This window comes from Benincasa hispida, chromosome 12 (assembly GCF_009727055.1).
Source record: "Benincasa hispida cultivar B227 chromosome 12, ASM972705v1, whole genome shotgun sequence".
Lineage (NCBI taxonomy): Eukaryota > Viridiplantae > Streptophyta > Magnoliopsida > Cucurbitales > Cucurbitaceae > Benincasa > Benincasa hispida.
Window position 1 is genome coordinate 9197639 of NC_052360.1, and position 72089 is coordinate 9269727.

A 72089-nucleotide genomic window follows, 5' to 3' on the forward strand; every position below is an offset into this window, starting at 1 on the left:
TGTAATGGGAAAGCCTTTTTTATAACCATGAAAAGGGAACCTGTTTCAGCTCAATCTTTAATTCTTGTCGGACCCTCTCCATCAATGACCTTTCAGATTCGGTTGGAAGCAGTGGCCCGAACCCCATCATGTCGTGCGCATCAGCGCCGGATTGATCAAGCGAGAAGTCCATCGGAACGTCGTCATCATCATCTGACATTGTTGCACCGGTGCCTTCACCAAGGCTCACTCCTGAGGAACATGATAAATAGCATACAAAGTTGGTAAAGGACACTTTCAATCTTTAATGTCTCTATGTTTGGTAATGAGAAATGCTTCAAATTTTCAAGAGCCTAAACTTTGATAAGAGCTAACATCATCAACAACAAAAGCAAGCTCTAACCTACTTTGGCGTTGTCAATAATTGGGACAATCATATTTTTTCCGTTAGAAAATAACATTGAAGGTTCCATCATACAACTAACTGTACTTAAAATCTCATTATATTTTAACAACCTCTTCTCCTACACAACTTGATATGACATTAAACCCACATGATGTTATTTTATTTGTCATTTCAACATATCTTTGACTTTCTTTCCTACCAAAACAATAAATAAAATTAAGGATGTGACAATTCAAAACCACCCAAGTTTTTAGGATAAGATGACAAGTTTAGATTCATATGCATATGCTATTACAACAAGCAACATTGTTTAATCAAAAACCATATGTTTTTTAGCAATAGCTCTCGTAAAAAGTTTATAGCAGACAAAAAAAAAAAAAAAAGAAAGAAAAAAACCATCTGAATTTAATTTAAACAAAAGCACTTTGAGCTTTCTCGCATTGTAGATTATTAAGATAAGGGAGAGAGAATTTGAATCTCCAGCTCAAAAGGAAGAATGCTTTTTTTTCTTTTTTTCAAGAATAACTTAATAAACTATTAAGATCCCAAGATTTGGTAAACAAGTCAAACTTCTTAGTTATTATTGTCATTCAAAGTGTTTAGACATTAATGAAGACATTAATGAAAACATTAATGTCTAAACACTTTGAATGACTATAATAACTAAGTAGTTTGACTTGTTTACCAAATCTTGGGATCTTAATAGTTATAATCTATCCAAATTTAGCAGACCAAAAAAGCTGCATAAAGTGCAGCCATTTAGTTAATACTGTCAGGATGAGCCTCCAATGACCTTTAGGCGGCCTAGGGTCTTTAATATAAAAGCTTGTATTGGTATTTAAGACCCTACACCACAGCCCTTGGGTCCTCAGCAGCACCCATTGGCAGACACAGTAATGAATAGTTTATATGCATTCTACAAAGGTTAGGGTTCAAATAAAGACTCAAAAAGCAGAATAACCGATCAAGAACTCCATGGAGGGTATAGAAATTGAGAATCGGGACCATTGTTGTAGTTGTAGGTGGGCAGGTCTAAAACTGGCAAACCCAATCAATAAGCAACAGATTACTTTATGATCATAATATATCTAGTTTCTTCAACCCCTCCACCAATCAACTGCTTGAATGCCAACCCTTTCATTCAACAGATTGTTTGTTAAATCATATAACTAAAAAGGCCAGTCTCACCAATGAAGATTTTTTTTTAATACATGTTTCTTGTTGGGTATATCCATATCCTCAAAAATATTAGGTCCTTGAATGATTAAAAATAATATGTTGGTGATTAATGTAATCATATAAGATAAGTGTAGCTTTTATGGTCTACTTTTATACATATACATATATATATATATATAGAGAGAGAGAGAGAGAGAAGAGAGATAGGAAAAGAACTAGCTAGAGATAGGTTCATGTACTATCTTTACAAAGCAAAAAGATGAAGAAATATAATAATAGGGAGAATATTATTATTGTTTACAGTGGAACAAGTATTGCCAGGGCAAGCAATCTTATCGGTTGGTGTCCCCTATTGGTGGTACCCTCACCGAACCCAACAGACCAATCCTTTTCCAAACTACAATCTTTGGTGTTCACAAGTAGGGACCTCTTTTTGCACCCACTTCCATGCCTGCTTTCACCACAATCCTCATCATCTCTCAACCCCCAAAACAAAACCCCCTTTCAAAATTTCTCCCCCCTTTGTTTTGTTCCCCTCATTTGGATCCAAATTCAAAGCAAAACTAAAACCCTCTGGGTTTTAACAACTCAATACACTCATAAAACATAGAAACCATGTATCATGTAGAATATAGAGAACAACATGCACACACACACACATATATATACATGTACTGTAACTTTTCAAGGTTTATGCACATTCAAAACTACAGAAAAATGATGGGTTTCTCTTTGTTTTTCTTGTTTTGGAGGAATTGACATGAGATATAAATATGTACCTGTAAGAGCTTGTAGAGTATTTTCAATTTCACGGCAGGCCATAACAGCTTCAACTGCGTGGACTCTCACATGTTGTTGAAGCTGCTCTTTGAAAGAACACAAAACGATCATATACTGTGCCTGAAAAAAAGAAAAGAAAAGAAACCCCATCATAAAATAAAATGAAATTCAACCCAGTTCCCAAAAATAAACAAAACTCGACGAAATCTTCTTTTAAAAAGAAAATAACCAGAAAATTGTCAAGCTCTTGGCGCTCGTGAGGCGTTAAGGAATGAGCATTTTGGTGATGCTGCTGAGAAGAAGCATAAGATCGCAAAATATGGTGCGATTGAGAAAGCTGAGCGTCGATCATCGGAAGCTGATCAATGGGGGTAGCAACACGAAGACAAGCAACATGAGCTGAAAGAAGCTGCTCATAAAGTGGATGAGTAGCAATCTCCGCCTTCAGTTGACCGTTATGAACTCCCTCGCCGGAAACGGAAACATCGCCACTTAAGGCACCACTAGAGCCACCGGCAGCCGTCATCATTCCTAACCCAGGTTCTTGCATTTGAAATAACCCCTCCAAAAACCCAAGTAAAATTAGCTGAAAAAAGCAAAAGAGGTTGTGTAAAAAAGGGTTAATTAGAGAAAACAAGAAGTGAGTGAGTTCCTGAAAGTGAAATTGTTTATTGAAGAAGAAGAAGAAAAGAGGGTTTGTTGGGATTTTGTTTTGAATGAATATGGTGATAGAGAAGAGTCAGTTTTCTCGTTAATGGTGTGAAATGAAGAAGAGAGAGAAGGGTATATAGGGATCCGAGACACAAAACTTTCTGCACCAGGTCTGAGAATTTCAGAAAATTTTACAAACAGAGAAAAGGGAAGAAGAAGAAGAAGAAGGAAAGAAAGAAAGAAAGAAAGAAAGAAAGAAAGAAAAGAGAGAGAGAATTTGTTTTGTATTAAGGCTAAAGGAGCATTGATAAAAGAGAGCTACGGAATCATTACTAGGAAAGGGAGATAAAGCTGCTCTTCTATGCCCGCACCCTGACACATTTCAATTCCCTTTTTTCTTTTTTTTGGACTTTGATTCTTTATTTATTTCTTTATTTCTTTTTTAGTATTTTCATTAATTCATTAGGTTAGGTTAAAGGAAGATGAGATGTCCAAAATAAACACCTAAAAGTTGCCAAACCAATTTCATAATCTCTAAGTGCATGTTTCCGACTCATACTTTGTTTTAGAGTTTTACTTGAATGTAGTTTTAACCTATCATAAATTATAATTGAACAATTTGATAAAATGTAAAAAGATAGTCGTTGTCCATGATGTACTTAAATATTTTCTTTTATTTTATATCAAATCAATTACATAATATATATAAATATAGATAAAGGAATAAAATGAGGGCAACTCTTTTGGGTGATTATCGGTCAATCACTTCACCAAATCATCTCTAACTAATTATTGAAAAATCAATTTAAAATTATTTTATTTTTTTTTTAAAGAAAATCAATTTCAACATTTGCTCAAGCATCATTTTTTTTTTTTTTTTTTTGATATTCATGTCCATGTATGAGGAATTGGTATGTATTTTTTTTTTAAAAAAAAATAATATGTTGGTTGGATAAAGATATGGTTGGTCTCTTATGTCTTTATTCAACCGATCTTTGATCATTAAGTCGTGTTTAAGAAAAACTACTTTATATTTTTACTATGAATATATTTCGAACGAACTAAAAATTATAGTGGCATATAAATGTACAAAAATTACATATTTTCTTATCTGAATTCCAAAGTTAAGTATAGAGACAACAAAATATATATATATATATATGGTCAAATTATATTGTCTCATCTAAAAAAATACATTGATTTTGACATTATGTTTTCCAAGGTTGAGATTTTTAAAATAGAAAAATATAATTACAATTATGTACTTTTAGTTTATAGAGCACATGCATTTTCTTTTTGTTCATGTACTTGTATTAAATCCCACCCCATATTATTCTTATATTATTATGCAAACTTGTCTTAATTAATTCAAAATAATAATCTTAATATTAATGGAACTAAAAATAAAAAAAATGGGAACATAGGGGGATTATTCAAACAAAAACCCTTACTAAGTTCTTCACATAAATATGTGTATATTTTCTTAATTACAAGAAAACCTAAGATTATCAAAATTAAAGCTTGAAATTAGGTTAAAACCCATATAATTGGTAAACCTAAATAAATAACTTTAAAAAAACCCAACTAATTGATATTTGAATTTCATAGATAAATAAAGTTTAATTAACATTTAAGAAAACTGGTTGAGGGTTGAGCTGTCACGGTTGTGCATGGTTGAAGCTGTTGTTTTATACTCTTTTTTTTTTTCAAATTTTCTCATCCATTTTTTTTAAATAATTATAATATATAATATTAATTTATTAATTGAATTTTGGAAAATTAAGAATTAAGGAAACGGTTGGTTAGACACAAAATGACTCCGCACCAACTCCTATTGGGGCGTTTACGCGCCAAGTTGGTATGGCGAGTGGGTCCCAGTTTCGTCAACTACCGGCTAATCAGGTTTCTTCATTTGATCGGTTGATCCTAGCCGTTAGATCAGCCCCCTACATTTTTTAAATTATTATTACTATTATTATTATTATTTCTTTTTTATTTCTTTTCTTTTTTTTTTTTTCCTTTTTGTGATCGTGTGAATGGAGTATTAATTGGGCAAGTCGGATGGGATATGTTAGTTGTGATGTTTTGGATTGAATAATACAAATAATTATTTATATATTTATATAATCACATTTTAATTCATTTGTGTCCTCACTCTTCTCTAGTTAAAATACTATTTTAATCTCCAATTAATCTTAAATTTAGTCTATATTTTCCATCAAGGATTGCTTAAGGCAAGGTCCAAAGTCTATGGGACCCAAGCCTAAAGATATCGACAAAAGGGCATAGGAGAGAGTACCTTCCAAAACGAAAATGTAAGTGTCTCGAGGCTTGGGCCAACCAACCCTGGTAAATACATGCCAATCAAAAAATAATGAATCAAGGCCGAACTAACACTCTGCAACCTTGAGCACTAGAAATGTCCCCAACAACTTGGTCGTCACACACAACTATGTGTCAAGAAGTTTGGCTTATAAATAACTTCATCTAGGGGTGTTTGTGGGTTGAATTGGGTTGAAGGACTTTTTGGATTTAACTCAATTGTTCAAGTTGTTAATTTCTTCGACCCAAATAACCATTCTTAAAAGATGAACCCAACCATGAAACATTTGGGTTGGGTTGGTTCAAGTTGATCGGGTTATTTTTGTTCTAAAAGAAAGTAAGTTGTTAATATGTAAAAATTTGATTTAATTATTTTCATATATTGAATTAATATTAACAACTCAATTTTAATTTATATGATGAATATTTTCTTTCCAAAGTGCTAAAAAATTATTTTTAGGAGTTGTTGGTGAATAAATTATCCAAAAAAATGATAAAACTTAAATAAATATATGTATATATGATTGTATCATAAGTAAAAACTATACATTATAAAGTTAATAATAAGTTCGGGTTGGTTTTGGTCATTTTAGGTGAACCCATGAACCAATCCAACCCACAAAAAATTCATTTATTTGAACCCAACCCAACCCAAATGAGTTGATAATCCAACCCAAACTGTATGGGTTGGGTTGGGTTGATTGGGCTTTTTTAACACCTCTAACTCCATCATCCACCCCATAAAGGAAGGATAAGTAATTTCAAAAAGAGAGATATGACCTTATTTCTTTGTGTTTACCTGAATTAACTACTTCTAATAATAACTCGAGCATTAGAGTGCAATAGGCCAAGCAGCACACCAGTGCAAGAATCTTTTACATAGGTTAGCTAAGATAAGATCGAGACTAGACTAGAGGAAGGTAAGCTAGAGGTCAAGGTCACCGAGCATCCACAATGAGAGCCAATGCGAACGAGATCCGAACATCAACATTGTTAGTTTATTATTAACTTTAAAAAAAAAAATTATCTATCACTATTTTTTTACAATAAATTTAAAAACATACTCAAATCCTTGATTTTTCTTATTATATAACCCATTTTGATAAACCAAACAAATTAGATATTTAAAAGAAAAATTATTTTAATTGACAAAACTGTTAAAAATATTTACAAATAATAGCATAATATCACAATCTAGGATCGCGATTGACTACAATCTATATTTATCAAATAGATATAAATAGTAATTTATCACGATCTATCATAGATAGACAATAAAATTTTGTTATAATTATAAATATTTTGATTTATTTTTCAATATTTGAAAAACTATTTAAAATTACAGATTCTGTATCTATCTGATTAAAATTCAAAAGTTTCAGCTCTTTACTGTAGTTTTGAAAATGATTAATAGCAAAAAGACTAGACTGAGAATGAAAACAAAAATAGTAGGCGAAATATAATTGGATGGAGGATTGACTAACCTTTGTATGCATATATTTTCTTTAATCTAAATATATTATATATCAAATCAACGTTAATCTTTCAAATATATATTTGTTTTTGTTTCGGTTCTTATTTTTTGGAATCTTTAGTTTCGTCATCAATATTTACACTACTTTTCTACTAAGTCCTTACATAAAATATGTTAATAGTTGATAATATAAAATTTGTATGTTGTTAATGTAATATAAATTTTGACTCTTCTTATGGAAATTTATGGCTCTGTCTTTGTATTTGGGCAAATATGAGTAATGCCAACTTTAGAGAAATAATTTTATTAATGTGTGGGTTGAATTTTGTTCATTGATAGGGTTGTTGTGTGTGTTTCATATTTTAAATAGCATTCTATGCTAGGTATCTATCTATTTATATATTTTAAATATAAATAAAGCAATAGTTTAGGCTAAAATAAAGACTATTCATCTATTCTATTTATAGATTTTTTAATTTATTTTTATCAATTTGTTGAATGTTTTAAATAGCGGTCTAAAGGGTTGGGTTGAATTGAGTTGAGGTTATTTTTTGGACCAACATAAAAATTCGGATTTGATTAGGTTGGGTTGTCGAGTTATAACTTATTTTTTTATTTTTAATGAAAAATATGTAAATTTATATACAACACATGACTAATAACTAAAATATCATAAAATTCAAATGTTAAATACTAAATATCTATGATATTTATTGCAAACGGTAAACAAAGACAAATATCATACAATTTTTTTAACAAAAAATAAAAATTCACCAATTAATCAATACAAAGTAATCAAACTATATATATAATACAGGTTGGGTCTGGTCAACCCAAATTTTTTTTAGCCAACCCACAACCTACAACCCAATCCAACCCAATAAAAATAGAAAACTTCAATCCTTTTCTACCCAACCCTTACATTTTGGACGGGGTAGTCTGGATTGTTCGGGTTGTTAGGTTATTTGAATACCCCTAGTTTTAAAAAATCAAACCAAATTTTAAATTGAAACTAAATAATGATGGAACGGAGCCATAATTTTTGGGAGGAAGAAACATGGTTTTCATATCATAAAACCAAAAATAAAATTGTTATCAAATCGAGCCTTAAATATTACCTAAATTTTTGTTATAAATTTTAACATTAAAAAAAAAAAAAAAAAAAAAAGGGTACCTAATCAAGGAATTTAATAGGATAATTTTAAAAGGTTAAAATAAAATGGAGAATTAAGTGTTTTATAGCTAACAAATGAAGGCTCCTTTGAGATTATTGTAGCTTTTAAGATAATTGTTGTCAACTGTGATTTTTATAAAATTCACTTTAATATCCAACGTATTAGTGTTTTGTCACACCCTTCATCAGATTACCTTCTTAATCCGTGAAGAGATGTGAAGACAACAGTTGTCAACTCTTCTATGACAACTACTGCCAACATACTACTGTGAACCTGCGTCCTTCATAACTGCTAAACCTGATTAGCAGTTTATAATTTTCTAGAATTTAACACATAATCTCAACAACAGCTCCAAGTACACAAGTTACTGCTAATCAGAATATCAACTTTAACATACCTAGCATTTTCAGAAAAACCAAACTTATTTACAACATTTGTTCAACATAAACTCTACCCTGTCCCCATGTCATGAACATAAAAACTAGATTAGCAAAACATGATGAGCCACCTAAGCTTCAAACTTTTTTAGGGTCTAAGAAGTGACTGGCTGGCAGAATTGCTGCGCCTCAAAATATTGATCGCTACCTGGGGAGGAAAACATTAAAAAAAAAAAAAAAGTGAGCTGGAAGCTTAGTGAGTGACTTCTTCAAAGAAAATATGCTTCCATAACTAATAGTATAAACAACTTAATAATTAAACATTCTCATTAACATACTAGGGTTTAGAAATAACAGCTAGGAAATAAAGAAAATATAACATGGAAACCCTAGTTTAAAACTCATCAACATATCATATAGAATTCCTCTACTCCCTTGCCTGAACATGCGGGAGAACAGTTTTGCTTAATCCCTCCTAACCTTAGTTGAGAGAGAGCCCTTTTGCTCGATCTCATCAATGTCGATAACATAAGTCTTACGTGCACGTAGAACTTATTAGGATCCTGTTTACCTTACTATACTTTCGGTAGCAAGGATCATCATATAACTGGGTACCTTACCATACCTTCGGTACCAAATCTTCAGATTAGGTTTTTATATTATCATTTATATTAACATCATTAAATAGCATGCTTGTCAAACTTACAGGAATCAGTAAATAACTCATTTAGATGCTAAGTCATGGCATGAAAACGCAAGTGGAGTGCAAGTGGAACACATTCATAAAAAAAAAAAAAAAAAAAAATGTCTTTTAAAACATCAATCATGTGTTAAACGTGATTCCCATTACTAAAAGCATGCATTGAATATTAAAGTAAAAGTAACTATGTGTTGAACATTCATAAGTAAAGCACTTAGCAAATATTTTGAAAACTAGTCACTCACTATCTTAAGCTACTTATCCAAGGGTCTATAAGCCTCTTCTATTTGCGTTTCCCTGAAATAAGGAAAAGTTCTTTGGTCAGTAGAACTAGCTCCCTTTTGAGCTTAGTACACAAACTTAACTTCATCGCATACTAGTAATTTGTCGTATCACAACTAAGTTCAATGCATCATAGCCCATCTTCACCCCATCAGCTATCTTTAGTCATCTTATCTTATAACTTGCTAAAAGTTTAGATATATTTCCTCGAGATGCTTGGATAAGTATCGATACACCTTCTTAGCCTATGCGCTGAACGTGTATTACGCGACGTATTCAGAGCGCTTTAGTTGTAAACTCTTTGTCTATGCATAAACACATATCATCAATTGGGTTGCTTGACTGTTCTTGTATGTAGCTACTTGCTTAGTCATCCATAACATCATTTCAAATTTCAATATTCTAGATTTCATAACTTTAATCCCAGCATTCATTTAGCTAAACTTCTTTCTACAAATTCGCTCATAAACATCTTAACATTTATTTACCTTAGAAATTGAGCATTGCTCCCTTCGAGTTGATTGGAATCCTCCAACTTTCCTTCAAGCTTGCCCATAACTCTCTCACTTCCCAAGTCTTCCAATGACAGCAGCATTCCTTCCCTTAGGCATAAGAAATTTTGTTTGCCAACTATTTTCCTTCATCATGTTAATTTATATTTAGGCTTGTATGGCATTCTAGCTTAATTATGTTGGGAATGTCCTAGAATTCGCAGTTCGTAAATTTTGTGTTAAACATTCTATTTATCTTGAGTATCATATTCACTAAAGTTGTTGATTTTGCATTCTATTATGAAAATCTAATAAACATATCCATGACTATAGTATGAATGCTTTAACTTTATGTGGTGACATAAACAGGATCAAGTTAATAGTATATAGCCTAATTGGTCTATAAGTATATGGATGAAATTGGGTATCTCATCCCGATAACACTATTAGATGCGACCCATTTTGTATAGGTAATACAAATGATGTGATCCACAGATCATTCATGTAGAGACATGTGAGTGGGGGCATCTTATGCAATGAGTTTGCATATAGACTGGACCACAAAATAGTCACTTTTCTTTATAACGACCGTTTACTGTTAAAACTGACTATTTCATACTAAAGTAACCTAGGATAATCAATTTTAATCCTAGGCTAGCTATAAACTCCTGTTTATTCGGGATTATCCTTTGATCTGCATGGGTAAGAGTAATCCAACAACTCTACTCAATAAGCCTTCCATTTTGGGGATAAATCTGGATGGATAGCTGGGGACATAGTCCTGCAAGATGAAATTCACTCCTATCCATTTTAAGGTTAGTAGATAGGTTGTTCTCTTAAGTGCTGATTTCAGGTCTTGTACAATCGGGACCCCGCCTTCTCATGATAGAGAGGGACATGATTTATAAGTAGTATTATAAATCAAATTGTTCATTAGAAAGTCGGTGGGAACTTAAGGAATAAGATGTATTGAAGGAATACACAAGCATGCAACGGAAGCAAACAGAATCAATAAGCACTCTAATTATATTTAATTTGAGTTCTAAAAGCATGCTTTCACAAGAGGGTTTGAAATAACATACCTTTGATGAAATCTTCCAATTCCAAGCTATTCTTCACTTCAAATCAGCTTCAAATTGACAGTGAACCACCAAGAGATCTTCTCTACTATTCTCATCCTTGAATTTAAGTGGTGAAACTCAGATTTGAGTGAATTTGGTGAAGGTTTTTGTGGGTTTGAAGAGAGAAGAAGATGAAGTGCAGAAACTAACTTCCAGCATTCAAAATCTCAGTCCATCCTCTTTGTCTCAAAAAAATTGGAAGTATTTTATTACTCTTCAGCATGCAAACACCATCAACAAAAGTTTTGGCCAGCAACTACTTCAAGTTATTAGTGGAATTAGGTGGGATTAAGCATGAAGCACACCTCATGCTAAGAGGTTTTGTGGGAAAATCCTACTTTCTCTTCAAATTTCCAAATTTCATATTTTTCAATTATAATTTTAATTAATTCCAAATTAATTAAAATCCTGATTTAATTAATTCATAATTTTATTAAATCAAAATCCAATTTCTTAAATTGAATTAAAAATTGGAATTAATTTGAATTTATAATTAATTAAACATATTTAATTAATTAATTAATTTAATATCAAATATTAAATTAAGCACGCACCTAATTTTAAACATGAATCTCATTCATGTAATTAATATTTAAATCAACATTTAAATATTATACACTCTTCAATTTTGATTAATTTCAACAAATTAAACGTTAATTATATCGAATATAATTAAGCAAACCCCAATTTTATTTTGAACTAATTCAAACTTAAAAATCATATTTTCAATTTGAACATTTTCAAATTGAAATTAAATTTGAACAACTCAAATTGATATCATTCCAAATTTACACAATTTAATAATTCAAGGTGTTCATGTTTTACGAGCTAGTAGAGGGACCTTATGGATCTACAGATCATGAGCTCCAACGAATAAGATTAATTGACTAAACTCTTTAGACTGAATTAATCAGTATTCGTTAACTATCGAGTCATACCACTATAGCTTGACAGTTGCACTCTCTTCACTGTAAATATATTTGTGTCTACGCGATATAACCATAACTAGTAAGTTGACCCTTCACAGGTTGTTCGTAATACCGATTGGGTCAATGTGCTGTTTTACCATCGATCTTATTGTTTCTTAAGTTCCAACAGATCTTCTAATAAATAATTGGTTTATGATCCAATCATTAAGTGGATCCCTCTCGAGCGAGTGAGAGGGTGGGGCCCTATGGATTCAATACTTAAGAGAATAACCTTTTTCCTATCCCTAAATCAGGTAGGTATGAATTTCGTCTTGCACCCTATGTCCCCAACTATCTACCTGGTTTTACCCATAAAATGGGAGGCTTATTGAGCCGACGCTAATGAATCAACCCTCACCTATGCAAATCTAAGGATAATCGCGAATAAACAGGATTTTATAGTTAGCTCAAGATTAAGATCGAGTCACCTAGGTCATCTAAGTAAAAAAGTCAGTCATAAACAGTAAATAGCATTATAAAGTAAGAGTGACTCATTTCTTGGTTCGATCTTATGCAAACTCATTGCACAGGACGCCCCCACTCCCCATGTCATTACATGAACGAATCTAGATCACTTCGTTTGTAGTATCTTTACAAAAACTTGTAATAGCTACAGAGTAGGTCGCATCCAATAGTGTTACCAGAATAAGGTACCCAACCTTAATCATGTACTATAGACCGATTTGGCTATTTTCTCGAATTTAATCCATCTTACCTACATAAAGTTCAAGTATTCATGTAATAGCAATAGATCTTAGTTTATTAGATTTGGACTTCATCAATGCAATTAATAGATTCAATACCTTTATTGAAGAAATGTTAAATAACATCTTTTATTATTAATAGAATATGTTTAACTTTTACAAACTGCAAGTTTTAGGACATAAAATTCAACAATATTTACAGAGGTAAAACGATAATTTTGACCGAGCTGTAATTACGAACGACCTATGAAGGATTCATTTACTAGTTATGATTTACATGGATAGAAATATATCTACAGTGAGGAGAGTGCAACTATCAAGCTATAGTGGTACGTCTTGATAGTTAACGAATAGTAATTAATTCAATTTAAGAGTTTAATGAATTAATTACAGATTGTTGGAGCTAATGATCTGTAAGTCCATTAGATCCCTCTACTAGCTCTTAAATTGGAATAACAATTTGAGTATTGATGTATGAAATTAGGGTTATGAATTTGAAATATTCAAATTCAATTTTAGGGTTTTCGATTGATTGTATATGATACAATTAAAAACATTTAATTTAATTGAAATTAAATAAAATTGGAAAATAAATTAATATTTAAATTATGATTTAAATATAAAATTTATTTATTGATGAAATTGAAATTTTATTAATTTAATATTAAGATATTAAATTAATATTATTTTAATTTAAGAGTTTAATTAAAAATTAATTAAAATTGTTTTATTCAAATTAATTAATTATAAAACTAATTTAAATAATAAAATAAAATCATTTTTGAAATCATTTTTTAAGTTAATGGATTTTTCCATTTTTTGGGAAAAACCCAGCAACCAATTTTTGATGGATTATCACCAAAATCCAATTGAATCTTGTGATGATCACTAAGTAGGTGGTGCCTTCCATGTAGCCTATTGGTTTTTCATGAATTCTATCTATATATAGAAGCTCCATGCATAAAAATCATTAAGCAATCTGAGTTTTACTTGCTGAAGTGAAAACCTGAAAACCCTACACATCCCTCACTTGTTCATCCTCAATTCAACTTGATTTAAGTGTTTTCAGCACACGTTCCTGCTTGAGCATAGTGGAGAAGATCTTGGTGGTGGTCTTCTTGAAGATTCAAGCTCTATCTTGGTGGATTTCTACAGAATTCGTGGAAAAGATCTTCAACCCACTTATGAATGTCATATGAACAACATGCTTAAAACTCAAATTAAATGTAGTTTAAGTGCTTATTGATTCTGAAGTCTTCTTTTGCATGTTATATTACTCCTTCAATTGGTATCAGAGCATGGTTTAAGCGCTTAATTATTGTTAATTTGAGTTTGGTAGGTGTTCTTCATGAACTGTATAAAAATAGTATGCTGATATGGTTTTTCCAGTGTTTTGGCATTTGAATCCTTTCAATTATGTTGTTTCTCTTACAATTGGCTCTTATTTGATGAGCCTTAATGTGTGTTTAAGAGTCTATAATTTATATGGAGTCATTAGAAGTTGAAATTAGGATGTAATTGAAGAAAGAAGTGAAGAATGCCGAGTTGCAGTTTCCAGATCGTGAGCTTCTGCCCAGGTAGCGTTGCAATGCTACTCAAAGTTCTAGCGAGGTTTTTGTTCAAATCCAGTGAGAACGAGATCTACATCAGGTAATGTTGCGACGTTGCCCTTGAGCGTTGCAACGCTACTCCCAATACCAGCGAGATTTCGTTTCGAGCAAGATTCTAATGGAATTTTTGAGATTTCGAGTTCAAGCGAGATTTTGAATCAAGTTTGAGCGAGATTTCTAGTTCGAGCAAGATTTTAGTAGAATTTCAAGCGAGAGATCAAGTTCAAGCGAGATTTTGAATCAAGTTCGAGTGTTATTCTGAGTTAGAGCGAAAGATTGAGTTTAGCGAGATTCTTGAATCGGTTTTTCGAGGATTGACTGGTTTGGCCGGTTTTTTTCAAACTTGACCCGTTCTCTTTCAAAAATGTTTTGATTGGTCCGGTTCAGGTGGTTCACATCCGGTTCAAGCCATTTGGGTCTGGTTTGGAACTGTTCGAGTGGTCCGGAGGCTATTTGAAGCTGTTACCTGTTTTTTATAATACTTAGACTTTTGTTTGCTTAAAAATGCCAAAACTAAAACCGTATCAGTATGTGTTTAATTGTTTGTGCATGTGAATATATGTTATAATTAAATAAATCTTGTATGTACATACAGTATGCCATGTAGATTTAAAATCCCACTGTAGGAAGCATGTTACATGCATTGGACGTATGTTATAAATTTTTATAATATATAATATGCATGTATAGGGTTTCTTTTAATATAAATATTATTTTGAATACCTTTGATATGTTGTATATTTTTAGCATGTTTAATTTTTTGTAAGTTTTTATAAAATTGAAATTAGACTTTAAAATCCATAACAAAATACACAGCATGCTTACTTAGGTTAATAACTAGTTTTAACTGTTAAAATAGATTGTTACCTTATAAAATTTAGTTACAAACTCAAATTGGTTCATAAACCTGTCTAAGGCTAGGGGTACTTAAGTTGACGGTTTACGTAACACCTCATACTGGGGATTATGACAAAAAAATTTAGCGTTCTTAACTGATTTTATGAGCTTGCGTGAGTGGTGTGAGGTTTAAAACTGGTTTAAACACTTAGACATCGTAGGGTTATATCTAAATATAAAGGTTATACTTGGATAAAAATGATATAGACTTAGGTTGTTTAAAAGTAGCCGTTTTTTAAACCTAAGCAAATAGATATCCAAACATTTAGAACACTTCAGTCGAAGATTAACAATATATTTGATATATAGTTATTAGCTCTCACGTCCTTAAGAGTTCACACCGTGAGATCCATGCTCGTGTTCGTGTCGCTTTTATCGCGACTACTCCATTCAAAAAGTGTTTGCATGGGTCAATAACAAGGTGAATGGATGAAGTAGTTCATAGTAAGTGGGTGAAGGAAATGTATCAATATTATCCTATGATCTCCTCCATTAGTTTGAATCGTGAGATTCCTATATTTCGCCTACTATCGTTGTTAGACGGCACTAGCTAGTCATTAACCACGACGATCCCCATGGAGGGTTGTAACATAGGATTCAGAACAACCCAAGCTTCAGTAATGAATAGNCACTAGCTAGTCATTAACCACGACGATCCCCATGGAGGGTTGTAACATAGGATTCAGAACAACCCAAGCTTCAGTAATGAATAGGGTCCTATAGTTTTGTCTTGGGTATTGTCTTCCATCTCAAGGGCATATTCATACCATTCTATAAAATTTGAAAATGGCGGGTCACATTTACAAGAATTACTAATTGTTAGTAAAGATCTTGACAAAAAACAATAACCAAAAGAACTATAGGAGTAAAAGAGTTATTCTAATATAGTATTTGGTCAAGAATTGTCTTGCTTCAATGAAGGATTGTTGACTGCCCCACGGTAGCAACTATTCTAAATTACTAAAGTATCGTTGCAAATAAATAAAGATTTTTTGGGTACTTTATTATTTTTGCTAAATTTGGATTTAGATGCATAAGGTTAATAGAATTTGTTTAAATTTTTCAGCAATGTCGAATTCAATTATACAACTGCTAGCTTCCGATAAATTTAACGGTGAATGATATTCAAACTGGAAATCCAACATTAATTCGATATTAGTTGTGGTGATTTCATGTTTGTGTTGATGGAGGAATGTCCTTCGATTTCCCGTACAACAGTGAACTGAAATGTTCGGGACATCTATGATCGATGGGTTAGGGCTAACGAAAAAGCCTGAGCTTACATCTTAGCAAGTATATCCAATGTACTTAATAAGAAACATGAGGTAATGCCCACCGCTCGTGAGATAATGGCGTCGCTCAAGGAGATGTTCGGACAACCGTCATCCTCTGTTCGACATGAAGCCATTAATTATGTTTACAGTACTCGCATGAAAGATGGTACCAACGTTAGAGAACATGTTCTCGATATGATGGTCCATTTTAATTGAGGCTCATGGGGCGATGATAGATGACATGAGTCAAGTGAGTATGATATTGGAATCTCTTCCGGAGAGTTATATGCCTTTCAGAACCAATGTTGTTATGAACAAAATTACTTATACTTTGACTACGTTGTTCAATGAGTTACAGACATATCAGTCTATGATGAAACTTAAAGAAAAAGAAGTAAATGTTATTTCTCGATCGAAGAAATTTTTTAAGGGGTCTATGTCTGGAACAAAACCCACTGATAACAAGTAGTTTGTTCTCTCTTCTTCAAAAGATAAATCTGTACAAATGAAGAAGAAGGGTAAAGGGAATAAGAAAACCACTGCTGAGAAAAACAAAAACAAAAACAAAAGTCCCAAAGGAAAGTGTTTCCATTGCAGAGAGGATGGGCACTGAAAGCGTAACTGCCCAAAGTATTTGCTGGAAAAGAAAGTGGAAAAGGCGAAACAAGGTAAATCAGATTTACTAGTAGTTGAAACATGTTTAGTGAAGAATACTCGCCTAATCTGGATATTAGATTCAGGTGCCGCTAATCATGTTTGCACTTTTCTACAAGAAACTAGTTCTTGGAGACAACTGTCTGAACAAGAAATGACTTTCAAGGTGGGAACGGATGAAGTCATTTAAACTCATGCAGTGGGAGATTTCAAGCTATTTTTTGGAGAATCTTATCTTACTTAGGAATGTATATTATGTACTTAAGATGAAAAGAAACTTAATCTCCATTTCCTGCCTGTTAGAAAATATGTACAGAATATCTTTTGAATCTAATGAAGTGTTTGTTTTTTTCAAGAGGTGTTCATATTTGTTCTGCAAGGCTTGAAAATAACCTGTACATATTAAAACCAACTGAAGCAAAGGCCATTCTAAAAATAGAGATGTTTAAATCGGCTGAAACTCAAAATAAAAAACGAAAAATTTCTCCTAATGCCTATCTTTGGCACCTCAAACTTGGTCACATTAATCTCAACAGGATTGTGAGATTGGTAAAAAAAGGTCATTTAAGCCAGTTTGAAGATGGTTCTTTACCTCCATGTGAATCATGTCTTGAGGAAAAAATGACAAAAAGATCGTTTTTTTTAAAAAGGTCTTTGTGCCAAAGAGCCTCTCGAACATATACATTCTGACCTATGTGGTCCGATGAGTGTAAAAGCATGAGGAGGCTATTAGTATTTTGTCAGTTTTATTGATGATTACTCGAGATATGGATACATTTGCTATCAGTATTTTGTCAATTTTATTGATGATTACTCGAGATATGGCTACATTTACTTAATAAGTCACAAGTCTGAAACTCTTGAAAAGTTTAAAGAATTTAAGAACAAGACAGAAAATTTATTAAGTAAAAGAATTAAAACACTTCGATCTGATTGAGGTGATGAGTCTATGGATTTACAATTCCAGAACTATCTAGTAGATCATGGAATTCAATCCCAGCTCATAGCACTTGGAACACCACAACAAAACAGTGTTGTAGAAAGGAGAAATCGAACCTTGTTAGTCATGGTTCGATCAATGATGTGTTATGCTTAGTTACCTCAATCTTTTTGGGGGTATGCAGTGTAGACTGCAGTATATATTTTAAATGTTCTTTCAAAAAGTGTTTCAGAAATACCGTATGAATTATGGAAAGGACGTAAAACTAGTTTACGTCATTTCCGTATTTGGGGTTGTCCAGCACATGTGTTGGTACAAAATCCTAAGAAACTGGAAACACGTTCGAAGTTATGCCTCTTTGTAGGATACCCTAAAGAAATAAAAGGAGGACTATTCTATGATCCCCAAGAAGACAAAGTGTTTGTATCGACAAATGCTACATTCTTGGAAGAAGATTATATTAAAATTCATCTATCTCGCAGTAAACTAATATTACAAGAAATGACCAAAAATGTTATAGAAATATCAACAATAGTTGTTGATCAAGCTGGTCCATCAACAATTGTCGTTATCCCGTCATGTCCGTCTCAAGAGTTGAGTATGTCTCAACATAATGAAAGGGTTATACAGCAACCTAAACACTATATGGGTTTAACAGAAACTTAAAACATCATACATGATGATGGATTAGAGGATCCATTAACCTTTAAAAAGGCAATAGAAGATGTTGACATGGAACAGTGGATAAAAGCCATGGACATTGAAATGAAGTCTATGTACTTCAACTCTGTCTGGGAACTTGTAGATCAACCACATGGGATTAAACCTATAGGTTGCAAATGGATCTACAAAAGAAAATGAGACCAAACTGGCAAGGTGCAAATCTATAAAGCTAGACTCGTGGCAAAAGGTTTTACCCAAAGAGAAGGGGTTAATTATGAAGAAACTTTTTCTCCTATTGCCATGATAAAATCGATTAGAATACTTCTATCCATTGCCACATATTATGACTATGAAAAATGGCAAATGGGTGCCAAGACAGCTTTTCTAAATGGCCATCTTGATGAAAGTATTTTTATGTCTCAACTAGAAGGGTTCATTGAACAAGGACAGGAATAGAAAGTCTGTAAGCTTAAATGATCCATTTATGGGTTAAAAAAAACTTCAAGATCCTAGAATATAAGATTTGATACTGCGATAAAATCTTATGTCTTTGAACAGAATGTTGACGAACCTTGTGTATACAAGAAAATAGTCAACAAGATTGTAGCATTTTTAATTCTTTATGTTGATGATATCTTGCTCATTGGGAATGAGGCAAGCTTCCTTGCTGATGTAAAGAGATGGTTAGCAACACAGTTCTAAATGAAAGATTTGGGTGATGCTCAATACGTTCTAGGAATACAGATCTTTTGGAAATCGAAAGAATAGAACCCTAACATTATCTCAAGCATCTTATATTGACAAGATGTTGTCAAGATATAATATGCAAAATTCCAAAAAAGGTATGTTACCTTTTAGACATGGAATTCATTGGTCAAAGGAACAGTGTCCTATGACACCTCAAGATGTTGATGAAATGACAAGAATTTCATATGAATCGTCAGCAGATTCCAATCCAATCCAGGACATAATCATTGAACTGCTGTAAAAAAACATCCTCAAGTATCTAAGGAGAACAAGGGACTATATGCTTGTGTATGAACCTAAGGATTTGATCCTTATCGGATACACTGATTCTGATTTCCAGACTGACCTGGATTCAAGGAAATCCACTTCAGGATCAGTTTTCACTTTCAATGGAGGAGCTATAGTTTGGAAAAGTATTAAGAGAAGTTGTATTGTTGACTCCACGATAGAAGCAGAATACGTAGCCACGTGTGAAGTTGCTAAAAAAGCAATATGGCTATGAAAATTCTTAACTGACTTGGAAGTAGTTCCTGATATGCTGTTGCTAACTCAAAAGAACCAAGGAGTCATAAACGTGGAAAACATGTTGAAAGAAAGTACCATCTCATCATAGAGATAGTACATCGAGGAGACGTGTCACGAAGATAGTCTCTGAAGACAACCTTGTTGATCCATTTATGAAGGCTCTTTCGGCTAAAGTGTTCGAGGACCACCTGGTTGGACTAGGACTCCGAGCAATATAATCTAGGGTAAGTGGGAGAATATCTATGGTATTAGAGATGCCCTAGTTTATTGTATTTTGCTTTATGTTTCTCAACATTGTATTGTATATATTTATTCTCATTGGAGTTTTAGTCCAAGTGGGAGATTGTTGGGAATGTCCTAGAACTCGTAGTTCGTAAATTTTGTGTTAAACATTCTATCTATCAATAAAATATTATTGGGTATCTTATTCAATAAAGTTATTGATTTTGCATTCTATTATGAAAATCTAATAAACATATCCATGACTATAGTATGAATGCTTTAACTTTATGTGGTGACATAAACAGAATCAAGATAATAGTATCTAAATGGTTTATAAGTATATGGATGAAATTAGGTATCTCATTCTGGTAACACTATTGGATGCGACCCATTTTGTATAGGTAATACAAATGATGTGATCTACAGATTATTCATGTAGAGACATGTGAGTGGGGGCATCCTATGCAATGAGTTTGCATATAGACTGGACCACGAAATAGTTACTTTTCTTTATAACGACCGTTTACTGTTAAAATTGACTATTTCATACTAAAGTAACCTAGGATAACTCGATTTTAATCCTGAACTAGCTATGAATTCCTGTTTATTCAACATTATCCTTTGATCTGCATGAGTGAGAGTAGTTCAATAACATAGCTTAATAAACCTTCCATTTTGGGGATAAGACCAGATGGATAGTTGGGGACATAGCCTTGCAAGATGGAATTCACTCTTACCTATTTTAGGGTTAGCAGATAGGTTGTTCTCTTAAATGGTAATTCCAGGTCTTGAACAATCGGGATCCCGCCTTCTCATGATAAAGAGGGACATGATTCATAAGTAGTAATATGAATCAAATTGTTCATTAGAGGGTCAGTGGGAACTTAAGGAACAAGATATACTTATAGGGGTAAAACGGTAATTTTGACCCAATTGTAATTACGAACGACCTGTGAAGGATCGACTTACTGATTATGGTTTACATGGACAGAAATATATCTACAGTGAGAAGAGTGCAACTATCGAGTTATAATGATGTGTCTTGATAGTTAACGAATAGTAATTAATTTGATTAAAGAGTTTAACGAATTAATTACAGATCGTTGGAGCTCATGATTTGTAGGTCCATTAGGTCCCTCTACTAGTTTTTAAATTGGAATAACAAATTGAGTATTGATATATGAAATTAGGGTTATGAATTTGAAATGTTCAAATTCAATTTTAGGGTTTTCGATTGATTGTATATGATACAATTAAAAACGTTTCATTTAATTGAAATTAAATGAAATTGGAAAATCAATTAGTATTTAAATTATGATTTAAATATAAAATTGTTTTATTGGTGAAATTGAAATTTATTAATTTAATATTAAAATATTAAATTAATATTATTTTGATTAAAATTAATTTTATTTAAATTAATTAATTTTATAAAACTAATTTAAATAATAAAATAAAATGATTTTTGAAATCATTTTTTAAGTTAATGGATTTTTCCATTTTTTTTTGGAAAAACCCACTAACCACATTTTGATGGATTATCACCAAAATCCAATTGAATCTTGTGATGATCACCAAGTTGGTGGTGCCCTCTATGCAATCTATTGGTTTGTATGAATTCTATCTATATATAGAAGCTCCATGCATAAAGATCATTAAGCAATCTTAGTTTTACTTGCTGAAGTGAAAACCTGAAAACCCTACTCATCCCTCACTTGTTCATCCTCAATTTAACTTGATTTAAGTGTTTCTACTACACGTTCCTACTTGAGCATAGTGGAGAAGATCTTGGTGGTGGTCTTCTTGAAGATTCAAGCTCTATCTTGGTGGATTTCTACTAAATTTGTGGAATAGATCTTCAAAGGTAATATGTGTTTCAAACCCACTTATGAATGCCATATGAACAACATGCTTAAAACTCAAATTAAATCTAGTTTAAGTGCTTATTGATTTTGTTCTTCCGTTGCATGTTATATTTCTCCTTTAAATTAAACGCCACCTAGCATACTTATCTTCCACTTGACATCTCTAAGACTGCCACCTGGCTTACTTACCAGTTACTTAGGCTGAACTCCTCAGCTTAACTTCATCGCATAGCATGGCGGCCATTTAAGCCTTTTTCCTGTCAGCACATCTTTTATTCATCGTCTTATCCTCTGAGCGATACCTTCAACATATGATCCTCTGTCACCTTGTTTGTTAGCTTAGCCTCAACATTGGCATACAAGGTTGGTCGCATACTTCCTTCATACCCCTTTGTTGTGCTTAACCATAATGTCCCCTTCTTGGACCTCTGGCCGCATAGTTTAACAGAACTGACCGCATGGCATCTCATAGCTCCAACACTGGAATCCTATACTTTCTCCAAGTGTTAACTTCCTTCTACTTCATCTGAGAACACAACATACCGTACTTAGCATAATTTCTTGCTCTTTTTCACAGCTTTCTATTGTTTAACTTTTATGTGTCAACTACCTTACAACCTGAGCGCATACACTCGTGTTAGTTAGAAAATTTCCTTCTTTTAACAGTTCAAACGCATCATTCATTAAACATACTTAGTTTACTTTTACATTATTCTTAATACACATCTTTAACACATAATTAAGAGAACTTAAACTTAATTAATTAGTAAAACAAGTTCAGGGGTTTACAATTTGCCTTCACCTTAAAGAAATTTCGTCCTTGAAATTTGCTCTAGACTTCTCACGTGAATAGGTGTGAATATTTGTTTTTCATCTGATCTTTAGCTTCCTATATAGCTTCTTCAACTTCATGATTCCTCCATAAGACTTTTACTGGCGGTATAGTCTTGTTTCTCAACACCTGCTCTTTCTTGTCTAAAATCTAAACTGGTTCCTTCTCATAAAATAAATTCTCCTTCAATTGCACTAGCTATTCTTGGATAATATGATTAGGGTCAGATACATATTTGCTTAACATAGATACATGAAAAACATTGTGCATCTTAGATAACTCAGTAGGTAATGCTAACCTGTAAACTACTGGCCCTACACGTTCAATTATCTCGTAAGGTCCTATATATTTGGGACTCAACTTACCTTTCCTACCAAACTTGAGTATCCTTTTCCATGGAGATAACTTTAGGAATACCCAATCCCTAATCTCAAATTCTAACTCCCTTCTTCTCTTATCTACATAGCTCTTCTGTCTATTACGAGTTATCTTCAGATTTTCTCTTATTAATTTAACATTTTATGTGATGTCGTCTGAACTAGCTTTGGTCCTATCAATTGTCATTCATCGTCCTCATTCCAACACGTTGGAGTTTTACAAGGTCTTCCATATAAAGCCTCATACGATGCCATACCAATGCTAGACTAGTAACTACTTGAAATTTCAAAATTATTTCATTTTTATCTCTAAAATTTTAAATTGTGTGTATCGATAATTGAACTTTAAGTGTACTGACATCTTAATGTGAACTTGATTTCAAATCATTTAGATTAGAGCAAAACATACAAAGTAAGTGGATATTAGATGAAAAAATTAAACAATATAGCAAGTACCAAATAATTGTTTTTTTTTTTAAGTTGAAGGACAAAATAAAAAAAAAATAAAAGTTTAAAGACTAAATGAACTAACTTAAAAGTTCAACGAATAAAATAGGTATTTTGGATGTTTAGGACTAGAATAAACTTGCTATTAAATATATTACAAGGATCAATATAACTGTAGCTTTTAAAAACTTATTTTTGTTTTTAAAATTTGTCTAAAAATTCAACAATTGTACTTAAAATATGCAAATCATTGTAAGAAATGAGGAGGAAATAGACTTAATTTCAAAAACTAAAAACTAAAAATGAAATGGTTACTACATGTGCCCTAATATTTTTTGAATGATACTTTTTTCTTTCTTTTTTTGAGTTCAAATACAAATAGAGTAAGAAAAATTTAAATCTCTAACATATTTGTTAAATATATATTTTTTAATTTTAATATCGTTGATTTATGCTGAAGTTGACATTTGACGAAGGACGAAAAAACTACTATTATCAGAAATGTTCTATTTGTCTTCGGATTCTCATTAAAAAAAACAATAAAAATATAGGGAAAAAAAACTAAATGCTCCAAGGATAAATTCTTATAGGGATTAAAGTAACACAAATTATTCTTACTTAATTTTTGACATATTTATACAGTTTTGAAAATAATAATCTGATCATTAGAATATTCTCTATGCTCTAAAATAAATAAATAAATAAAAGGGTAGAATATTCTCTAGTCTCTTAATTTCTCATCACAGACATATGGAGAGTCTGGCTCTTCTGAAGAACTCTCTCTCTTTTTTTTCTGATTTTTTTTTTAAAATTAATTTTGTTAGCCTTTACATTAATTATTCTCACTACAAAAGTATATATTATTCCCAATATTTTAAAATTATATTAAATGTAGTCCCAGGCTACTTTGGTTTGGTTTATTTCCCTACCATTAGATTATATTACTTATTTTATTTAAAACAACAACAAACAAATATCTTTTAAGCCCGTTTAATAATTATTTTATTTTTTATTTTATGTTTAAAAAAATTGTAAAATTGTGCTTATGCAAAATTTAACACTATATTTTTTAATCTTCGAAATTCAACTTGACATGTTTAAAAAATAGATAATATAGAGAAAGAAAATAAAATGGTAGAACATGAAAGTAACGATTGTAAACATAATTTTTAAAAATAAAATCGTTAACAAATAAAGTCTTAATATTGAACTAAGGATGATTCTTCTTCTTTTTTTTTTTCCAAATTACTTCTTGTAGCAAAATCCACGTTTCATTTCTCTCTCATAATTTTTCTCTTGATCCCTTAGCTCATCAACTCGCTTTCATTTCGATTGTTGATTATTTATTTTTCTCTAATTTCTAGACCTTTTATTATCTAGCACACGCATGTTTATATATGTTAAAATTTGTCTTTTTTTTCTTTTTTGTTCACAAGACAACAAAAGCATTAATATTACTTAAACCTACTTAATCCATCTTAATCAAAAATATTACTTTGGATATTAGTTTTGAGTAGATCATTAAATAACTGATTACTTAGCTAGATGATAAAATAACATAATTATCATAATTGAAAGTCACTATGGTTACTCTTCATAATTAATTTTCTTTGTCATTTAGTTAGCTACTTTTTGTTTATTTAATTTTGGTTAAATTACTCTACTTCAATTATACTCTCAAACTTAAAAAAGGTTGATTTAAAACAAATTTCAAACTTCAAGAATATTTTTAGTAAATTTAACCATTAATTTATATGTAGTCAAACTATTAGCTTTACACCTTTCTAAAATTATATGATAATCTTTTTGTTGTACCATATTATAATTATATTAATAATCTTTGGTCGAATTTTCAGAATTTATAACCTATGTAATAGAGAAAGATTAAAGATTTTTTTTTTAACAGAATACTAGATAAGTGAGATCAAGGGTGCATCAAAACATTTCAACTAGGTTGACGCTTCTTTAACTTCTTCATCCTCATCATACCCCAGATCTAGAAGAGATGCATTCCATAAAAAAAAAACGTTCATACAAAGAAAGCTAGAGAACAACTCACAACAAAAGAGAAAACAAAAAGATTAGAATAAAGTCTTCCAATTGAGTGCGATAAAAATAAATTATATTTAGAACTCCAGAAAACAGCTAGAGAGATCGACGTTTGTCCCACACTTAGGTATGTGTATTTCGATGTCTTGAAACGTTCTTTTGTTTCTTTCAAGCCATATATAATACATAGCGGGCATGATAAGGTTAAGAGAATTTTCTACGAATAGTCCCAATGAAACAAAAAAATGGAATCTCCCCTAAAATTTAAGTATTTTGACTTTCTCCTTGTGACCAACTCTTGCTCCTCTCTCTTCTTGAAGCCTATTACTCAATGTTGTCTTCTTCCTCTGAGCCCCCTCCCCCCATTGTTTTTGGTTCTCCAATTTTCACAGTTTATTTGTGTGTGCAAAATGAAGAGAGAAGGAGACAAAGAGAATCAAACGATGAACAGGGATTGAGGAGGGAGAATGGCCGAGGATTGAGGAACAAGGTCCAATTTCTCCAACCTACCAAGCGAGCATAGAGAAACTGCAGCTCCGATTTCTTTAGCTTCATCAAACGGCCGTTCTGGCAGGTGGAAGACGAAGAAGAAGAAACGTTTGGGAGGAGGAGCATGGCACGAGCGTCAATGAAGAAGAACAATCGAGTGTGGTTCATTGGTATTTTGGTAATTTCATAAGGAGATGGTGTAGCTAAAGACCAAAAGAATTATGTTTTCTAAATATTGGTCTAATTTTATTTGGACGTTGCATTTTGGGTTATTCATATAAATTTTTTAAAGGTTAATGAATTTAATAAGTTTCATAACATTTTTTGAAATAAAAAAATATTTCAATATTAGTATAGTTCAACTGACATAAAATATAATATGTATCTCGATAAAAAATTTCAAAGTTTAAATCTTTTACTTAAAAAGTTGATGGTAAATTTTTAATTATTTGTCTATTCAATATATATAGTTTTTGAAATATCTCAATAAAGAGAGAGAAAAAGAAAAGCCAAAGATACCAAATAATTAAAAAAGAAAACAAAAGAAAGGCAAATGGAAAGAACCCTAAAGTAGAAAGATAGAAAAGCTTACAATTATTTTTAAAAAGATAAAAGAATAATAAATAAATAAATAAGAGTACTATAAACGCTCGTCCATATATATTGGAGGCATGGGGTGGGTGGGTTGGACAATAATATTACATAATATTTTATTATCAAAATAAACTTATTTTACTTACTACAAAAGGCCATTGCTACGCTTATTGGAATCTAACTTAATACTTTAATTCAATCAATTGACACAATTCATCAAATTTCTAAATAGAATATATTTAATTAGCATAAAATTTCTGTAAAAAAAAAACACAATCCAACTAATACTAAAAATAATATAAATTTATTAACAAAATTTATGCCATCAACGTGGAAGTTAAAAATTCAAATTTTCCAATCTACCATTAACTAAATAAAAGACAAATAATTATTTTGTAAATAGTAAAAACAATATGGATGAGAATATAATAATCAAAATTATATAAAGCAATTGATAATTTGACCATCTATTTAAGTATTTTTTTTTTCTTTAAGATTGCCAGAATGATTTATATCTTTACTAACCCATCTTTATAGTCCCTTTAAATTTTGAAAAATTAGAGTGGCGAAAAAAAAAATATACTTATAAATGTATCAATTTACAATTATTTCTATCTAATTATTTGATATTTCATTTATATAATCTATCAATAATTACTGATAGACCAATGATACATGACTATCGATATTTTACTATTATTTGTATTATTAAATTTGTTGTCGATGATATTAAGATACCACTAATTTGTAGAACATGAAATAATCCTAGATAAAAAACAAAAGTTAAAGTTCATTAATTTAGTTTTTTTATTCATAATGCAAATAACAGTAAAAAAAAAAAAAGAAAAAGAAGAACATGTGTACTCACGATATTCATATATCCTTTTATATTTTATTGATATGATATATCAACAACGAATATATATAGACGAAAATAAATTTTTTGACTATTAATGATAAACTCACATCTAGACTCCAATTTATGACATATTTATCCTTAATATATGCATATCACTAAAAACCTTTAATGGACATTTTTAAAATTGTGGTAACGTTTACAAATATTTTATAACTTTGTGCTAAATTTATTATTATTTCAGTTAAATATAGTTATATATATTTAATTGCTCCTTAAATTTTCGTACAAATTATAATAAAATTATTAGAGGATATTTTCCAATTTTTTGATAGCGACCATTTTGATATTCCCTGGTGGTATAGTTTTGAGCCGTTCGATCTCATCGATTGCGTGAAAATATAAATAATAAATTTTAGAAAAAAGAAGAAAGAAAAACATAAAAATAAGGTGGGTGGTGGAGGTGGCGGCAACTAGTGGGTGGGGTCCACTTCACAGCTGTTGCTCTTTTGTCGTGTACTCGACTTCCCCTTAGATAGCGACGCGCGTCCATGTGGTCCCCACTTTTTTGAAAAAAATAAGTAAATAAAATTAAATATTATCAAAACGAAATAAAAAAATAATAATGAAAAAAGGAAATTTGGACAAGAGAGATAGAGTAGTCAAAGTCAGGGAGTGGGACCCACGTCAGCCATGAGCTATCGTTTTCTTTGTTTCATCGGCTGCTCAATTTTTTTTTTCCTTTTACTTTTTTCTTTTTCTTTAATGAATTAACGTTCAAAAGTCAATACATTTGGTTAACTAAATCAATGGGTCGTTTGTGATTACTTTTGAAATTCTAAAAAGTTATTTCAAAAGAATCTTAATCGCCTAATTTGTTTAGTAAAATAATTTATTTATTAATTATTTAGAATTACTTTTAAAATTATTCTAATCTGAAGAAGTTATTTGATGAATTTTTTAGATTTTAGATTTCCTAATAATTTGGTATCTTTTCTTACCCATCTCAAATTTTTATTTCATTAATTTAATTCTCATATTTATTCAAAATTTTAATTGGTTCAAATTCTTATAATAATTTTTTTTAAAAAAAAAATCATAATTTTTTGAATTAAACAAAAATGATTGCAATTCAAATCATATATATTTTCAATAATTACATAACTAAATTACATAGTATGGTATTAAATTACCAAACATCTTAACTATTTTTTTAATTTAAAATTAAAATTTACCAAATACTCTTTTACTTCTATCGACAAATGATTTTTTATAGAAACACACATGTCGACAATTATTTTAAAAATACAACCATCTTAAACGATGTCTAAATCATGCTATGTTCTTCATACTGCTGTTTTCTTTTGTTAATTTTAAACAATAGTTAAACAAATAGATTATGGGAGTAAATTATACTTAGCTTTATTGAATTAAATCATTGCTTTTTTTTTAATAAAACAAAAAATATAACTTAAAATATTGAATTTCATTCTATTTTAAATATTTAATTTTAATTTATGTTTTTCCATAAATCTTAAAGTATAACTAATATTGTTGATATATTTTTCATAAAATTAAAAAAAAATAGTTTCTCTTAGCATTTAGTGTATAAATTTTGAGAATATATGATTTTTATTGCATGAAAAATAATATAATTATTTAACTAAAGAATTATTGAAAGTAGAATGAATAAATATAAGATTTATGATGAATACATGAGATAAATTTGGATACTTGAAAGAAAGTACAAACATGCAAAAAGTACAAGATCAAAACCAGGTAAAAATATGTCAGTATAATTATATATTAAAAGTTCTAAGAATTCAAAATTCAATAAATATTTTAGAGGTATTTAATGATTTGGTTTCCTTTTTGTTCAAAGTGGTCTGAAAATCAAAGATAGGAATTGAGTGAAAGAACTGTTCTGACATTAAAAGAAGCAAAGGGAACTGGTTAAGATAAGTTTGGTTCTCTGTGCCTTTTGCATCTGTTTTTTTTTGGATTTTCTATGCAACACATTTGTTATGGATAAAGCTTCTCTAATATATTTTAGATGAAAATTTTAATCAATTTTCAATTAAATTATAAGTCAAGATTTATAGATTTAATTTTTCAAATGTTTAATAACTTAAATTATAAGTTTGTGAATTATATATATAATATATATAATGAAAATTCAAAGAAAAATATTAGACAAAATTAAAAGGAGAAAAAAAAAATAGAGTGAAATTGTAATTTGATCTGTTGAAAAGGTGATTAAGAAGTGGGGGAAGATTTAGTAATAGTAAATCATTAATGGGGTTTTATGGGAAAAGGAAAAAGGAAGGGGGACAATACAGCAACAAAATTATGATGTTGTGACTTTGTGACGTGGAGAACAATCGAATTCTAGATGACACATATTTGGGCTTTATGGGCTAGGCTTTCGTCCACATAAGGAAACAAACAACTGAAACTTCTTTTGGGCTTTCTGCACTAATAACCTATAAATTATATTTCAATTATGTTCAACTTTTTCATTATTTTTAAAAATGTCTAAGTTACTTTAAAATTACAAAAAAGATTGAGTCCAATTACCATTTAATCTCCGGCCATCAATTATTTACATGTTTTTTTTTTTTTTTTTTTTTTTTAAATAAGAAAGATAAATGAGTTTTAAATGAAGCGCCTTTTTTTAGGAAAGAAATATTTCTTGAACACTAACTCAAAACCAAATGATTTTTTTTTCTTTCTCCTCTCTTTCTCTTGGTGAGTGTCGCTAGACCCATGGAGATCTGACACCCTTCAGTCAGATCCATGGAGATCTGGTGTCCCCTAATCCAGATCCGTGATATCTGACGCCTTAATCTCAATTCGACACCCTCTTTGATATGTACTCAAATCTATTTTTTAGAGTATCAATATTTATGATAGAATCTAGGTTTAAAATTGTGAAGGTGGGATTTCGACATATATGCTTTATAATGGATGGTTTATTTTGAGAATGGTGTATTCGTATATGATATATACTGTGATATATAGTATGTATTTTTAATAATATGATATTTTTGCAAACTTATTAGTATGTAAAATATGATATGTAGAGTGAGTTATTTAAAATAATATCCATATATTGTACTGTCATATGGATAAAACTTTTGAATGGTACAACCATTTATTTGGGTACATTTCAAATATATTTACCAGTATATTTTACATATTGGTTAGGATACTTATAAACATCTAATAAAATGTTCAAAAGTATATTTAAAAATAACCATGAATCTGCCAAAAAAATCAACAACTTACCATGAAACCAACTACATTTGAGTCCATATCAAATATATTTACCAATATATTTTATATATTAGTTAGAATATTTGCAAACATATAATACAATGTTCATAGGTATATATAAAAATAACTATTAATCCGCCAGAAAAACAAACTTCTTACCGTCAAACCAACTACATTTGAGTTCATATCAAATATAGGGGCAATTGCAACTTTAATAAAAACAAAAAAATTAAAAATTGGGTGCATGTCCCTAGGTTTTACTTTTTTGTAAACATGTCAAAAAACTTCTCTCCAAAAACTTGATTGCTATCTAATTTTTATGTGATTGTTATGTGATTGCTATCTAATTTCTATGTAATTGGTATGTGATTGCCACACCTGCAATTATAAAAAAGTTGAAGTTATGACTTTGGTTTTTTAAAACGTATTTGTCATACAATGCAATTTTCCTCAAATATATTTACCAGTATATTTTACATATTAGTTTGAATATTTGCAAACATATATACAATGTTCAAATGTATATATAAAAATAATTATAAATCCGCCAGAAAAATCAATAATTTATTGTGAAACCAACTACATTTGAGTCCATATCTATATTTACCATTGTATTTCATATATTTGTTAGAACATTGCAAATATCTAATATATATTCCAAGGTACATTTAAAAATAACAATGAATCCACCAATAAAACTAGTTGCTTGATACGTTAAATGCGTTAAATGAAAAATAAAATTATACTAAATGCATTTTCACTCTCCAATTGAAAATGAAAATAAATCTCAACTAATTAATAGTATATAATAAATGTATTTTCTCTCTCCAACATTAAAAATGCTTCATAAATATGGAAAAATATATAATAAATGCATTTTCTATTTCCAGTCGCCCACCACAAGTGGTACTTATGTCCAAAAATGACATTAAATCCCTTATAAAAAAATATCTAAATATTTAAACATTTATGAAAATAAGTTTTCAAAATGGATTGAATCTCTAATAATCTCAATAATTTACGAAGCACAGACACAGATATAGATACGAGATACGGATACAATAGAATACGACGATACATCAATTTCTAAAAAATTAAGATATTAATACGTTGAAAATATGTTTTTTTCCCTTAAATCTAGGATATAGATACATTTGACATAAAGATACTAAATGTAATCAACTAAATCCTCAAGAAATCATAACATATTAAGTTAATGACATAGTACAAAATGCAATACAAATACTGAATACAATACACAAAGCAACATCAGAGATATTGAAGTACAATAGTCAATAGAATGGAATAGAAAATGGACTTGGATTTAATCAAAGAAGAAAACGAAGATTAGATGGAGAAGTTTGAAGATAAACAAAGAACTTCATTGAATTGTTGAAGATATTCAAATAGGTTATATTTTGCGTGACTTTGTGGGGACTAAAACATGAAGATGAAGATTAGATGATTCTAGCATTTGATATTTTATTATGTTTTTCCCTTTTAGTTTTGGATTGGGGAAGTAAGCATTTTCAATAGGCTGCTTTTTAGTTTGCAGTTGGGAAAGATGTGGTGATCATCTTTTTTCTTTAGAAAAAGGTCAATGTAAAAATAGATATGCTAAAACGCATATCAGATATGTATTTAGAAAGTATCTGGAAGTATCACTATCTGATACGTATATGATACGGATTCATTGCCTCACATAAAGTATATGTGCTTCATAACTAATAACCTATTTGAATAGGCTCAATTACATAAAAGGCCTAAACTCACCACTTATTTTTTTTTCTTTCTAAATAGCCCAATAGGCTAAAAAAAATTTCGTAAAAAAAAAAGCCCAAATCTTTTAAAGAAACTCTGATCTTATTCTAACAATTTTTCTATTGGGTTTTATGTCCTAAAACTCATGGTTTGTAAACAATAAACTCATTCTATAAATCCATAAAGTTGTTATTGAATTTTGATTCAATAAAATTGTATTGAATATATGAATTGCTTATTTCGTTTTAGAAATAAATCTAATAAACTAAAAGATCCATGACTATTACATGAGTAGTTGAACTTTATGTGGAGACATATGAGTGGATCAGGTTCAAGTAAATAGTCTAAATGATTTATAATATACGAATAAGGTTGGGTGCCTTATTGGTAACACTATCGGATGCGACCCACTCTATAGTTGTTATAAGGAGTTGTAAAGTGCTACAGATGAAGTGATCCTGATTCGTACATGTAGTGACATGAGGAGTGGGGGCGTCTTGTGCAATGAGTTTGCGCAAGATTGGACCAAGAAATAAGTCACTCTTACTTTATAATGTTGTTTATTGTTTAAGACTAACTATTTCAAAACGATGACTTAGGTAACTTTACCTTAATCTTGAGCTAACTATGAACTTCTGTTTATTCGGGATTATCCTTAGATTTGCATAGGTGAGGGTTGGCTCAATAGCACCAGCTCAATAGTCTCCCATTTCAGGGGTAAGACTGGGTAGATAGTTGGGGACATAGGGTGCAAGATGAAATTCACTCCTACCCACTTTCAAGGATAATAGAGAGGTTGATCCCTTAAGTGCTGACTTTAGGTCTTGAACAATGGGCTCCACCCTCTCATTGGCCCGAAAAGGACTCGGTTTGATGATCGGATCACAAACTAATTATTCATTAGAGGATCAATGAGACTTAAGGAACAAGAGGTAATCTCGAGGGTAAAACAACTTTTTGACCCAACTGTTATTACGAACAACTTGTGAAGGGTTAACTTACTAATCATGGTTATATTGAGTGGACATAATATATCTACAGTGGAAGTACAACTACAGGCTTTAGTGGAGTGACCCGGTAGTTAACGAATGAGGATTAATTTGGTGTAAAGAGTTTAGCCAATTAATCTCAGATTGTTGGAGCCCATGATCTATAGGTACATTAGGTCCCCCTACTAGCTTACAAACGGATAAGCCTTAGAATAACATGATAAATTAATTTGAATCGTTCAAATACAAATTAAGAAATTAATAATTATATGTGATATAATTACACGTTTAATTTTGGAATTAAACGAAATTGGAGAATTGGTTAATATTTAAATATGATTTAAATATTAAATCCATGAATAGGGTTTCATGGTGGTGGAATTAGTGTTGAATTAATTTAATATTTGTATTAATTTTTGTAAAATTAAATTTTAGTTTTAGTTTAAAGATTAAAAACTGAAATTGAACTTTAATTTTGTAGATAGTTTCAAAATTAAATGGAAAATGAAGAAAATGAGAAAATCTCAAAGTGGGATTTTCCCACTTCTTCAACCTAGTAGCTCATTCATGGTTCCACTAATTTTACAGCTCAAATTCTCAAGCTTGATTTGGAATTTAGACATAAGGTTTGTTGCTTGAAAGTCAACAATATAAAAACTTCAGTTATGAGTGGAAATTAGGCATGCAAGTAGTTGAATTTTTCTAAAAAAAAATGTTTGAAGAAGTGTTCTTCACACTGCTGAAAAACTAGTTCTTCACCTCCATTTTCCCTAATTCAAGCTTGTTTTGAGTCCCACAACTCAATCTAATGCTCCAAGAGAATAGTAGAGAAGACCTAGTGGTCGTTAACAACCAAAGAAAAAGGAGATTGTAGCTGAAGATTGTGATTCAAGAGGTACTTCAAAGGTTGGTGTTGAAACTCTCCTTTTAGTTTATGAGCATGCTGAATTTGAAGCAAAAATTAATGAATTAGAATGCTTAATGATCCTATTTTTCTTCTGCTGCTTGTTTATGTATTCCAACATTTTCTTAAAAAAAAAGAGAAAAGGAAAATACGAAAAGACGCTTATGAAAATCGTGCAAGTGGGTTTCTTCCAAAATGGTTTAGTTTCAAATCAAACACAAAAAAGAACTTTCCCTAGATTATAACCATGTATAATGCAATTCCTTTTTATAACCTATAGATTTACTATGAATCATATTCATGTTAAATTTTAACCTACAGTTTTTATACAAATCTTATTTATATAAATAATATTTGAATCTCATTCATATTTCTCTCTCACATATTATATACTTTTAATATAAATTATATTTATAATTAACTATATATTATAATGTATCAATATACATTATACATGATATCAATCATATTAATATAATTAGTTACTTAAATTCCAATAAATAATTTGAATAATTCAAATCATTCCAAAAACAGTTATTCCTTCTTTTTATCCTTAATGAGCTAACAAGGGGACCTTATGGACCTACAAATTAGAAGCTCAAATCATACGAGATTAATGAATTAAACTCTTTAGTTAGTTTAATCAACATTCATTAACTGTTGGTCACTCCATTAAAGATCGACAGCTGCACTCTTCGCATTGTAGACATGTTTCTGTGGCCACAAACATAGCCAATCAATAGTAAGTTGGCTCTTCACAAATTGCTCATAACTACAACTAGAAAAAATTACCGTTTTTACCCTTGTAGTTACACCTAACTTCTTAAATGTCACTAATTCCTCTAATGAACAACTAGTCTATAGTCCAACTATAAACTAACCCTTTTCGGGAAAATGAGAGAGTGAGACCTCATTGTTCAAGACCTGAAATTAGCTATTAAGGGAGTAATTTATCTACTTTCTTTAACTACGAAAAGAAGTGAATTTCATCTTATGTAGCTATGTTCCCAGTTCCCTACTTGGATAAATCCCCAAAATGGTAGGCATATTGAGTCAGCGAAACTAGCCACTCTCATCCATACAGATCAAAGGATGACCCTCATAGACAGGAATGCATAACTCACTCAGGATTAAGGTCAAGTCACCTATGGTCATCCTAGTGAATTGTTAGTTTCTTCAAGTAACGGTGTTACACAAAGAGAGCAATCATTTCACAGTCCGGTCTTGTATAAACTCTTTATATAGGATACCTCACTCACATGTATCCACATGGACAATATGGATCATATCGTCTGTAAAACTTACAACTCATTTAATAGTTACAAAGCATGTTGTCTCTGTAGTGTCACCAGGATAAGGCATCCATCCTTAATCATGTATTACAGATCTTTTAGGTTATTACTGAAGGATCTCTTACTGAAGAGTTCCATGAGCACGTTTGGATCGCTTCGATCTCACCGTGACGGAAATACACATTATACATTCAAACGCACAATTATGCAAATGTACAGTCAATTAAAGGCATGCTTTGAACAAGAAAATACAAGGGAGAAAGTTGCCATACTAGTTGAAGATGGTCTTCAAACTTCAGAACTCTATGCAGCGAAAACCTCTACCCGATCAACTAATGGCTAGTAGAAGCGTCGACTACAGAAACACGAAGAACTGCACAAACACGAACGCCGCAGGGACGACACCACCAGAAAAGAACCCTAGGTATTCTCGGAGTGAGAACCTAAAGCGTGGTCTTTGGTGAATTTGGTAGAGAAAGGAGGAAGAACAGATCGTGTAGGCGATAAGCAAGTGGGAAGGAAAAAGACGCTATCGTATAGTAAGATGCTTATCATTTAGGAGAAACTACATGATCGTGTAGGTTTTACTGAACAATCGTTTAGGAAAAGGTATACGATTGTTTAGCAAACTCGACACACTATACGATCATTTAGGGAAGCTATCCGATCGTGTAGGAACTAGCATGCGATCGTTTAGAAACGAGGTGGACAATCATCTAGGCGCAGAGCGACTATCGTATAGGCTCTCGAGATTAAGCGATCAATTACTTTTCACCAGCGCGCTCTTTTCTTTCTTTTTCTGAACGACTGAATGATTCAAAATGAAACTAATTTCATTTTTATTCATCGGTTACAATAATCGACGCTGCCCTACTAACGCACGTCCGAACGTGATTTTTGCTTAATTATCATATAATTAACCAATTAATTATAACAAATATAATCCTATTATATTTTTACCCTATAGTTTGATATCATATATCTACTATAGTAATTTCTCCTCTACTTGATATAAATCATATTTATATCTAATTTTCTCCAAAATAATGTATCTCATACATTTAGCCAATTATATCATATATAATTAACCAGTTTAATTATATCATATATAATCGAAGTTCCTCTTGTCAATTTGAACATTTCAAATTAACCCAAACATTGATTCTCGACTTTATCCAAGCTACCAAGGGCTAATGAACTTGTGGCTCGAAGCTTCAACGTCTGTGAATAGTTGACTAAACTCTTTAGCCACGAGATCCACCATCTGTTAACTGTCAAGCATTCCACTAAAGACGAACAGCTAAACTCTTCTTACCATAGATATATTTCTGTGTCCATCAGATATAACAATCATGATACGATGACCCTTCACAAATGCTCATAAGTACACTGGGTCAAATTATCGTTTTGCCCTGTAGTTACATCTCACTCCTTAAGTACCACTAATTTCTCTAATGAACAATACAACATAATCCAACTATGTGTGAACACCTCTCGGCCAAGAGAAGGTGAGTGGCGCACATCGTTCAAGCCCTAGATCATCCCTTAGGGAGCTATCTATCTACTTATCCTGCCTCAAAGTAGGAAGTGAATTCCATTTTGTGTAGCTTTCCCAGCTCCAAATCAGACGAATCTCCAAAATGGTAGGTTTGAATCGGTAACCTGCCACTCGCACCCATACAAATCAAAGGACGCATCATGGCAGGAGTTCCCAACTCACTCAGGATTGAGGTCATGTGTACCTATGGTATCCTAGTGAAGTGAAGTCTTCGTCAGAACGGTGTTCTTATAAGGAGATATTAACACTTCGTGGTCAGGTCTTATACAAACTCTTTTTATAGGACGCTCCCGCTCATATGTCCCCAACACGAATGGTCAGGATCAGACATCTGTGACAAGTCACAATACTTGTGACCATTCCACAAAGTGGGCCGCATCCGTACCGTTACTAGGATAAGGTTTCCCTCCTATATCCATATACTACAGACCATTTTGGTTATCACTCAAGACATGATCCACTTGTATGTCACCACATACATGCTTGAGTCACATACAAATAACCAGAGATTTTATGTTTGTTGGTTTGTGGTAAAGCAAATAAAACAAGCAACTGAGAAAAATACAAGATGTGAAGTAAATATCATATATTATACAACACAAGTGTTCGTACAAACTGTTTACAAACTATAGGACACGAGACTTCAGGGCATTAACCCCAACAATTACATGAACATGATCCACTTGATTGTTCAAGTTACATTAAACTTCCTTGGGTCGTAGTTTATTATATTGAGTTAATGCTATTTAAATGTCAAATAAAATACTTCTTATTCTATTAAATAAATAATTTGTATTTACATATTACAAACTATAAGATCCATGAAATTTAGGACACTAAATCCAACACGACTCTCCCTCTTAAGTTGTGTGTATGCTGTTAACCCGAGAGCATCAAGTCAGGGTGATAACTTGTAGAAATACAAGTTATTGCTCTCTTAAAGTTGGAATAGTTAGGATCTCTAGTGATATAAGCGCACTCATTATGAGAGAAAATACATGAAATTCCATACATATGATAAACGAATACAAAAGTATCATTTTTAGTAAAAATCTGCTTCACTAACGCATTTCAACACATGAATCAAAGAAATTTACTAAGTGTTGCAGCCAAGGCCAACACAAAGGGTATGCGTCCGAGAATATTCGACGCATGAAGGATACATTGGCTCGTGGATTTCATGTTAAATCACTATTTACAGGCATGGGCATCTAGCTGGTGGCGTCTCAACATTTTAAAAGTGGCAGACGACTGTTCCAGGGTATGGAATTTAATGCAAGTCCAATCACCAAGGTGTTGAGATTTGCCTATAAAAAGAGAAGCCATCTTCAAAATCTAGAAGGCACCTCTAGAGCCCAGACAGTTAGAAACTTTCTTTAACACCAGATAGCAAGCAAGAAGTAGGAGGAAAGATACCATTTCACCGATGATCAAGAGGTGTTGTTGAAGAGAAGCTTGAGAAAGATAACTTCTTCAACTCCTCTACCACGTTGGTTGTAGCAAGCATTAAAAATAAGTCAAATAGGATAAGAGATTGAACTTTACGACTTGAATTCTTCTTTTTACACTTTATTTCCATTCACCATTTCATTTCATGAAGCTAAGATTGTTTGTATAAACACTTGTTATCTTTAATTCATTCTCATCTTTGGCCATTTATCACTTCTTGATCTGTTTACCCCCAAAATTGTGTGTGTTTGTGAATTTTCTGACTTAATGAGAACATGAAATCTATAACTTAAATATCTCTAATCAGTTGATTAAAATGATTAAGTAGTTAAGTCACCCGAGAGAGCAATTTAACTATTGAACGCATTAAGTCAGGGTGTGAAGTCTAGAGATAAAGTTGCTCACGTCTTTTTCCTATTCTTTATGACCAACATCCACCCTAGAGATAGGATTACATGTGGCTTTCGCATCGAGAGATGCTAAACTTAACATAAACTAAAGAATAGAATTTCCAACACATAGCACAAACATTTACATTATAAACAAACATTTGTATCATCTTCATCTCATCTTCATTGTGCTCACATAGGCTTACTAAACTTGCTAGGAAATCAATGCATACCACTTACACTTAGAACCATTCATCCATAAATCCCTTTCTACCTCTGAACTTCTATTTCTTCTTGCATGTGTGCAATTAGCTTAGTGTAAATAACCAACATTTTTCAAGTTAATTAGGAAACATCTGCATTAGATCCAAAAACAAGGTCTACGTTAGAACATTCTAGAGTCCCTGCGCTCAACCTTAAACTTACCAAGAAACATAGGTTGGATTTATACTTGGGTTTAACTTAAGAGAACTTGTACGCATTCGCAAGGTGTGCACGCATCCACTACCAACGCATCGCTTGATTTTCTTTCCAAGAGAGAAATAAATCCATCAACCAACTCCATCCATTATAATTATTTATCACCATTCTCCTTCATCATTTTAAGCACTTTTAGAATAAAAACCACGAGGCGAACACGTTTTTGGCGCCATTGCCGAGGACACTAGCAATGAAGCTAACCATAATTTGGCTTTTGTATCTTTTGTAGAAACTTTCAATCAAAGGACTATTACAAATTGAGCTTGAACTTGTGAACGTTTTATGAGCAGAGAGAGTAATCCTGAACTCATATATGATCCTGAAATTCAAAGAACCCTCAGACAATGAAACAGATCGAATTGACGTCAGAAGTTAAGGCGGCAACAATAACAACAACGACGACGACGACAATAGATGGCAGACGGCCAGATGAATCAAAACTTGGCTTAGTAACTAGCAAACGCTGCACTAAACCTGATCCTAATGGCGAACAAAAACATGCGTCCAATGCGTGAGTATGCATCACCAATGTTATATGAATTTTTGCCAGAGATCATCTACCCAATGCCTGACGGGACAAGGTTTGAGATGAAATCAGTGATGCTCCAAATGTTGCAGACAGTAGAGAAATTTGGAGGTGTCGCGGCGAGGATCCTCATGCCCACATGAAACGCTTCTTAGAAACTTGTAACTCATTCGTGATTCCTAGAATCATGCCAAAAGCTATCAGACTATCTTTGTTTCTCTACTCACTCCGTGATAACGCCAAGCAATGGGCGAGCTCTTTAAAGCCAGACTAACCCCATGGGATAAGTTGGTGGAGAAATTCATGCAGAAAATTTTCCCTACCACTGTCAATGCAAGGAGGTGTCAGGAGATCATGAATTTCGAGCAAAGAGAGTTTGAAATACTTAGCGACGTATGGGAGAGATTTAAAGGGTTGGTAAAAAGTGTTCCCAACCAACCATGGACTTCCTTTAACCATTCAAATGGAAACTTTCTATGGAGGATTAAACAAACCTTTCCAAATGGCGGTAGATGCAGTAGCAGCATGTGGCATCATGTGCATCATGGATAAATAATATAATAAGGCCAAGGAAATATTAGATCGAATTGGCAAGCAACCACATGGAATAGGTTGATGACGCCTACGACTCCAGAACATACAGTAGGAGATGTCCTTAAAACGTAATTAATTCCAACGAAGTGGCCACTATTTCTGCACAAGTAGCTGCGATGAAAAATATGTTAATAAATTTTTCGATGAGCAACGGAACACAAACACATAGTGTGCAACAGGTGAACGTATTCATACAAACCCTGGTCAGTTATGTCGGTTATGGAGAGCTACACTCCTATGATGACTGCCAACAGAATCTGCAGTCAGTCTACTTCATAAAGAAAAACCATTTTTTTTCAAACACTTATAACCCTGGATGGAGAAACCATCATAATTTTTCTCAGGGAGATCACCAGCAAGATCAACATCATCCTGGAATGAATTAACAACATAGGCAAGGGCCGCCACTTGGATTCCAGCCTACGCAGTAGTAGCCTCAGCATCAAACTTTTAATAGAAGGGGCAGCACGTCGAGCTCATCATCTCCACTTAAAAACCTGTTAAAGGAATATATAGCCCTATATGATGCATTGCTGAAAAGGTAAGATTCATCAATTAGGAATTTGGAGATGCAAGTTGGGTAGATTGCTAGCGAGCTGAAAAATTGGTTGCATAGGATATTGCCTAGTAGTACTAAAGTGCCAGGAAATAATAATGGCAAAGAGCAATGTCACACGATGAAATAATGCAGTGGTAGACCTTTGATAGAAGAGAAGAGAAATCCAAGAAATTATCTTAATCCTTCAACACCAAAAAACACAACGTAAACAACTATGACATTTGAAAGAGAGGAACAAGAAAGAGCACCTGGTTTAGTCAGTCATTCTCAACCGAGCACTTCTAATGTAGGGGAACTTGAGGAGAATTTGAATGCACCATTTCCCCAACGTCTGCAGAACAAGAATGACGAGAAACAGTTCAAACACTTCCTTGAGATTCTTAAACAATTACATATCAACATCCCTCTCATCGAGGCGTTGAAGCATATGCTTAGTTATGTAAAGTTCTTGAAGGATGTTTTGACATAGAAGAGAAAGATTATCGAGCTTGAAGCCATTACATTAACATAGGAATATGACGCATTGATCCACAATAAAATTCCTAAAAAACAGAGAGATCCAGATAGTTTCACTGTCCCTTGCTCGATAGGTGGAATAGATGTCAGACACACATTGTGTGATTTAGGAGCTAGTATCAATATCATGCCCCTTTCTATTTTTAAGAAACTTAGAATTGGTGAAGCTAGGCCTATCATGGTAATGCTTCAACTTGTTAATAGATCAATCACGTATCCAAAATGAAAGATTGAAGATGTTTTAGTGAAGATTGACAAGTTCATATTTTCGATAGACTTTTTTATATTAGACTATAAAGCTGATAGGGATGTTCCAATTATTCTTAGACGCCCATTTCTAGCCACTGTAAAAGTTTTGATTTATGTGCAAAAGGGGGAACTTAAGATGCGTGAGGATAACCAAGAAGTCAAATTCAATGTGTTGAATGCATTAAAGTTCCCAGATGACACAAAACCTTATCAACCAATTGATTCAATTCAACTGCTCGAGCAAGAGGAACAAATGGACCAAGTCTGTGAGGTCCATGTGTTGAGTGAAAACATAAGGAGGTTCGAGCCGCTAAGTTTGGATAAGTGATTGTTGAGGAAAATTAATAGGGTGGTTATGCACGCAATCATGCGTTAGACATGGCTTAAGCTATGCGTTTACGCCCATGCGTTAGACATGGCTTAAGCTATGCGTTTACGCCCATGCGTCTGAGGTCATGCGTCAGAATGAAAATGCATTAATCTAGTATGCAATGACCGCGCGTTCATATCACAAGTTTTCTTACGCTCGCGCCAAGTATAACGCAAACGAAAGTTTCTCGGGTAATCCGAGGTTGAACATAGGTACTTGTCACTTAATAATGCTTGTGAAGCAATGCGTTTGTGGCTATGAATAAAAATAAAAAGAAGAAGTTTAATGGATTTACACTATACTCCTACTCCTAACTAAACAGATTGAGCAATAGAAGACTTGCGATGAGAATAGGTAGATACACAACAACCATTAATGCATAGTAATGTTTATTATCTTAAATCACTCGAGTATTCCCAACTCGCCACACTAACGCATCGCACACCTCTCGGTGGTCAGCCGCATGACTATATCTCTATAGTGCATGATTGGGTCGAGCATAAGATTGTGCCTATCTCTAGGAACAATGCATACTTTGCTTTAGTGCGTTCCATCTCTTACCTTTTCAGGCAGTTAGACGCGACTATTTAACTTATAGATAAGCACTACAAAAACCCATAGACAAGCGTTGCTACAGTCTTTCATCAAGCAAAGAGGATTAACTCACTATACTCGCACAATGCACACCTCTCGGTGGGTTCCTACATGCATCCTATGTCTAGGCTACACGATTAAGTATGTGATCGCCTTTGATAGATAAACGCTGAAGATAAACAATGATAGAGATAAAGATGATGAAGAAGACGACAATGAAGGAATGAAGATATGCATTGATTACAAAATGTCTTAATATCTTAAACTAAAATGTAATACAATACAGAGGTTAGAGGAGAAATGAAGAAATCTGCATCAAGGCTGCCGGTGGTGCCATGGATGAATGGTGGAGATGTCTCTCTCGAGCTCTATCTCCAGCGAAAGCTCCGGTCGTCACTCTGTCTGGTTTGTGGAGATGAAGAATTCTCACTGAAAATCTTTCTCATGCTCTCATCTGTGATCGCAAACCTCTGCCTTGAGGCAGAAGTTCGGATGCTTTGAAATGAAGGTCGAAAGGGCTATTTATAGAGTTTAAACGCCAACAGCTATCATGATTGCGTTATGTCTCACTGCTGCCTTTGTCGCGGTATGGGCAATGTCACATAGTCTTATATTGTTGATACTTTCAAGGTATGCGTATGAGCTTGATTCAGCTGAAGTATCAACGCGTTCTACCCATCTTGCGATTTTCCTTCTATTATGATTGTCACTTCATGGCCGCAATCTCCAATTGATCACCGCAACTTTCATGGGATGGGCGCATTCGATCACTGCAACTTCCATGCGATAGACGGTGATTGCTTATTTCCAATGCATGCGTTTGATTCCTGCGATAGCTACAAAAATAGACACTTTGGCACGGAGTAATGCATAATAGTGGGATCAGTGAGGATTTAGGTGCTAATCGACGCAAAACTCAGTTTTTCACAAATTCTAAGTATTATCATTGCATTTTCTACTTATTAGCCCTCATAATTCTAAATAAAAGGCTTATAATAACTAGCATTTCTGCCAGTTATCACCGACAGACCAAACCAATGCTCCCATCTCTGGAGGAGCTACCAACGCTTGAATTTAAACCTTATCCAGATCACTTGAAATATGATTTTTTTTTTTTTGGAAATAATAATACTTTTCCATTAATAATTTCAGCTACACTTTCTTTCTATTGCAGAGGTTGAAAAAGCATACACGTGCAATCGGATGGACGCTGGCTGAAGGGAGGCTTAGGTTAAACAACTGTATCCATATTGGAGGAAGGGAAGACTTGATTGATCGAGCCCCAACGCAAGCACGCCATAATCAAAGAAGTGGTAAAAAAAGGGAAACTATAAATGGCTTGACGCATGGGTGATCTACCCTATTTCTGACAGCAGCTGGGTAAGCCCAGTTCAATCCGTTCCAAATAAAGGTGGCACAACTGTAGTAGTTAATAGCAACAATGAATTGATCCCATCCAGAACTATTACTGGTGGTGTATTTGTATGGACTACAGAAACCTAAGCACGTTGACAAAGAAAGACCACTTCCCACTTCCCTTCATTAATCAGATGCTCGATAGATTAGCCGAAAAAGGATTCTATTGCTTCTTGGATGGGTATTCTGGTTGTAATCGAATCTTAATCACCCATGAGGACCAAGAGAAGACTACTTTTACATGTCCCTTTGGAACGTTTGCATTCCGACGCATGCCCTTTAGGCTATGCAACACACCTAGAACGTTTCAGAGATGCATGATGGCTATATTTTCTGACTTTCTTGAACACTATGTTAAAGTTTTTATGGATGATTTTTAGTTTTTGGAGATTCCTTTCTGTCTTGCCTGAACAACCTGAAGCCATTCTCGCTAGATGTAAGGAAACAAACTTGGTACTTAACTGGAAAAAATGTCACTTCATGGTGACAGAAGGCATTATTTTTGGGCACAAGGTTCCCAAAGCAGGTTAGAGGTGGATGGAGCCAAATTAATGTGATTGCAAAATTCCTTGCACCTGCTAATGTTAAGGCCCTGAGGAGCTTTGTAGGCCACACAGGCTTCTACAAAAGATTTGTAAAAGAATTTTCCCAAATTACGCATCCACTAAGTGCATTGCTAAAGTTGAACAGGCCTTACATATTTGATGAAGACTACTACCAAGTGTTTGAAACCTTAAGGTATGCGTTAACAACAAAAACGGTATTTATAGCTCTTGACTGGACGCAGCCCTTCATATTAATATGTGACGCAAGCGACATGGCTATTGGAGCTATATTAAGCCAAAAGAAGGGAAACCTGATACATCCAATTTTCTACACGTCAAAGACACTTATAGAATCCCAAGAACATTACACAACTACTGAAATAGAAATGTTAGCGGTAATGTTTTCTATTGAGAAGTTTAGAGCTTACTTGGTGGGTGCTCAATAACCATTTACATTGATCACTCCACTATAAAGTTCTTGATGGACAAAAAAGATGCAAACCCCAAGCTCATTTGCTGGGTGTTGCTGCTATAGGAATTTTATTTAGAAATCAAAGATAGAAAAGGTACTGAGAATTAGGTGGTTGACCACTTATCGAGATTGGATAATAAAGAGATGTAGTTGGGCCAGGCTGAAATTAGAGACGCATTCCTGATGAACGTATGCTCAAGGTTGAAGATAGGGAGCCGTGGTATGCTAACATCGTTAATTACCTAACCATGAAACAGTTTCTAGAAGACTTTAAGGAAATGACTTATGCATGATTTTAAGTTCTATTTTTAGGATGAGTTATTTCCTTACAAACAAGGCCCATATTCCATTATGCATCGATGTGTCCCCAAGGTGGAAGTACAATGCATCTTATCTGAATCCCATAACTCTCCATAGCTGTCCTCTAGAGTGGGTACTTCTGGCCTACTCTATTCAAAGACGCAAGGGAATATGTTCTCAAGTGTGACTCATACGAACGCACGAGTAACATCTGAACAAAAAATGCAATGCCACTCAACAACATACTCGAAGTTGAACTTTTTGATGTTTAGGGCATTGACTTCATTGTGCCTTTTCTTCCATCTTGTGATCAGCAATACATTCTAGTAGCAGTGGATTATGTGTCTAAGTGGGTTGAGACAATGGCCTATGCGAAAAATGATGCGACAGCTATTTCTAAATTTCTAAATAACTATACTTCCACGCATTTTGAGACAACAACGGTGTTGATAAGTGACGAAGGTACACATTTTATTAACTGCATCATTTCTAAATTGCTTGCTAAATATAATGTCAGGCATAAAGTGGCTACCGCCTACCACCCACAGACGAACGACAAGCAGAAGTCTCCAACGGGGAAATCAAATCAATTATGGAGAAAGTGGTCAACGCATCCAGAAGGGACTGGGCACAGAAGCTGGATGAAGCTCTTTGGGCATATAAAACTGCATTTAAGACGTCTATAGGTATGTCTCTGTATGCCTTAGTATTTTGTAAAGCCTACCACTTACCTTTGGAATTGGAGCACAAGGCGTTTTAGGCAGTGAAAAAGATGAACTTAAATCTGGAAGTCGTGGGGGAAAATCGAAAGTTGCAGCTCAATGAACTAGATGAGTGGCGGCTGAATGTATATGAAAACACGAAGATTCACAAGGAAAATACCAAGCGTTGGCATGACCAATGTATCGGTAAGAAAGAATTCTTCATTGGTCAAAAGGTCTTACTATTTAACTCGCGTTTGCGACTGTCTCTAGGAAAGCTTAAATCCAGTCGTTAAGGCCATTTGTTATCAAAGCAATCTTTCCTCATGGAGTCGTGCAGCTCACTTGAAGCTCGCATCAAAGTGTCCCTGCATGCATACAACCATATATTCCAGGGATGCTTCCTCTCTCCTACTTAATATTTTTTTTTTTTACTTTATGTATATCATGTGTTTGTTTCTGATTCCTGTTTGAATTCTTGTTTAGCATTGAATTTTAAGTTTGTATCATGTTTGTTTACCTTGCATGCTTTTGAATGATTGCTTAAAAACCAACCTTGTGGATTTCTAAATTTTGGAAGAGGAAAAGACGTTATGTCTCTTCAGATTCATATTTAATACACAGCCCAGACGTCACCTACAAGATGATATCTATCAAGTCTGTATCCCACTTTCTCTCTTCCTTGCATTTCTCTTTAAAAGGGGTTCATAACCCACTTCACATTCTTCTCTTTTCTTCCAACTCTCAAACCCTAGCCTTTCAGAATTATCAAATTCTCTCATCGTCCGACCACCCTCACCGAGCATCTTTTCAAGCTCTCGAGCCATTTTCACTGGAGCACAATGTCGGACGCTTCAGACAGTCAGAATGCATCCCTAAGCTTCACTAGAGACTCGTTGGTAAGCTCCTTCTCTTCCTCCTCTATTTCTTCTTCACCCTACTCCTTGCCATCCCCTCCATCAAAGCACACTTCTTCGTCCAAACCTTCAACCACTTCATCTTCTTCCCCAAAAACTACAATCCATCCCAAACCCACCACCGAACCTAGGCCATCCATCCAACCAACCCCGACGAAGCCAACCCAACAACCTTCCATCTTTTTCAAAACCTTCACAAAACCCTGACCTTCCATCTCCTCATCTGCTAGAATCCCTAAGTCCTCAGCACTTTCTAAAACAATGTGGCAACCTGTGTCTAAAGTCCCAACCAAATCTACTCCACAAAACCTTATAAGAAACCAACCCTTCCACCAACCATCCTAACCATCACATCAACATTCTGACGCATGACCTAATTCCCGAACATCTTCGAATCGCTCCATTGCCTATCATGCATTCGATAGTCCTTCTAGCCATCGAACCTCTGACCATTATCTTTCCCATCGAAGTGGCCTAACCTTCCCCTGTTTCCTCACTAGGCTCAGCGCATACACCCACTAACACCCTACCCGTTACACCACCTCAGCCATTTGGTGATCCTCCAAGTTCCAGCAGTTCTGTGTTGGAACCTACCTGACAACCCACTGACCCTAATGAAATGGCTTGCAGAGATGAGCAAAAGGTCTTCGAAATAATTCTAGCCAGCTTGGACTAAAGGCAAGTTGGTAAAATGGACCAGATGATGTGTCGAGAAAATGTTGACGCATTGGTTAAAGAAGAACCTGACCATCAGAGGGTCACAAGCGCTTGGTGAGGAAATGTGACCATTAGAGATTTCCTTGTGGTGGTGTTTTTGGAAATATTGTGTTTTGGCATTTTCGAGATCGTGGTAGATCTTTGAGTTAGAGATCGAGAGAGGATCACGAAGAGACTTGTCTTTAAGGGTAAGTAATTCCAAACCCTAAATTCTCTTTTAGACTTGAGTTGTAAAAGCATGCTATATTTTTTAGAATGCATATTGATTGTATTCTGTATTCTGAATTTAATTATTTTTTGTAAAATAAAACTATTGGGATCCGATCCGCTTCTGCTTGGGTGTTCACGCATCTTTCATAACCACCTCTCGTACCCTAGGGTAGCCTACAAATAGACATAATTTTTAATGAGGTTCAAATTTCCTAGAAATAGTCTCAAATACATGTGCTGGGAACCCCAAATCCTGAAATGGGTATAAACTGCCTGTACGACCATTCCATAATTCCAAAGGTGTTTCAAAAACACTCTTGGACGGAACATAGTTCAAAATATAGGCTGTAGTTTATACTATATAACCCAAAACGAATAAGGTAAATGAGCGTAACTCATCATAGACCGAACCATGTCCAACAAGGTTCTAATTCTCTTTTCTGATATATCATTCTGCTGAGGTGTACTAATTCTAAGTGTTGGGATACAATTTAGTGTTTTATCAAATAGTAGTGGAATTTTGAATTCATATACTCTCTACCTTGATCAGTTTTAAGTGTTTTAATTGTTTTACCTAATGCATTGTCAACTTCAGCCTTGTACTCCTCGAACTTTTCAAGGGCTTCAGACTTATGTTGCATTAGGTAAACATACCCGTACCTTAAATAATCATCTATAAAAGAGATGAAGTATTCAAACCCTTCTCTTGCCTTAATATTCATAGAACCATAGAGGTTTGAATGTAAAAGTTTTAAGGACTCTTTGGCTCTATGTCCTTTTCTAGTAAAAGGTTTTTTAGTCATTTTGCCTTCAAGGCATGACTCACATACTGATAAAGAACTTTTTTCTAACTTGCTTAAAAGTCCATTCTTAACTAACCTCTCAATTCTATTGGGATTTATGTGCCTAATTGTAGGTGCCAAAGTTGGGTATTTTCTTTAGGAGAAACATTTTGTCTTTTATTTTGAGTTACTATAGTTTTGAACATTTCAGTATTAAGGAGGGCCTTAGATGCTAATGACCTTAGCACATAAAGATTAATTTCGAGATTTCCAGAACAAATTTGAACATCATGCTTGTAAATAAACACTTTATTCACAATAAAATTTAATGTACAATTTTGTTCTAACAAACATTTTACAGAAATCAAGTTCCTCTTTAAACCAAGAACAACAAATACATTATCCAATAATAATAAAATATTTCTATAAAATTAACCGGAGCCCTTCCACTACCACAACTAAGACGACGTGCCAAGTTCCAATGCGCATCATCATCTCTCTAGTCGCCAGTTATCGCTAGGAATTAATTTCTTGAAAGGAAGAACAATTATGATTAGTGGCACCTAAATCTACTATCTAAGCAAAATCATCATTCTCCATTAAACAAGTTTCCATAATGAGTAAATCATATATATCTTGTTTGACCTTCTTCTTTTTTGCTAAATATTTGGGACAATTCATCTTCCAATTGGTTGTAGTGGAAACAGATTCCCTTAGCAACCTTAGCATTCTTGCCCTTTTGGGCAGAATTGGGGTTAGCTTTACCTTGACCCCCTCCCTTCTTCTTCTTCCACTTTTTGGTACCGGAAGAAGAAGGTATAGGGTTCGTTCTAGAGGTCGAATCTTTGTAGAAACTCTTTGAGGACGAGGCAACATTTGCCTCACCCTTTTGTTCCTTGACTTTCATCAAGGACTAGTATGTCTACAGCAAGTTTAGGAGGATGGTAAAATTGTTGTCAAGCTTTTTCATTACAACATTGCTACGGAATTGAAAGAAAATCTCAAGTAGAGTCTCCAATATAAAGCTAACCTAACTGACTTCATCGATGACAGACCTGTTCATCTCGGCCATGTTAAAATAGACCATCATGTTCAGAACATGTTCACGAACAGAGGTCCCTTGTTGTTGGATTAAGGAAGCAAGCTGTGAAAAAAAAAACATGATCATCAAGCATTATAAAACATTAATTTTGACTTCAAACTCAGCATGCTCATAAACTAAAAACAGAGTTTTAACAATAACCTTTGAAGTACCTTGAATTTCGGCAACAATCCTCCCTTCCTTTGGATGTGAACCACCACAAGGTCTTTCCTAATATTTTCTTGGTGCCTTAGATTGAGTTTTGGGACTCAAAACAAGCTTGAATTAGGAAAAATGAAGGAGCAGGACTGGTTTATTAGCCTTTTGAAGAACTATTCTTACACACTTTTCCAGCAAATTTTTCAACTATTGCATCATCAATTTCTATCTCAAAACTGAAGTTTATATTGCATGACATTCAAGCAACAAACCTTCTGCATAAATTTCAGCTCAAGCTTGAGAATTTGAGCTGTAAATATAGTGGAACCATGATTGAGCTACTAGCTTGAAGAAATGGGAAAATCACAATTTTCCAATTTCTAATTTTCCAATTTTTTTCCAATTTTGAAACTTTTCCAAAATTAAAAATTAAACTTTTCAATTTTAATTCTTTAATTAAAATTGAGCTTTTTTTTATTTTTAAAAAATTAATTCAATAATTATTTTTCTAATAAAATTAACAATTAATTAAATAATTTAATCAATTCTAATTAATTTAATATTAAATATCAAATTAATTAATCACCAATTCCACTATCATGAATCCCTATTCATGAATTTAATATTTAAATCATATCTAAATACTAATTGATTCTCCAATTTTGTTTAATTCCAAAATTAAACGTGTAATTACATCACATATAATTACTAATTCCCTTAACTCTAATTCGAACGTTTCAAATCAACTTATCATTCTACTATAAGGCTAATCCGCTTGTGAGATAGTAAGAAGACCTAGTGGACCTACAGATCATGGGCTCCAACGATCCGAGATTAATTTTCTAAACTCTTTACACCGAATTAACCCCCATTGGTTTACTACTACCGGGTCATTCCACTAAAGCCTGTAGTTGCACTCCCCTCACTGTAGATATATTGTGTCCACTCGATATAACCATGATTAATAAGTTAACCTTTCACAGGTTGTTCATTATAACGGCTGGGTTAAAAGGTTGTTTTACCCCCCGAGATCACCTCTTATTTCTTAAATCCCACTGATCCTCTAATGAAAAATTGGTTTGTGATCCGATCATCAAATCGAGTCCCTTTCGGGCCAATGAGAGGGTGAGGCCCCTTGTTCAAGACCCAGAATCAGCACTTAAGGGAACTATCTCTCTTCTATCCCTGAAAGTGGGTAGAAGTGAATTCCATCTTGTACCCTATGTCCTCAACTATCTACCTGATCTTATCTCTGAAAGGGAGGCTTATTGAGCCGGTGCTATTGAGCCAACCCTCACCTATGCAAATCTAAGGATAATCCCGAATAAACAGGAGTTCATAGTTAGCTCAGGATTAAGGTCAAGTTACCTAGGTCATCGTTTTGAAATAGTCAATCTTAAATAGTAAACAACGTTATAAAGTAAGAGTGACTTATTTCTTGGTCCGATCTTACGCAAACTCATTGCACAGGACGCCTCTACTCCTCATGTCACTGCATGTACGAATCAGGATCACTTCGTCTGTAGCAGTTTACAACTCCTTGTAACAACTACAGAGTGGGCCGCATCCAATAATATTACCAGAATAAGGCACCCAACCTTATTCATATATAGATTATATAGATAATTTACTCGAACCTGACCCACTCTTATGTCTCCATATAAAGTTCATGTACTCACGTAATAGTCATGGATCGTTTAGTTTATTGGATTTATTTCTAAAAAGAAATAAGTAATTCATATCTTCAATACAACTTTACTGAATCGAACTTCAATACCAACTTTATTGACTTACAAAATGAGGTTGTTGTTTACAAACCACGAGTTTTAGGACATAAAAACCCAATAAACTTCCACTTGGACTAAGACTCCAGTGGTAACATACATATGAATATACAATGCTGAGTTGTTGAGTTTTACAAAGAACTACAATAAATTAGGGCATCACATACCCATGGTTTTTCTTTTAGGTATCACATACCCATCCATAGGTATCACATGCCCAAGGGTTTTTCTCCCATTTGCCCTGGGTTATTCAACCCGTAATCCTAGTCGCACTAGGTGATCCTCAAACACTTTAGCCGAGAGGATTGCTATAAACACTTTAGTATAATATGGATTTCTCATTAAACTATATAGGGATTGCATCTTTTTTCGCAACTCTTTGTTTCTTGATACCGTCACCCAAATTTGGTGACTTGAGTTTCCACTAAATCCAAATAATTGTTAGGCTGTCATACATTCCTCCCACTACATCAAGGTACCCTCAACTTTTTGAATAAGATGCATCTGACTTGTCCAAATAACTTTTGTTACTGTGTCAGCTTTAATCAATAACTCTGTATTGATATACACTTTGCTTTTTATGAAATTAAATAATACATGGTGATCTCGTATACTTTTCTAGAAAAAGTGTAGCATTTGTCAACATAAACACTTGATTTTCTTTTACATGAAAAGTATACTACTTTTGGGTTGCCTACAAATAGGCATGCCTTTTTAACAATATTTCAATACTTAAGGGTTCGACACTAACACATGTGTCGATCTTTTCTCTAGATTTCTAAACTATGTAAACATCTTTTATATTTCATAAACAACTTTTATGAGTTCTCCACATCTCATATGGAGTTTCAAAAAATACCTTAAAATTGGAATGATGTTCAAAACAATTAAGGCAATTAGGTGTAGAGAGTTTTTCACTAGATTTCATGTTCTATCAAAATAGCCCTAGAAATCTCAAACTCTCTATATTCTCTACTTTGATCTAATCGAAGTATTTTGCTTATTTTACCTAACAAGTTTTATATACCTTGAACCTTTCAAGTGTTCTAAACTTACCACTTAGGTTAAATAACTATTTTCCTTATAGATTTCTAGCCCTTTTTAAATATCTAAATATTTGCTAATGGCTTTTAACTTCGTTGGTTCTAAAACAGAAGTTGATATGGGGTAGAACAGATACAACTTTTGCTAATGAAAATTTCATTTATAACAAAAAGTTTATACAATATGTTCTTTATTAGTTGTTCTGAGAAATTCTCCCCTATTCAAAACTTGGAGTTTACAAGGAACTAGGTTCCTTGTCTTGCTTTCTCTGCTCTTTTCTCCGTAAGGTATTGTGTGCAGTTTCTCTTCAAGTGCTATTCTTCACTGCCGTGGAAACATTTTTCTTTATATGCAGCATTTGCCTTGCCTTTTCTACTAGTAGGTTTCTTTTTCCCTTTCCCTTTGTTCTTTTTTTACTGAAACACTCTTATTCTTTGAAGAAGAAGTAATATCATGCCTTTTAGAGGACGATCCTTTTTTTTCTATAGTAGTAACATTTACCTCTGGTTCCAGTCCTTTTGCACTCATCATGGTCTGGTAAGCTTATAGCTTATTGAGAAGCGTAGTCAAGTTATACTCTATTTGATTCATCAGTGTGTTTGTACAGAACTGCAAGAAACTCTTAGAAAGAGATTCAAGAATAAAACTAACTTGACTTTTCTCATTAACGACAACACCGTTTACTTCTGTCACGTTGAAATGAACCATCATGTCTAGGACATGTTCTCTAACAGAGGCCCTTTCTTTCATACCGTAGTTGTAAACGTATTTGATAGCATCATGCCTTAGGGAAAAAGACGGTTGTCCAAACATACCATACAAAGATTCCATAATCTTCTTGGCAGTACTCATGCTTTTAAATATGAACCCCGAACCCTAATTTTCTACTCAGATGTGTTTTCCTATTTAATTTGTATAATAAATAGGTTGACGAGGAAGCTAGTATGGAATGGTGAAGAAGGAATGGGGATTTGAAAAGAAAAATATGGAAATTGAGTTTGGGGAAATTTGGAAAAAATTGGCTAAGTATGGAAAATTTATGTGAAATGCGTGTTATGCACAAAGCACTGGAAGGCAATTGACTAGTGGCACAATCGTATAGAAATTGCACGGAAACAAACAATGTTCGCAGTAGCTAAGAGCGAGATTGTTGAGAGCGAGATCATTGATATCGAGACCAGCGAGATCATTGAGAGTGAGATTTTAAGCGAGAAAGTGGGAGAGAGCGAGATTGGAGAGTGCGAGACCAGCAAGAAAGTGGGAGAGAGCGAGAGTGGAGAGAGCAAGAGCAGCCTGTGCGTGCAGCAACGCCTCGTCCGGTGCTGTTTTCGAACGCCTCGCCCACGTAAACGTCGAAGGGCCTCGCCTATGCATCGAACGGTCGGGCAAGCACCTATGCGTTGAATTTGGCTGCGTTATTGTGGATCAGCCAAACCATGTGTCTTCTTGGGAGAAATTCTTAAGGGCTAGGGAATTATGGTGGGCGCATATGAAGAAGTCAATTTGGGCCAAGATGATGCAAGCTTGCGTTGATGAGGGGAAAAGTAAACACTTGACCATGCAGCCAAGTAGGTGGTGTCAACACCAGGGGAAGTTTGGACGTCTATAAATAGAGCGTCTGGGACTTCATTTTCAAATCACAAAATCAGCAATTTCGTAAAAGAGAGGGAGAGCAGTGAGGGTTGAGGAGAACGCATCAATTTTGGATGAGAAGATCTCCCAAAATACTCGTGCGTTTTCAGTGATTCCAAAGCCATCGAAAAGCTCTGAAAGTCTAGTTTTCAGAGTGGGACTGCCGGAGGGAAAAACGCAAAGGAACCGGGCTGGAGATTGAAAAGAATGTAGAAGGGTCAAACTGTCGGATCAGTCTGGGCCAGTCTTGAAGATTCTAAGATTCCGGCCAAAAAACGAAGAGTTCTAAGCTGAAATTTTAGGGTAAGCTTCTTGAGACATTTTAGAATAAGTTGTAGAAGGAAGTATTTCAAAATAAGGTCCAAAACTATGAGTAATCTAAGCTGAAATTTGAATATGGATTCTAGAGGTGAAAAGGAGCCCAAGGAGCCACTAGAGTGAAAAGCTCCTAAGAAATCAAGGTGAGTGACTAAAACATTTTGCTTAAACTGTTTGATTACAACGTGTTATAGAAAGCATGTTTTCAAGAATATTCTCATGCCTACTAGTTTATGAAGTGATTTCCAAGCAAGTTGTGAATTATGTTTTTAATGCATGCATGTGTGAGAAATTGTTGAAAAACTATTTATATGTGTTGATTTGATCCAGTATGCTTTAACATCTTTAAAGTCATGTTTTATATGTGTTATATTTTACATGCTTTAAAGAGAAAAGTCGTTTATGACTAGTTTTACTAAAATGCGATACCGAAGGACATTTGAGAAGGTATCCACCCAACTAGATACTGAAGGACATTTAAGAAGGTATCTATTGGTACTGAAGGACGTTTGAGAAGGTACCAAGTCAACGGGATATTGAAGGATGTTTGAGAAGGTATCCTAGTAGCTCGATACTGAAATATAAGGAGAAGGTATCTAAGCAATAGTACCTAATGTGTGAAGGTACTTAGTGTGGCCACAGGTGAATAAAGTCAGAGATTGAGCAAAAAGGTTCTCTTTGGACTAGTAGTTGGTGTTGGGATTGTTTTACCCACAGTAGGGTACGTTGGATTGAGAAATGATTTTACTGTTTTATGATTAAAACAACTATATATGTTTTACGCTTGGAAAATGTTTATGCTGCAGTACAAGTACTATAAAAGTTTATGTTTCAGTTAAAATCTCATTACTGAAATCATGAATGAGAATTTACTATGTTTTCTCAGTCACTCACCGGGCATAAGCTCACCCTGTTTTCAAATATTTTGTTTTTCCCCCCATAGGTAGCGGTCAAATCCTCTGAAGATAGCTCTGCGTCTACTCTGCCACTAAAGGACCAAAAGACTTATAACCGTTTGCTAGGTGGTTACTATTAATATTGTACACATGTTAGTATTGTTCATATAGAGACTAGGGTTTGTGGGTTTTGGGACTTGTAAATCTAGTGTTGTAATGACTCTAATCATATTATGTTTCTAAGTTAATAAATTGTGGGCCTAAAGACGTCCCGTTACATATGAATTATAATTGGTATCAGAGTTATTCCACAAGAGTTATTAGGCAGTAAGTGTCAGTCTAAGGGCTGGTAACTGCTGCAGTCACGCCTTTCTTAGGCTAAGAAGGTGGTCTGGGCGGGGTGTGACAGCTTGGTATCAGAGCAAAGGTATACGTAAACTTGGGAAAGGTTTGAACTAGCTTAGTATTAAAGCATAAGGTTTTGGGTGAAAGTGAGAGTTCATGCATTAGATTAAGTCCCATAGATAAGTCCCTAACACGTGTACCTAATTGTTAGGCAAAGATACTAAGGAGAAGTGGCAAGCGGAGCAAGCAGACTGAGGAGAGGAATGTTGACCCTACCAGCAGAGGTCCTGAAGTTAGACGAGACCCAGATCCAAAGGGGAAAAGAGTTAGAGGCTCAGTAGAGCAGGAAATAACTTCTGCAAACGAGTCGAGTACACCAAGGGTAGGTGTAGAACCCCAGATGGAGGATCAAGTATTCGATAGAATCATTCAAAGATTGGCGGCAAGTGTAGGATCGATTCAAAACGATCCAGAAAATAAATTCGGCATCGAGAGGCTGAAAGCTTTAGGAGCCATGACGTTCGATGGAGCCAAAGATCCAGTAGATGCTAAGATCTGGTTGGATTTGATTGAGAAGTTTTTTAAGGTTATGAGGTGCCCTGAGGATCGCAAGGTCGAGTTAGTGGCATTCTTGCTGCAAAAAGGGCTGAGAAATGGTGGAAAGTGATAGAGGCTAGAAGGGGTAGTTCAGAAACTATGACTTGGTCTGAGTTCATACAAGTATTCGAAGATAAATACTACCCTAGTTCTTTTAAAGAAGCGAAGAGGGAGGAATTCCTTAGGCTAACTCAGGGAGTAATGACGGTTGCTGAGTATGAACAAAGATTACTGAGTTATCTCAGTATGCCCTTCCGATCATCGCAAAAGAACAGGAGAGGTGTAGAAGATTTGAGAATGGCCTAAGAAGAAAAATACGTACAACTGTTACCTCTACATCCAATTGGGTGAATTGCACTCAGTTAGTTGAGACTGCTATCTGAGTAGAGCAGAGTGTAGCGAGGGAAGATGTACTCCAGTCAGGTGAAGAACAGTTTAGAATGCTTGGAGAAACGAGAAGTAAGAGATTTAGAACCCCGTTCTTTGTACAGTCCGGTATATGGAGCTTTGGAGGCATGAACCAACAAAGTTCAAGTCGTAAGAGGTCAAGACCTGCAGCTGGACCGAGTGGTAGATCGGTATCAGGTCGCACTAGCGAGTCAGTAGCTAGTATGGGGAGGAAACCACTTTGTGTAAACTGTGGTAGGCCTCATACAGGAGTATGTTATGGTAATAATATGTTATGGTAATCGGGGTAAGTAGATAAATTGCTCTCTTAAGGGCTGATTCTGGGGCTTGAATAATGTGGCGCCACAACCTCTCCTAGCCCAAGTGGGGTTTAGTCATAGTTAGACTATGATCTATTATTAATTAGAGGGATCAGTGGTACTTAAGAAGTTAGATGTAACTATATGGGTAAAATGGTAATTATGGCCTAGCTGTACTTACGAGTAATTTATGAAGGGTCATCGTATTGTTGATTGGTTATATCCAATGGACATAGAAATATATCTGTAGAGCGAAGAGTGCAACTGTCGGGCACTCCAGTAAAGACCATATAAGAGAGAAAAGAAACTATAGATTACGGATGGTGAATAATTTAATTAAAGAGTTTAATTAATTATTCATGTACCGTTGGAGCTTCAAGCTACAGGTCCATGAGGTCCCCTTGGTAGCTCAATAGGATTAATTGAGAATCAATTTTTGGATTAATTTGAATTGTTCAAATTAGTAGTGGGATTTAATTATATGTGATATAATTAAGTTATTTTAATTACATGTGATATAATTATTATAATGTATTTGATACATTATAGCTTTAGTGAAAGGAAATAAATAATTGAATATGATTCAAATATTATTAACATGAATTAGATTCATAATTGTTAAATTTAATATAAATGTGATTTATATTAAATGTCATATAAGAGGTAAAAGAAACTATAGATTATATTGTATATGATACAATATTCAAACTATAGGTTATATGGTATATTTGATATAACATATAATTTAGTATATTTATTATATGATAAGCTAGTTGCCACACACACACACACACACACATATATATATATATATTAAATGTTATTTTTAAAAATAAGGAAGGGAATTATAACTCCCTTCCCCCTCTTTTTTCTCCATCCACGTAAGTGGGTGGTTGTTATATTTGGCATGTTGAAAAAGAGAGTTTCTTCTTCTTGATTGAAATTGGAAAACAACAGAAGAGTTCTGTGTGCGAGTTTGAATTGTTGGTGAACAATCTCAACTCTTCCTCCTCTATACTCAAATTTTATTCTCTCAATCCAAAATAGCCAGAGCCCAATACTCCTAGGTTCTCTACCTGAGAATACCAAGGAAGCCTTTGTGGTAGTGTTCGTGCTCTTGATCGAGGTGTTCTTCAAGAAAGTTTTCAAGGCGTTCGTATACTGTTCGAGGGATTCTTAAAGAAAAGTCTTCAAAGGTAAGGTTTCTAAAACCTAATTATATAGCATGCTGTAATTTATGTAAATTCATATCTTGTTCTTGATTTACTGTAAAATTTAATTTCAATGAAAAATGGATTTGGGACGATCTATCTTCCGCCCATGGTTCCCTTCAATTTGAGATCCTTCAATATCTTGTTTTCCTTCTGTTGCTTTCTTTCTTAACCCAACAATTGGTATCAGAGTCAGGTTTAAGCATTCAGTTCTGTTTAATTTTGGCTTGGTGGGTGTTTTTCATAAGTTGTATGAAAAAAATGAACTGATATGATTTTTTCTAAGTTTTGGCATTGTTTTCTCTTTAATTATGTTGCAATTCTTGTAATTGGCTCTTGTTTGATGGGCCTTAATGTGTGTTTAAGTGTCTGTAATTCGGTTGGAGTCATTAGAGTTGCACTTAGGATGTAATTGAAGAAAGAAATGAAGAAGGTTAAGCAACAGGAACTTGATTTTCAGCCACTGGCCAATACTTGATGCCCATGCCCATACCCAATGGTTTTTTGTGAAAAACTCGATGCACGATGCCATACTCGATGAGTAACTTGATGGTATTTTGTGAAATACTTGATGCACGATGCCATACTTGATGGTACTCGATGCTCATATTCGATGGTATTTTGTGAAATACTCGATGCACGATGCCATACTCAATGAGCAACTCGATGGTATTTTGTGAAATAATCGATGCATGATGCCATACTTGATGGTACTCGATGCTCATACTCGATGGTATTTAGTGAAATACTCGATGCACGATGGTGCTTGAGGCATACTCAATGCTTTATGGTACTCAATGGTTTTTGCCGGTTCAGCACAGTTTTGAGCATTGGAGGTTTGGTTTGAGAGGTTCGGATTCGGTGCAAGGTGGTTCGAGCAATCCATAAGTGTTTTGGAGCCGATTTTTGCTAATTTTTGAAATAATTATGTCTTTGTTTGCTTGAAAATGCCAAAACTAAAACCATATCAGTTTGTTTTTAATTATTATGCATGTGATTTATGTTATAATTAAATAAATCTTGTATGTGCACAAAGTATGCCATGTAGATTTAAAATCCCACCATAGAAAGCATGTTACATACATTGAAAGTATGTTATAAAGGGTTATAATATATAGTATGTATGTATAGGGTTTCAAATATTTTAATATAAATGTTATATTAAATGTTGAATGCCTTTGATGTTTGTTATGGATGCTAAGCATGTTTAAAATTTTTAAAATTGGGTTAGAGATTTAAAATCCATAACAAAGATAAGTTGCATGCTCATGTAAGTTAACCATCTGTTTTAATAGTTAAAATAGGTCGACATCTTGTAAAATATGGTTATAAACTCAACCGGTATATAATCCTGTCTAAGGCTGGGGGTATTTAAGTTGACGGTCTATGGAACACCTCCTACCTAGGAATTATGGCCGAATAATTGAGCGTTGTTAACCGATTTTATGAGCAATACGTGAGCGGTGTGAGGTTTTAAAATTGGTTTATCACCTAGACATCGTAGGTTAAATCCAAATATAAACGTTATACTTGGATAAACACATAGACTTAGGTTGTTTAATTAGCCGAAACATATCTAAGTAAAGATATACCTAAACAATTATTAGGACACTTCAGTGGGAGTTTAATAACATATATGATATGCTATTAGAACACTTCAGTGGGAATTTATTAGAATGCTTTAGTGTGAGATTAATAACATATACGATATGTTATTTTTAGCTCTCGCATCCCTAAGAGTTCACAATTGAGATTCATGTTTCGCTTCGTGTCACCCTGGGAGTGACCTCTATTCGAAAAGTGTTTACATGAATCAAGATCATGGTGAATAGGGGAAGTTGTTCACAGTAAAATCAAAAGTGATGTTTTGATTATCATTCTCACGTCCTAACAGCTTCACGCTGTGAGATTCATGCAATGCTTCGTGTCACCTTGGAAGTGACCTCCATACGGAAAGTGTTTGTATGGGTCAAGATCAAGTTGAATGGGGAAGTAGTTCATAGTAAGTGGGTGAAGGATATGTGTCAATGTGTCCTGCAGTCTCTTTCTTTTGTTTGGACCATGAGATTCCTATGTTGCACCTGCTTTTCGTCTTTAAGTCAACCTTGCTAGTCGTTTAATAATGGCTATCCCCTCGAAATGTAATTGAAGAAAATCGGAAGCGTGATTTCCATGAGCAGCGGAACGAGACTATTCCAAATTACAATCATGAATGAACACATATTTATAGTCAACTTGAATACAAATGGTTATACAATTCAAACAGAGAAATTACAGCATGAATAAACTCAAATGCATAGAAAGCAAACTCTACGCACATATGCAGAAACGTCTCCACGCTTTGATGCACGACTGCTCGAACAATCAGCAACCACGAACGCTCAATCTACATGACCGCAACACCGCACGAACACTTCACGCTCGTCCTCAACGATCTCCTCGGTCACGAACTCCGCAACATGAACGTCCTCCAAAGCACTACGAATGGTCTTCAGAAAACCTCGACGGTGTCAAGTTGAGTCTGACACCACCAAAAGGCTACCTTGGTATTCTTGGTGTGAAAATCCAGAGGGTGGGCTCTGTTCGGACCTTGTATGAAGCAGACGAACTGAGGAAACAATGATCGCGTACACGATTGGGCAAGTGGGAGATGGCAGAGACCTATCGTATAGGTCGATGCCCAATCGTTTAAATAAAGCTATGCGATTGTTTAGTATATCATTTAGCTCGGTCTGTCACCTACAGACACTACACGATCGTTTACCTTGGGCCAGCGATCATCTAGCAAAGCTATGCGATCGTTTAGTAAATACTGCATGATCGTTTAGCTCGCCCAGCCGTCGTTTAGTAAATCCGAATTTACTTGACGACTTGTGAGTTTCTTTTGCGTGGAGAGAAAACTCAAAACTTTTTCTATCTTTTTTAAAAACCTCTTTTCAAAATAGGAAAACTATTTTCCTTTTAAACTCATGGTTACCATGATCCAATAACCACCCACTACTTTGGTTATTTAAAAGAAAAGTATTAATTATCTAATAATTAATATTATTAAAAACATAAATGATAATCAACTTATCATACTATATTTATAACCTATAATTTAATATTTCATCTCATGAAACATATAAACCATAGTTCTTTTTCTTATTCCATGGACTTAATGTAAATCTCATTTACATCAATCCTCCAATAGATGTATCTCATACATCATACCGATTATATCATATATAATCAAAATACCTATTGTCAATTTGAACATTTCAAATCAACACCAAGAACTGATCCTCAACTGTATCCAAGCTACCAAGGGGACCTCATGGACCTGTAGCTTCGAAGCTCCTACGGTACGTGAATAATTGACTAAACTCTTTAGTCACGGGATCCACCATTCGTTAATTATCAGGCACTCCACTAAAGACCGACAGCTAAACTCTCCTTACTACAAATATATTATGTGTCCATCTTAACCAATCAGCAGTATGATAACCCTGCACAAATCGCTCATAAGTAAAGCTGGGCCAATAACTGTTATGCCCCTGTAGTTACATCTGTCTCCTTAAGTACCACTAATCCCTCTAATAAACGTAAATCATAGTTCTACTATGACTGAGTTTTATCTTCCAAAGAGAAGTTGTGACCACTTTGTTCAAGCCCCGAAATCAGCCCTTAAGGAGCAATCTCTCTACTTATCCCTACTTCGGGAAAGGAGTGAATTCCATCTTGTGGATTGAGTTCCTAGTTCCTAGATCAGACAAGTTCCTAAAAAGGTAGGCATGTTGAGTTGGCAATTTGGCCACTTTCACCCATTCTAATCAAAGGACCGCCCTCAAAGGCAGGGGTTCCCAAAACAGCCAGGATTGAGGTTGTGTCACCTATGATCGTTTAGGTGAGATGCAAGTCTCTAGTATCAACGACGTTTCTAGTCATCTTGTGGTTCAGGTCTTATACAAACTCTTTGTATAGGACACCCCCGCTTCACATCTCCACATGAATAGTCAGGATCAACCATCTGTAATAGTTTACAACACTTGCAAACCTCTACAAAGAGGACCATATCCGTAGTGTCACCAAGATCAGGTATCCCACCTTAATCCTTATACTACAGACCGATTTAGGTTATCACTTAAGGCATGATCCACTTGTACATCACATATACATGCTTAAGTTCACATAAGATAACCAAGGAGCTTTGTTTATTGGATATGAGTAAATGTCAGAATTAAATAACACTTATTTTATTCATTGAACAATGTGTATCTTTACAAAACAACGAGACTCCGAGAGAATTAGGACACCAATCCCAACAATTGTAACATAGGATTAAGACCAACTCAAACTCCAGAAATGGATAGGATTTCTTAGGTCATTTTCCAACCTAGACTTTCCAATTTGGTAGCATCGTTAGGGCTGACATTTGAGGTTTGAAAATGGAGGGTTACACTTACGAAATTACTAAAATGTTAGTAAGTTCTGACAAAAAACAATAGCTACATGACTATTGAAATATGAGTTATTCTAGAGATAGTATTTAGTCAAGAATGTCTTGCTTTAGTGAAGGAGTATTTGACTGCCCCTCGATAGCACTTATTCTAACTAACTATAGTATCGTTGCAAAAAAAAAAAAAAAAAATGAAATTTTGGGTACATTATTACTTTGCTAAAACATGATTGGGTTTAAAAGTAATTCACTAATAAAATTTGTTCATATTTTCAAAATGACAAGTTCTTCAGTACAACTATTGGTTTCTGATAAACTTACCGGGCATAACTATGCTACATGGAAATCAAACTTAAATACAATAATGGTGATAGATAATCTGAGGTTTGTTTTAACAGAAGAATAAAAATTTCGTCCTCGAAATTTCGTCATAAGCCTGTCAGTCAAACAACTGCGGATGCTTATTTCTGATTTGCTCTTCGGTTTCCCATGTTGCTTCTTCCGTAGCATGATTTCGCCATAGCACCTTTACTAATGGGATTGTTTTATTCCTTAAGACCTGTTCTTTTCTGTCAAGAATCTCCACTGGTTCGTCTTCATGCGAAAAATTCTCTTTCAATTGTACCGGTTGCTCAGGCAATATATGAGTAGGATCTGGCACATATTTTCTAAGCATTACCACATGAAACACATCATGAATACAAGATAACTCTGGAGGTAACTCCAATCGATATGTCATTGGGCCAACTCTTTCTATTATCTCATAGGGTTCAATGTATCTCGGGTAACTCTGGAGGTAACTCCAATCGATATGTCATTGGGCCAACTCTTTCTATTATCTCATAGGGTTCAATGTATCTCGGGCTTAATTTCCCTTTTCTACCGAACCTGAGTATTCCTTTCCACAGAGATAATTTCAGAAATACTTTATCACCAATTTCAAACTCTAATTCTCTCCTCCGCTTATCAGCGTAACTCTTTTGCCTATTTTGAGCTGTCTTAAGATTATCTCTTATAATCTGAATGTTGTCTGATGTCTGTTGTATAAGTTCTAGGCCTAGAAATTTCCTTTCACCAACTTCATTCCAGCATATCGGAGTTCTACATCGCCTTCTGTATAGTGCTTCATATGGTGCCATCTCAATACTCGAATGATAACTATTGTTATATGTAAATTCGATCAACGACAGATGCATATCCCAACTGCCCTTAAATTCCAATATACATGCTTTCAGCATGTCCTTTAATGTCTGGATTGTCCGCTCCGACTGACCATCCGTCTGTGGATGAAAAGCAGTACTAAAAGATAACTTGGTTCCCATAGCTCTCTGCAAACTAGGCCAAAACTTCGATGTAAATCTGGAGTCTCGATCTGATACTATTGAAACTGGAGCTCCAAACTGACTCACAATTCAATCAACATACAACTTAACTAATTGGTCTAGGGTAAAAGTAACTTTAATAGGTAAAAACTTAGTTGTTTTTGTCAATCTATCCACAATTACCCATATACCATCATAGCTCACTGGTGTTCTAGGTAATCTATACAAAAAAATCCATCGTAATATGCTCCCACTTTCACTCTGGTACTGGGAGTGGATTAATAATCCTGCTGGTCTCTGTCTTTCTGGTTTAACTTGTTGACATATTAGACACTTGTCAACATACTCCGCTATTTCTCTTTTCATACCAGGTCACTAATACGATCTCTTTAATGTTCTGTACATCTTCGTACTACCCGGATGCATAACATAGGCCGAACTATGTGCCTCTTTGAGAATAGCTTGTTTAAGTGCTAAATCCTTAGGTACGCATATTCTACCTTCTTTTAATAGCACTTTATTAGTTCTCAATTGGTAGTCCGTCCTCAATCCTTTATCTACTTCTTCAGCTAATTTCTGAAGGTCGGAATCCTTTAACTGCTCCCGTAGAATGTCTTCTACGAGCATAGGACGTACTTGAAATGAAGCTAATAACCCTCCTTTTTGACCAACTGATAATGCTGCTCTAGCACTAGACAACTCACGGATCAATGTACCCTTTACTTAATTAACACTAGATTTAGCTGATCTAGTTTTCTGATTTAAAGCATCAGCTACCACATTTGCTTTACCTGGGTGATAGTCAATTGTGTAGTCATAATCTTGAATTAACTCGAGCCATCTTCTCTGTCTTAGGTTTAGTTCCTTTTGATCAAAGATATGCTTTAAACTCTTATGATTCGTAAATATATGACATTGTTCACTAAACAGGTAATGTCTCCACAATTTTAGAGCTAACACAACTGCTGCTAACTCTAAGTCGTGTGTAGGGTAATTACACTCATGCTTCTTTAACTATCGCGAAGCATAGGCTACTACTTTTCCTTCTTGCGTCAGTACACATCTTAACCCTTGTCGGGATGCATCATAATAAACTTCAAACTCCTTACCTGGTGTAGGTAGAGTTAATACTGGTGTTGACACTAATCTCTGCTTCAACAATTGAAATCTACACTCACATTCTGGCGACCACTCAAACTTCGCATCTTTTCTGCTCAGGTTTATCAATGGAAGAGCTATCTTAGAAAAGCCCTCCACGAATCTCCTATAATAACCTGCTAAACCCACAAAATTGCGTACTTTGGTTACATTCAAGGGTCGTTCCCAATTAACTATTGCTTCTATATTTTGGTAATCAACGCCAACCCCATCAGTTGAAACTATGCCAAAGGAATACGCCTTGATTTAACCAAAAATCGCATTTACTAAATTTGGCATATAACTCCTTTTCCCTTAGAATTTGTAACACCATCCTCAGATGTTCTTTGTGTTTCTCCGCACTACTAGAATATACTAGTATGTCGTCTATGAATACTATCACAAACTGATCTAGATAAGAATGAAATATCCTATTCATCAAGTCCATAAATACCGCAGGAGCATTTGTCAATCCAAACTGCATTACTAGGAACTCAAAATGTCCATATCTAGTTCTGAATGCAGTTTTTGGAACATCTGTGCCTTTCACCTTCAACTGGTGATAGCCTGATCTCAAATCTATCTTAGAGAATACCATGACCCCCTTTAACTGATCGAAGATATCATCTATACGAGGCAATGGATACTTATTTTTAATGGTCACCTTATTCAATTGTCTATAGTCTATGCAAAATCTAAGAGTACCTTCTTTCTTTTTAACAAATAAGACTGGCGCTCCCCAAGGTGACACACTGGGTCTAATGTACCCCTTATCTACAGGTTCTTGTAACTGAACTTTTAACTCCTTCAGTTCTGTTGGTGCCATCCTATATGGTGCCTGGGATATAGGTGTTGTGCCTGGAACTAATTCAATAGTGAACTCTATTTCTCTATCAGGTGGTAAGCCTGGTAACTTTTCAGGGAACACATCTAAAAATTCTTGTACCACAGGTACATCCTCAGGTTTCAGTTTCTTATCCTGGAAGTATTCTTTTACTTCCCACCAGGGTTATTTCTTTTTCACCTGGTTTTCTAAACACTATTTCTCTCTTAAAACAATCCATAGTGGCATAGTGTTTACTTAGGAAATCCATACCTAGGATAACATCAAACTCTAGTAATTCTAATGGAATCATGTCAACCCAAAAACTCTGGTTTCCAAGAGTTACTTCACAATTCCTGTAATACTCATGTACGACTAGAGTATCTCCTATAGGCATAGAGATAAACAAATTCTCATTCATACGCTCAGGCACTCTATCTATATGTAATGCACACATGCTAAATATGAATGAGTGTGTAGCACCAGGATCAAATAATGCATAAGCGGATTGATTACATAAAGTTATCGTACCAGTTACGACATCTAGAGCCTCTTCCACTTCCTGGTGTGTCATAGTGTATACTCTACCCTGCTGCTGCTGCGGTTCCTGTTGAGGTCGTCCAGCTACCCCTTTCTACTTAGCTACACCAGATCCCTCACCTCTAGTTCTGGTCGTTCTAGGTTGGTTTACAGTTTGGGTAACTCCTCTTTGCTCATTCTGTGCTCCATGACCTAGTTGAGGACAATCTCTCCTGAAATGCCCAGCTTGTCCGCACTGGAAACACACATTCCTATTACCATAATCATACTCCTATATGAGGCCTACCACAGTTTACACAAAGTGGTTTCCTCCCCGTACTAGCTACTGACTCACTAGTGCGACCTGATACCGATCTACCACTTGGTCTAGTTGCAGGTCTTGACCTCTTACGACTTGACCTTTGTTGGCTCATGCCTACCCGACTGTCTAGAGAACGGGGGTCTAAATCTCTTACTTCTCATTTCTCCAGGCATTCTAAACTGTCCTTCACCTGACTGGAGTACATCTTCCCTCGCTACACTCTACTCTACTCGGATAGCGGTCTCAACTAACTGAGTGAAATTCACCCAATTGGATGTAGAGGTAACGGGTGTACGTATTTTTCTTCTTAGGCCATTCTCAAAGCCATCTATCTGAATTTTTTTAAAAAAAATTTAAAGTTGAATGTTTTGAGCAACCTCAATCCTCAATGGAAAAACTCGATGGAAATGAGTTATTACTCGATGAAAACTTTAATGGTATTTTGGTGAATACTCGATGGCTTGCTCCATGCACGATTCCTCCTCGATCGCTCACACTCAATGCTCGACCCTTCCTCGATCGCTCATACTCGATGCTCGACGACATTTACTCGATGCCTGCCTTGTGCTTGCTCGATGCTCAACCACCATTCTTCACGACTAACACTTAGCCAAAATTTCTTTTTACAAGGCTAGCTTCATAAGTACCCGAGAGCCAAGTTTCCCATACTTAAATATTTTCCTTCTTCAAAACTTATCCTTTACCCAATTCCCACAATTCCAATCTAACTTAAATATTTAACCCCTTACTTTACTAAACTCACAATAAACATATTTAAAAAGGGAAAGTAAGGTTCGGGTTTACACTCGAGAATTAGCCACAGCACCAATATTATCACAATAAAGTGTGATGAGATTTAACATGTCTGGAACAACTCATAGATCAGTCAAGAATTTCCTGAGCCAAATAGCTTCCTTAGCAGCTTCACAAGCCGTTACATACTCAGCCTCCATAGTAGAGTCAACAATGCACCCTTGCTTAGTGCTTTTCCATACTACTGCCCCTCCGTTAAGATTTTTGAACACTGATCCTGATGTGGATTTCCTAAATTATTATCAGTCTGAAAATTAGAGTCTGTATATCCTGTAAGGATCAAATCCTTAGAACCATACATGAGCATGTAGTCCCTCGTTCTCTGTAGGTACTTGAGGATGTTTTTAATGACAGTTTAGTGATCTAATCTTGGATTAGATTGATATCTACTGATTATCCCCACTGCATAGCAGATGCCAAGTCTAGTACATAACATCGCATACATCAAGCTACCCACAACCAATGTATAGAGGATCCGTCTCATCTTCTCAACCTCTTGAGGTGTCTTAGGAAATTGTTCCTTAGACAATGTAACTTCGTGCCTAAAAGGAAATAAACCCCTCTTAGAGTTCTGCATCGAATATTTGAGAAGCATCTTGTCAATATACGATGCTTGAGATAGAGCTAGCATTTTGTTCTTTCGATCTCTAAAGATCTGAATACCTAGAACAAACTAAGCCTCTCCCAAATATTTCATTTGGAATTGGGTCGCTAGCCAGTTGTTAACTTCAGTCAGTAAACCTACATCATTCCTAATGAGTAGGATATCATCTACATATAACTCTAGAAAAACTACTGAACTGTTGATGATCTTCTCGTATACACAAGGCTTATCAACGTTTTGATCAAAGTCATAAGATTTTACTGCAGTATCAAACCTTATGTTCCAAGATCGAGAAGCTTTCTTTAGTTCGTAAATGGACCGATTAAGCATGCAAACATTTTGCTCTTAACCTTGGGTTATGAATCCCTCAGGATACTCCATATAAATTGTCTCCTCAAGATTGCCATTCACAAAGGCAGTCTTGATGTCCATCTACCAAATCCTATAGTCATAATATAAGGCAATGGACAGGAGGATCCGAAAAGTCTTAAGCATGACAACAGATGAGAAAGTCTCCTCTTAGTCAACTCTCTCAACCTGGGTATAACCCTTTGCCACTGATCTAGCCTTGAAGGTTTGCATCTTCCCACTAGCACCCTGTTTCCTCTTGTAGATCCATTTACAACCTATCGGCTTAACCTCATCAGGTTGATCTATAAGATCCCATACGGAATTGAAGTACATAGACTCCATTTTGAGATCCATTGCTTTGATCCCTTCATCTTTGTCAATATCCTCCATTTCCTTGTTGTAAGACAATGGATCCTCTACTTCACCATTAGCTACCATAGCTAGGATTTTTGTTAAACCTATATAGCCAACAGGTGGGTTTGCAACCCTCCCACTACGTCAAGGTTCTATCAAAACTTGAGGTAGATTTGACCTACTAGATGTTCCTACTTCAACAAATTTTGTTGAGGTACTCGGTTCTTCAACAACTCTTGTTGAAGATTCAGTAGTTTCTTTGGAAATTTCATTCAACACAATCTTACTTTTGGGCTTGTGCTCCCTTATGTGGTCTTCTTCAAGACAAGTAGCATTTGTCGATACAAACACTTCGTTTCATTTGGGATCAAAGAAGTAACCACCTCTTGTTCCTTTGGGATAGCCTACAAGTAGGCATAATCTTCGACATGGTTCCAATTTCTTAGGATTAGCCTCAAGCGCATGTGCTGGGCAACCCCAGATTTTGAAATGACTTAAACTAGCTTTACGATCAATCCACAACTCCAAAGGTATTCTAGAAACACTCTTGGAAGGAGCACAGTTCAAGATGTATGCTGTAGTCTCTACTAAATAACCCCAAAATGAGTCAGGAAAGGAAGCATAACTCATCATAGACTGAACCATGTCCATCAGGGTTCAATTTCACCTTTCTAATACACCATTTTACTGAGGTGTACCAGGTGCTGAGAGTTGAGATACTATTCCATATTCTATCAAATAGTTCTGTAATGTTAAATCCATAAACTTTCCACCTTGATCAGATCGAAATGTTTTAATCGTTCTGTTAATAAATTTTCAATTCCAGCCTTGAATTCTTTGAACTTGTCAAAAGATTCAGACTTATATTGCATTAAATAAACATACCCATATCTTGAATAATCATCAGTAAAAGTGATGAAATATTCATAACCTCCCCTAGCTTTTACATTAATTGAACCACAAGGTCTAAATGTACTAGACTTAAAGGTTCTTTGGCCCTATGACCCTTTCTAGTAAAAGATCTCTTAGTCATCTTGTCTTCAAGGCATGACTCACACATAGGTAAAGAATTTTCTTCTAACTCACTTAGAAGTCCATTCTTCACCAATCTCTCAATCCTATTGAGATTGATGTGTCCTAGTCTTAGGTGCCAAAGTTGGGCATTTTCTTTAGAGAAATTTTAAGGCTTATATTGAGTTACTACAGTCTTAAACATTTCTATGTTATGGAGGGCGTTAGTTGCTAATGGTCTTAACAAATAAAGATTATTTTTCAATTTTGCAAAACAAATGTCAACATCATTTTTGGAAATAAACACTTTATTTACAATGAAGTTGAAATAATGTGAATGTTCAAGCAAACACTTTGCAGATACAAGGTTCCTTTTTAAATCAGGAACTACATAAACATTTTCTTAAATAAGAAATTTTTTCTGTAAAGTCAATCAGAGACCTCCCACTGTCATAGCCGAGACAACTTGCCGGTTCCAGCCTGCATCGTCATCTCACCAACATCTAGTTGCCGCCAGGAACTAATTCTCTGAAATGAAGAACAAACATGNCTGCATCGTCATCTCACCAACATCTAGTTGCCGCCAGGAACTAATTCTCTGAAATGAAGAACAAACATGGTTAGTGGCCCTAGAGTCTATAATCCAGGCAGAATCATCATTCTCCACTAAGCAGGTTTCCAATACAAGTAAATCATATTTACCTTGCCTTCTTCTTTTCTGTAAAGTATTTGAGGCAGTTCTTCTTCCAATGACAATCTTGGTTGCAATAGAAACAAATTCCTTTTGTAGCCTTGATGGGGTTTTTTACCCCTTTGAGTAGTAACTACAGGGTTAGCTTTCCCTTTTCCACCCTTCTTCGTCTTTCACTTTTTGGTGTCGGAGGAAGAAGGTACAAACTTAGTTCCAGAGGTTGAACCTTTATGGAACTTTTTAGAAGATGAAGCAACATTTGCTTCACCCTTTTGTTCTTTGCTTTTCATCAAGGATTAGAAGGTCTGTAGCTCATTGAGCAGAGTGGTCAGGTTGTAGTCAATCCTTTTTAAAACAACATTCCTAGAAAATGCAGGAAACTTTCAGGTAAAGATTCTAATATGAAGCTAACCTGTCTGGCTTCACCGATGCTAGGCCCATTCATCTCCGCCATGTTGAAGTGGACCTCATGCTGAGAATATTTGTGGAACAAATGCCCCTTCTTGCATACGGGCATTGGAGATGTGTTTAAGAGCGTTATGCCTGAGCTATGCAGACAGTTGTCCGAACATTCCTCTTAGGGACTCCATGATCTCACGAGCTGTGAGCATGGGCTCATGCTATTAAGACCCGTAGGACCCAAGACCTCTGGTGAATCCTGAAGGAAAGCACCATCTCTAGTGAATCCCGAAGGGAACACAATCTCTAGTGGAT

General features: G+C 34.4%; 1 protein-coding gene and 1 long non-coding RNA gene across 2 annotated transcripts in view; one reads left to right on the forward strand and one right to left on the reverse strand.

The window, feature by feature from the left end:
* The window catches only part of LOC120068309 (homeobox protein knotted-1-like 7), a 3645-nt gene extending 751 nt beyond the window's left edge, over positions 1-2894 (reverse strand). Inside the window, exons 1-3 of the mRNA XM_039020029.1 lie at positions 2574-2894; positions 2344-2464; positions 41-231 (exon numbers count right to left, since the gene is read on the reverse strand). Of these exons, the coding sequence (XP_038875957.1) occupies positions 41-231; positions 2344-2464; positions 2574-2894 (633 nt within the window). The remainder of the gene's footprint in view (positions 1-40; positions 232-2343; positions 2465-2573) is intronic.
* Positions 2895-25704: 22810 nt separating this feature from the next.
* LOC120068088 lies at positions 25705-26518 on the forward strand. The gene is made up of 2 exons (XR_005479082.1): positions 25705-25838; positions 26128-26518. It is a non-coding gene; the product is annotated as an uncharacterized LOC120068088 (long non-coding RNA).
* Positions 26519-72089: the final 45571 nt, after the last annotated feature.